At 38.5% G+C, this 72,089-nt stretch overlaps 1 protein-coding gene across 1 annotated transcript; it reads right to left on the bottom strand.

Annotated features, from left to right (window-relative positions):
* Positions 1–14,010: 14,010 nt before the first annotated feature.
* On the bottom strand, positions 14,011–71,744 carry LOC148041310 (uncharacterized). Its single transcript, XM_087682907.1, has 3 exons — positions 71,646–71,744; positions 71,331–71,573; positions 14,011–14,043 (listed from the first exon to the last, which is right to left on the bottom strand). The coding sequence occupies exons 1-3, from the start codon at positions 71,742–71,744 to the stop codon at positions 14,011–14,013; spliced, it is 375 nt and encodes a 124-aa protein (XP_087539033.1).
* Positions 71,745–72,089: the final 345 nt, after the last annotated feature.

Here is a 72,089-nt window from a genome sequence, read left to right as displayed (position 1 = left end):
TGCTTAAAATCGTTCTAGCTGGAGCCGCCGCCTTCGATGTTAAATATTTTTTCCCTAAATTTCGGATTTTTTGGCAAATTTTAGGCACATCCTAGGCTCAAAACTCCACTCTCATTGCATGACTTGTTGATCTTGGTTTATTCGCATGATTTTACCATGCTCAATGCTACCTTGATAAAGATAGGCATATTATTAAAATTGATTCCCAACATAGAAATCTTTATTAGCTCTCCTTGGCTGATGAAGTTGCAATTGCTATCATAGCTCTAGGTAACTTTGATTGTAAGATTTAGTATTATTGCTTTGCACATTCAAAATTCTCTTAGTTATTAGATGTTCAGCAATATGAATTCTTTCCACATATGAATCTTACTGCTCATCTTCACATGGGCATATGTGAGTATTTTTATCTTGGGAAACAACATTATTAACCTTTTTCTTATCTACTTCTCCTTACTCCATTGTTATACTAGATCTTGTTTGTATTGATATCCATGGACCTTTTCCTATTTCAAACTCTCAATAATGATATTTCATTACTTTTGTTGATTATTTTTCACATTACACATGTATTTTCCTACTATGGAAGCATAAGTCTAAATCCTTATCAACATTCAAGAAGTTTTTCCAAGGGATATATGTCATGACACATTTTCACTAATTGTTCCTTTTACTAGCATTTGAGTACTATCAACACAATTTGATTTATAAATACACAACATGGATGTGAAAGTGGTTTTCTTAAATAGAGAACTTAAATAATAGATTTACATGAGTAGCCAAAATTTTTGTGGTTTCTAGTGGTAAGGAACATCTTATTTGTAGACTAAGTCCTAGCTAAAATTTTCATGGTTCCTTAAATAAGGAGGTATTATTTTTAGCATTTGAAATGATGGATCTTGGTGACACACATTCTTGTCTTGATATTCAAATTCAAAAATTTCATGAGAAATGTATCCTAGTACTTTGCCAAAAGAAGTTTATTGAGGCAATTGTTGAACAATTTGGATTGGCTTTTGTAGATATTGCTAATACAATATTCTTGGTTAATTATGATGAAGTGCTTTGACAATGTAAGATAAAAATTTTCTATCTTAAAATCAACCATATCCAAATCTGTCTCCAATTCATTGGAATGAGTACATGACTTAATATTCTCTTTGCTACTAATTTTCTATGCCAATACTTGGCCTCTTCATCCATAAACACATTGGTCTGTAGGCTAAATGGGGTTTAAAAATTGGTCTATAGGCTAAAATTCAAAGTATTTAAAAATTTCCTTAACTTTTAGTTTGGTGTATTATCATCAACAACAAGGCTCATCTTCTATCAATTCACTTGATCTTCTATGTGATAGTTCATCAATGGTCATCTAATATCTTGGACAAGCAAGAAACAACAATGTGTTGTGGTCTCTACTATGATTTTAGTAACCTAAGAGCTTGTAGAGATTTATCATTCATTTGAAGACATTGGGTTTTCTCTTCCCTCTAACACTCATCTCATATGTGATGATGAAAGTGCCATTAGTCCAAAGACTCTATTCAACATAGAAAATCCAAGTATAGTACTATTCATTATGTCAAATATGGAGTGAGAAAAGGTAGAATTATGAGTTCTTACTAAAGGATGAAGAAAAAGAAGCTTTCCCATCTAACCACTCTTAGTTTTTCTTGAATGGTATACTAAACTCTTTCAACCATTGATGATGTAGCGTATAACATTGTTAGTTTTTTCATTAAAAAATATTTGGAAGTCTTAATATTTCGAATCATCCCAACAACTCACATATAAGTGAATCACCATAAGAGAGAGCTTGGTGCACAACAGATCAAGAGTGTGCAAAGGTTTTTGTTTATTTGTCTATGTATTTTGTGTGCAATAGATTCTTAATTTTTGTTCTTGGAATATGAGGGGTATCGACGACTAGAACCCCAAAAAAGAAGCACCCACTATGTTGATGAAGAGAAAAATGAAGTTAGATCTACTATCCATGCAAGATATCCAATGTGGCAAGGATTTGTCTTTATCCCTAAAGGATTTTCAAGTTTATAATAATGCCCCTGATAGATGGAATAACACCATATTAGGGATTTTGGGAATTCTCATATAGTTTGAGAATTCTTAATATAGTTAATATTTGGCCACATGATCAAATCTTGTCCACTTACTTGAAAGTGGAGTCTACCCTAATTATGTAATAGAGTAAAAATTCCTTCATACCTTAGCCAATATTTAGCCTATTAGGGTTAAGTATAAAAGGCTAAGTTGTAACTAGTTAATGATCTTTTTTGCCATTTTACAACATTTCATATTTGAGGTCTCAAACTCCCACCATCTAAGAGGGTGCATACTCCTCAAGTAAGTTACTCATGAATATATTTGTGCATCACATGGGTTGAAAATAAGGTATTTTTAAAAGTCCATTTTTATAAAATTTTTACATACAAAAGGGTGTAATATAAAGGGGTTATTTACATATTGAATAGAAAATAATTATGTTTTATTCAAGAAAAACACATAGATAAGGATATTTAGAAATAGGCATTAACGTACGTGATGTAGAGGATATACATATAGTAACTTCCCCAAGGCATACTCTTGGCCAGCATAGCTTGGGATGCATACCATGCTGCAGCCTCTCATCACTTGATTCTCAGCCATTCATGGTAATATCATTTCATACCTAGCCACCTTGGCTATGGTTTCTTGGCATTTTAGTTTATTTCTTTTTATTTTTAGTTTAATGGTTTCTTGTGGGAATTAGCTTCTTTACATTGGTATGAGAGCACATCTTTGATCCAATGGGAAGGTCATTTTCATGGCGAATCTAGTTAGAAGATTAGGCACAGAGTAACTAGAGGACAAGAAATAGTCATAGGATTTGACATAGTTAAAACTGTGACTAGTTAAGGTCTCTATAGTAATTCGTGATTAAATTTGATGGTCTTGAAGAATGTCTGAAGAAATAATAGTGGATTCATGGTTATTTTGGTGGTTCGTGGCCAATTTGGGGCCATTTTTTGGAGTAGGCTTCTCTTTCCTCTTTCCAAGCTTCTTACTGAAAGCTTCCATGGAGATATCTCCTCATATCTCCTTGCCATGGCCATATCTCTTTATTAGACCTCTAGAGAATGATCTCCTTGATGTCTCAAGCAACCTGTAGACTACCTATTTGCTCAGTCACTTGTCACCAAATTATTGACCACATGGAGCAACAAGAGGCCTAAGACAATTTGTGCCATTTTTTCCTGCTCATCTCCTCCTGAATAATCAACAATCTTCTCCACTATTGAAGCTTCTATCTCACTTGGGTCATCAATGACCGCTCCATTGACATTAATTGCATACCCTCTAATGCTTGATCTTTCACTCTCCTTCGGCACTGAAGCTTCCTTCACAACCCTAGCTATGGTTGAAAATGGACAACATGAAGATTTCAGAAATTTATTGGAGTTTTGAGTCAATCTTGGTGTCTTTTAGCTTCAAGAAGTGAAAAGCAAGCATCTACAACCGACCTTGGGCAAATATTGGAGCTTCCAAGCAAGATTGAAGCATTTTCCTCATCTCAAATTGGGGGAAAATAGGACAGCCATCAATCTTGATCAAAATTTTCTTCCTTGAGGCTTTGATTCATGGGGCTCTTGTTGTCTACAACCTCGAGAAGGTCTAATTGAAGGTGTTCTATCAAGATAGGGCTTACATTGAAGTATTTCTTCAAGATTGAAGGTGTTTTCAGCCTCTTGCAAATGTCAATGTCTGAACATTCTTGGAATCCTTGATTCTATCAAGAATTTACAATCTTCAAAGCTCAAAGGATCTTCTCCAACAAACCATTGTAGGCTTCTATCAAATCATTGGATTCTCTTGATGTAGTGGAGCAACCGTATTGATCGGGAGCTAAAAATTTCATGGGAACAATCATATTGGATAAACCTAATTGGATGGGAGCTACCATCGTAGGCTTCTTGAAGCTAGCCTTACAGTCTTCAATCTTGGTCCATGGATGGTGGTTTATGCTAAATATTAATTGGTTGGATTCATATACTACTCCTCATCAACATTAAAGAGGTAATTCTATTGCTTTCAACTGAATCTCTCTTTTCATCCAATTTTTGAACTAGTACTATTGTTGATAAATAGAGATTGAGTGTAATAGATCTTCTTGATTCCCTATTGAAGGGCATGTAGAATTTAGCCTAGGACTGATTATGATTGCTTGATGAATTCTCTTTCTTACACATTCAAATGTTGATGCTAAATTGATTGCATAAATGTTACTCACTACCTACATAACTTGGATTTTTATTGGGTGGTTGAACATTGATGCTATAGGACTAAAATAATGATGAAAATAGTAAGTGAAAATATTGTAAAAGCAATGAGTCACTGCAAAAGGGTAATGCCCTATCCATAGCCTTTTCAATTCCAATACCTACTTACATTTCATTGAAGAATTTGAAGGCTTTTTCAGTCATGCATAGTATCCTTGTTTGATTAACCATTAGAATGTACTTGCCATGTTGATTCCTACGAGGTAAAGGTGATGCCAGGTAAGTCAAGAAGACAAAAGAGAGGTGACCCTCCCTTCTTGATTATGACCATGAAGGGGTGCACAACCCGGTTGGAGGAGGAACTTTGCACACCCCTCAAGTCTTGGAGCCCATGCAATTTTCAAATTTAGGTGTAGATCCATTCCCCATTGTCAGAGTTTGGTAGCAGTAAAATAGTGACAAGTCCTATTCAGGATAACACAAGTGGTTGAAGGTTCCATTGGAATAAGATTGGAAGTGGTGCAGGGCATCTCCTAATTTCAACATACCTACAGATGGTGGTAATAGTTTTACAGGTCCTCTTATAGCACGTTGTCGTCGTGTTGGGGGTTGAAGGTCTACCACCGGGGTTTAGAGTAGAAGAGGAGTGTGGGATTCAAGGTTTGGAGAAGGAGAAAAGATTGGGGTTTGATAAGATTTGGGTTTTAGAAATGACTTAGTTGAAGAAGAAGATATCAAGCTTTTTCTTTTTATTTAGCATACATGAATGGAATGAAAGACTTTGTCTTGATCACATCAAATGCATATGGGAATAATAGGCCATTACATTAGGGATAATCTCAGATTTAATCCAAATGCAGCTCAAATGGTTTCTATTTCATGAACATGAATGGATAACAACTCCAAGATGTAAGTATTTTGATGGTAGACTCAAATACATTCAAGACATAGATCAAAAGCTTATGAAATGCATTGATAAAGCATAAATTTAACTTCAGCCCTGTTTTAAAACAGTAATTTCCAGCCCATAATCAAGATCCTAAAGTGCACATAATCCCATGAATAAGCTCCTCTAATCATTCACAAGTGAAGCCCTGATGTTAAGAGGTCAATTTCCTCTCTTACAACCACATAGATAACTTGTTTACTTATCAAAATGGACAAGAATAGTGGGCTGCCCTGTTTATGACTGGTTTTTTCAGTCCATAACAGCCCATACACCTTCAAAATCATGCCCTTTGCTTATTCCAAAGTCACTCAAGTACTTGGGTACAAGATGGACTTCATTGGACCATGAATATGGTAAAAGAAATGAGAGAAGACGTGCATAAGAGCAGGCTAAATACTTTTTCTTAGGTTTCCTCCTTTTATGGACTGTCATATCATTCATTTTCGTCATACCAAATGGACGGGTAAGAAGAGCTCCCACCTTCCTTGTTTGTATCTCCATCTTCAGCTCCAGTCTGCCTTGAGTTTGCATGCTTTGGAGCATGCACCATAGCCCACAACTCATCCTCCATCGGCTATAGGTATGCAGGCCTATTTTTTGAGCTGAAAAATGCGGGCTGCATCTTGCTCAGCTCCCACTTATCATTTTGACCATTTAGGTCACTTACAAGTCATTTTAGTCCATTATTTCAGGTCCCACATGAACCTAGTGGACTTTTGGCACTTCTCTTGATTTCCAACAAAATTTTCCTCTTGAACCAATGTGACCTAGCTGGAAACTGTCAATTACTTCCAGCTGATCAAGTTGTGGGTTCCCATAGACTTAATTTTTATCAATATACATGGTACAACTGAAAATTGTATGACAGTTACAAAAGAATTTATGAAACTAAGTGATATCTAAGTTGGTTGTTGGGTAACAATGACTGAGTTATGTATGAAAATTCCTCATATAAATCCTAATAAAGTCCTTCTGTGATCATAAGAATTCTATGATTTATATTATGAACAAAAAACTTTCTGACATTCACCCCCTCCTAACCTGCACATCCTCCGGCATGTGCCATTTCACAAAATTACAGGTTAAGGAGGGTCTTCTTTTGACATATCTTCATCTTCATCCTCTAAGTCTTCTTCATCTTGTTTGTCTTCAAGTAGATGGTTCATATCCAAGTCATCAAGCTCATAAGTAGAAGACTCTCTTCGTTTGAAGAGCTTGATATATTTACCGGCTATTGGTACCTTGACCATGGTTCCATCCATTTCAGCCAAAGTATAAGTAGCATTATTATGTATTACTTTCACCACATATGGTCCAAACCATCGCTTGGATAACTTCCTATGAGCACTATATTGATTTTCTAGGCTGCTGTCATAGACAAGTACCCAATCATTCTCTTGAATAGCTCTTGGACGGAGTCGATGATGCTTGTCAAACCTCTTCTTATTCTTTAATCTTGCTCTGCCTTTAGCCTTTCAATGGCTGTCTTGACATCTTTTTGCCTTCTTTCAAGCTGCCTTATGCACAAAATCAGCAGCTCTTCTCTATTTATGCCTTCATTCCAAGGCAAGATACTCCATGTGACAATAGACTCCTCAATAGGCATAATAGGTGGCTGCCCATATATTAGTTCAGCCGGCATATAACCTATTATTGCACTATGGGTAGTTCTATTGCTTTAAGAATTGGTTGATGACCTCTTTCACTCTTACCATTGCCTTCAGGATTGTAGGTTGATGTAAGAGATAGCTTGATTCCCAATTGAGCAAAGAAATGGCGAGCCTCATCGGCATCCAATTCTCCTCTATCAGCAGTTACTTTGGCAACACAGCCATACCTGCAAAATACTTCTTCAAGTAAAAATCTACAAACGGCTTGAGTAGACTTTGTTGTCAAGGCTTTTCCTTCCACCTGATTTGTGAGATCTTCTCTAGCAAGTACTAGATATCTCATGTTCTAGATTCTTGTAGGCATGGTTACTAAGTCAATAACCCATCTATAGTGAATGGATAAACGAAAGGTAGGTTGAAGCCCATCTCTATGTTTAACCATAGAGTACATTTGACAAACATGACAAGACTCAACAAAATGCTCAATGTCTTTATACATGTTTTGCCACCAAAATTTCTCTTTTATTTTGGCAAAAGTGCCCCATATGCCTCTATGCCCAGCCAATAGGCTTTCATGAAATTCTTGCATGACCTGTCTTTGAGTCTTCTTGTCTCCTAAGACACGAATATGTGCACTTCCTTTCTTTTTCGCATGCCTCCAAAGGTAACCATCTTTAATAAAGAAGCCATAAGCTTTTCTCTTGATTCTCTTGAACTCTTCATTAGTCCAATCTTCCTTATTTGTCAAGTGCTTAGAAATTGGCCAATTTTAAGCCAATCACTTGCATGATATTCTTCTTTAAAGTGTGAACAAACCATAACAAAACATTGAGCATGTTGTCTTTCAGCTGCTCACAGTCCTTCCATGGTCATTTCTTCTTTTTTTGCTGCTATAAATTTTGTTTCAATAGTTGTACCTGTTGTACTTGCTGTAATTAATGTTGTACGTACATTTTTGACAGCTGAAGCATCATTAAGTACATATGTACTTGCTGTTTTTAGATTTGAACTTGCAATTACAACATCATTTTTAGCAAATATAGACTCTGATTCTTCCTCATCCATCATCTCTTCTTCATCCTTATATCTGGCACGCGAAAGCATATCAGCAACTAGATTATCTCTTCCTGTAATATGTTTCAAATCAGGATTTAGGGATTTAATATAGGCTATCCATCTTAGCATAGCTATGTCAGGAGTGGAGCAGTTTGGCAATCATGCCCAAAAGTGGAAGACAATCTGTTTCAACTATTACATGTGTGCCAATGAAGTACTCTCGATCACATTTTAATGCAATTACAACTTCCCAAAGTTCTCTTTTAATTTGAGCATACCTTCTTTGACGTTCATTAAGATCCTTCGCCCCAAAGCGAATTGCATATCTGTTGCCCTCAAGGTCATCTTGATCGACTGCCCATCCTATTCCAATAGGACTTGTGTCCACTGTGAGTATGATAGGTTGTCCATTAGAGTAATTAGCCCTCTTTAAGGTGGGGGCTGAAATCAACAATTTCTTCAATTTTCGAATAGCTTGAGTATGCTTTTTTTTCCCATATAAACCTTTGGCCTTTTCTTAGTAGTTGATAAAGATTTTCAGCAACATGAGCAAAATGTGGGATCCAAATAAGATAGAAGACACATGCTCCAAGAAATATTCTCACCTCCGAAACATTTGTGCATATTTCTCGCATTTTGCTGATAGCATCAATCTTGGTTGGAGAAGGCTTTCAACCATATGGACCACAGATATGCCCTACCACAAGAACATCTTCGACTCCAAAAATAGATTTAGCTCCTGAAAGAGTAAGATGGACTTCTTCCAATTTAGACAAGATTTGAGCACAATCATTAATATGATTGGAAACAAACTTGCAACATCCAAATTCATTGAGTTCTTCATTCTTCTCATGAACTTCACATCCTTTGATCGTGTGGGAGCGTTTGCTCAACCGCCAAGACCCACGGACCGCTTATTGTTCAAGCGTTCCAAGCCGAGCACTAATGGCTACCTCTCACATAGCCGACGCGCCATCCATATCTACGGGTGTAGTGAGCTTACCTCCATGCCGATCAAGTTACCTCCTCTCCCGCGCACTCCGGTATCTCCACGATCCAAGTGCAAGCTTCAAGTAAGCTCCATCCTCAAGCTCCACGCTCCAAGCTCCATTGCCACGAGCAAGAGAAGAGAAGAGAAGAGAAGAGAATAAGAGAGGAGAAGATGGAGAGATTCTCCTCCTCGGTCCCTCACCCTCACACACTCACTCCCTCACACTCTCACACTCCCTCTCTCAAGCACAAGCTCAAGCAAGCAAGAATAAGAAGAAGAAGAAGAATATGAGAGCTACTTTTTGCCACACACAAGAATGAGCTTCTCATTCACTTTTCAACTTTATATACAAAACCCTAAATCCCTTTTTGGGCGGTCATCCCCTTTTCCCCTTTTTTACATGGCCGGTCGTAGCCTAGGCCGTAGCCTAGACCGTAGCCTAGGCCGTAGCCTAGGCCGTAGCCTAGGCCGTAGCCTAGGCCGTAGCCTAGGCCCTTTTTCCCATTGTCCTTCTATCTTCCTAGCTTCCTTTCCACCGCCCGTCTACATTTAGAAATTGCACGGGTGAGAGCCCAACGCTCCTTGAATTAAACCATGACGTGCTTACGCTCTTTTACAAAAGTTTTGACTTGCGCTTTTCCTTGTGCGCCTTTGTCTTCCGTTTCTCTTTGCCTTGGCCTTTGTCTTTGCCTTCTGTTTTAGCTTTCCGGATTTTCCACCGCCTGGCACTCTTTTACAAGATTTCAGGGTGTGCCTTTGTATTTTAAAATGCACATTTTCCCTTTTGCATTTTCCTTGGACTTTTTAAGGTTGTCCTTGCGCTTTTGGACTTTTCTCCTCTTCTTTCTTCAGTCGGGCTACCTTTTTTCCACCTTTGGCCTGCATCTTTTGTATTTCCTTTTGCTTTCTTCGTGTTGGGGTTAACATTAGCCCCCTCCTAGACGAGTGCCAGTCCCATTGCACTCACCGTCGTAGGTAGCAGGCGTTAGCATGCACCAAAGATATGGGTGGCAAGGACATCTGTGGTGGTTGCCATGGCGGAGTGTTGGTAGTGGTGGGGAGGAAGGTCGTTGGGGGCACGTTGGTGGGTTAAGTGGTAGGTGGGAGGGCAATGGGAGTTGGTGGTAGGGATGTTCTTTGGGGGGGTTGCATTGATGGAGTACAAGTGGCGGTTTGTTGGGGATTCAGTGTATGATGATTATTGGCAGGCTTACAGGGTGATAAGGATAGGAATTCAGAGTTGAGTGTTGATGAAGAGCGAACGGCACCTTCATTGGAGTCGTCAATACCTGCTATTGAAAAACCTCCTATGTGGTCTCTCCCTAAGGGTAGTGCTAGTCTTCTTTATCGTGCACAAGACATATTTTGATTAGTTTGGGAGACAGGTCGAACTCTAAGCAAGCCTGGAGTATTGTCCTACACTTGAGGACCCAAACCATGTATAGGTTATAGTGTGAATATTAAGTGAGTACACATGCATATTTAGGTATTACTTAGTTAGAAGACTATCGGCCTAGTTCCTTGTATAGCAATGGGTCAGTGAAGCAAGGGGCTAAGTTGATGGAAAATTTTGTCGATGAAGACAGGGAGTACACTTGAAGATTGCTTGAGACATCATTATGGTCTTGTCAAGGCAATGTAGCATAATTGAGCTCCTTGATGGCTTAGCTTTTTGTAGCTAGTGGCTACTTGTAGTTCTTGGAAAGTATGGTGTACTTTTCCATTGTCTTTCATGCCTTGCTTACCACTATTGATTGTAATGGCATTGAGATGGAGTGCAAAAGAATTGTGCAGGTGGTTCAAGGTGACAGGTCTAACCATAGGCGAGGCGAGCTCCCTAGGTATGTCCTGCCCTTAATGTGCCCTGAACAGCTGTGGGGGATGTACAAAGGGCTAGGGGATTAGGGACGGAGCCAGCCGACCAAGGTCACTGGACGTACCTAATTTAAGGACCCCTAGGTGTGGTGCTGTGATCGTATGCGCTTTTTTTCTTTTTCTTTTTTCTTTTCTTTTCTTTCTTGCTTTCTTTCTTTCTCTCTTTTTTTTTTGGTGGAAAAAAATGAATACAATCAATGCCATACATTGAGGTTATTAGCCTTTCATTTGGATTGAGAAATAGAGATACACTTGAGATTTTGCAAACCTCTTTGTCACATATGAGACATCGAACAATTGAGGTAGCACTTGGAGTGAGCTGTGCATGGACAAGGGCAGAACGTCTTGCGAATTGAATCCTGGATGATGAAGAGACTTTCGCCCTTGTTGCGAGCGTGACTCTTGCCTGAACATAGAGTTTGGCCAAGAAGGAGGAGACAATCGATGATTATGCTTTGGCCATGCTCAGTTGCAATATGTGCTTTCTGCAGAGGTGTCCTTGGGTTCTCATCCAGTGGCGTTTCCGTCATGGCTTTTGTTTCTTGGTATTCCCGTCACTTCCTCCATAATGGTTCTTTGTGGGGTTGGTGGTCTTGTGGTGACTTGGATATTAAACGCCTCTAGATCTTGACCTGTGTCATTCTGCATCCACTTGTCACTTCGTGATAGTATATGCTCACTTGCGTTAAGTACATCGAACCAATGCAATCATGTTAAGACATAATTTTTCAGAATGCTATGATGCCTATCCCATTACTTGTTAAGATCGTATACATTGACGGTACGTGAAGGAAGTGTGTACAAGTGGGGATCTTGCCCCTTGACTCATCAAGAACAAAAAGTTATGGCATGATGACTTGTCAAGCTACTTGTACATCATAGGGGCTTAGTTGATAGGTACTAGGTGGAGTGAGTCCGGTTGGCTAGGCGACTGTGCCGGTGCTGGTGCGGGGCTCCCGTGGGGTTGGGCAGGGAACATGTCGGCCGGGACATGAATGGTGTAGTCCTGGGCTGCCACCGTTTCCAAAATGCCTTTAAATAGTTCATTGAATTCTTCCCTGTCCCGAGCTGCCCTTTCTGTCCTTGAGCATCTGGTGCCCGAGCGTACGTTGGGGGTTTGTGCCACTGGTGTTGCCACATTGTGTGCGCCTCCTTGAGCATCCGCTCCCCTGGCCCGCGGATTCTTCGGCCTTCGTCTGGGGCGGTGTCGTGTTGCTGCGCATCCGAGTCGTATACACCTCCATTTCATTTTGTTGTGCATTTGTGTTAATTTCTACGTGTGATTCATTGTTTGTGTGATGCATTTTAATAATCCGCATCCAATGTATATATTCCCTTAATGTATGCGCCTAATCTAGACGTTCATTCTGGTGATGACTTTTGTGACTATGTTGAAGCCACTAACCAGGCTGCCCATATTTATAATCTTCTTGGAGATTTTTGTGAACATGATGAATATTTTGCTGCTTGGGGCGATGCTGATCTCATTGAGAATATTCTTCAAATTCCTGATCATGTTGCTACTTCTGCTGATGCAATTACTACCCACCCACCTCATTCTGCTGGAAACAGAGATCATAATACTCAACAGAAAGAGGTAATGTTCAGTCATGTAATTCCTGCCATCAACACTAATATTTCGAGCATGCCTCAAAAGGCTGCAGAAGCAGCCATTCCTGCAGCAATAAAAGAGGTTGGTCCTCTTACACAAGAAAGTTCAAAAGGTTTATAAAGATAGCAAAGTCACAAAGTTCTACCCCCCTTACTGGAAATTCCGTGGGCAACTGTCGCACAACTAATTTGGGCCTTTTTGGGGCTAGCCTATTCTGGGAAAAAGGGGGATATTTTTGAAAGGCTATGAATGGCGGGCTGCGCCCGGATTAGAGGAGAAGGGGGAGACTAATTCCTACGGAGGCGTCTGGCAATGGAAGAGCAGGTCGAGGTGGTGATGCAGGAAGGGTAAGGGCTCCTAATAGTATTGCACCAGTCAGACCTAATAATGTGCTGAGTTCATCATCCACAGTAATTGCTTACGAGAGAGCCTTACGAGGTACTACGAATGCGAGCGAAGCTGATCATGGGCCCACTAATTTGAGCCGCAGTAACAGGAAATCTAAAGCCACCCTCATACAGCAGCACCCTACTGTAAGTAGCTAGTGGAGAGCTAGCAGCAGGTTCAATGGAAGGAAAGACCAGTTGGCAGCCCTCCAGCAGTTCGATTCTTCTTGTGATTCGCCTACTTATAGGTTTGATCCAGCCGAAGTGGAATTTGCTGCATTGGGAACTTTAGTTCTATTTGGGTGCTGAAGGGAGCCATGCTTCAATTTTTCCTCTATTTGACGTTCTATTTGCAAAGATCTTCGTTGGGCTGATTGATGGAGCTATGACTAGATGCTGTTAGTAACACATCAGCCAGCTATTGGCAAGGGATTTGTGATTGACTGCAGATCTTTGATAGGCAGCGCAAATCGTTTCTTTGACAAACCAAGATTGATCGTGAGATGCTGCCACGACTGCTAGTAGGCCATGGTGCTCTCTCAGAAAGAATCTGACATCTAGCTAATGTTCACCGTCGATGTGCATCTTAGCTCCAAGAATTGCGACTTTCAGTTGGAGCAATACGTGTGGTAGAGGCGTGCTAATGGTATAATTATCAACAATGTCAGTAAGACTTGGGAGATAGCATGGACAGGTTTGCTCTGCTGCTGCTGTTACAGTTTTCCTGGGAGGAAACAAACCTTCAAGATCTGGGAAATCCGTGGTGACAATGCCAATAGTTTTTCATGTGATCCTGAAAGCTCCTGGAAACTGGTTGATCTCGCTCTTGATGAGGTTACTACTCTCCAGGAGGGTGGGCTTTTGAATAAAAACATTACCACGATTTTGGAACTAGAACAGAGGACGTTTGAAAATGGTTAAATAACTACTGGTTAGCCTTTACTTTTCCGGATGGTGTTATACAAGAGGAGGTGCGTAGGCATATGATTGAAGCACAATCATTTATTCAGATTACATTTCCAGTGATTCTGAAGGGACGAAATGTGATGGAAGAGGCTGGTTTTGAGGTACACAAATGAGCTCAACAACACAAATGAGCTCATCAAAGGGTCATTTGTTAGACATTCCTTTTTATGGGAAAACCATGATTCCTTTGCTGAATGTTGGGTAGACTTATGGGTTGTTTGCTCAAATGATTAGATTGAGAATTGTTCACAGGGATTGTTGTCTAGCAGAACTCTTTAAGACTCTTCAAGTCTATGTGCCAATGGCAGAACTGTCTTCAAACACCTGAATGCAAAACAGATTATGAGATACTACAGATTTTCCTGAACTTGGACTTCATGTATTTTACTTGACAAACAATATAGATTACTTTGGCATAAAAAATTTGAGTTTTTCTTGTTAGCTCTTCCCTTGCTACAACTTGAACCCCGTGTTCTGCAGCCCTTATACGAAATCTACGACATTTCTAGTGAACCCGACGTGAAAGTGCTGCGTCATCAGCAAGATGGGAGACTCGCAAGAAGAGATGACAGATGATAATGTTATGAAGAACCTATTTCAGTCATTTACCATGTATATGCAGCAGCAAGCTCATGCAAAACGAGACAGTGATGCTATGGATGCTTTGAAAGCTGTCCAACAGGAGATGAAGCAGTTTAATGGCCAGCAAGTGTCAACTTATCTGCATTTGTATGAAGAAAAGATGAAGTTTTTTGGGGTTTCTCAAGATGTTTGGAGCCGCTACTTCTTGCGGATCGTGGTGCGCGCTCTTGAAGGTCGAATTGCAGAAATTCAAGAGGCACATGCAGGTTGGACTGAATTTAAAAAGGCATTAAGAGATGAATATTTCCTGGAGGATACAGGTCTTATGAATCGCAGGAATTTTTTAGCATGGGTTTCTATGCCTAATAAGGGACTTTCTGTTACCGCTCTTCTGCGAGAGTTTGAAAGCCGTTATGATCAATTGGATGGGACTGAACAACAAGCTTTGGAGATGCAGAAAGTGGAGTTATTTTTGCAAGCTGCAGATGCTGATTTACAGGAAAAGTTGGATGATCTTTTGGAAGATCAAGCTACTGATTCAGGTTTAAAGACTGAGTGGAGACATGTCATTGATGCTGTGAATGCTCTTGTCAAGAAGCAGCGCAGGAGAGTCAGATGGCATCGAAATACAGGATCAGTTCCTGAGAAATCTTTGGAGACTTCTTCTTCTACCCCTGCTGTAACTTCTTTGCCTAAGCCTACTCCTCCTGTTGTAAATCCACCAGTTCCTGCTGCTCCAGTGCCCTTATCAGTAGATGATGTTATTAAAGGCTTGGCGGATTTGACGATTGAAGCAGTCAAAGCTGAAGTTGGTAAGTTAAAGGAGCAACTTATGTCAGTACCTGCTGTAGCACCTGCTCCAGTGACTGCTTTTCCAGCTGGTCAAAGAAAAGGGCGTCGATGTATTTGGTGTGATAGTACAGAGCACCAACATTGCAGAGATTGTGATGCTTTTCAGGAAGCATGTAAGAAGAATGTAGTGTTCTGGGGACAAGATGGGAAGATATGGCTGACAGAGACTGGCGCTCCTCTTGACACGAACTTTGGTAAGGGAGGTATGAAGAAGCTTGTTGATGATATGGCTGCGCGATTAGCTTATGTGAGTGTTAGAGGAGATGCTTCAGCTTTTGGAGTCCAGCTTGAGCAGAAATCTGATGGAGACTCTGCTTTATGGTCTTCTGCCTTGGAGATAGCGAGAAGAGGGAAAGTTCAAACTTCTACTATGACTTGTGTGGCTTCTAGCATCCGAGGAGAAACAGGATGGGATTCTCCTGTTGACAGGTATTCTATTTTTTCTTATATGGCTAAAACGCAGGGTTTAGATGCCATGGTTGAGGAAAAGAGAAGAAGAGATGAGGAGGGTCCTAGCACCTCCAAAAAGACTAGAGGGGGTGACTTTGTTTCACCACCTGTTACAGCTCCACCTATGCCAAATTCTCTAGCTCAAACAGGTTCTGATCAACCAATGGGAGACAAGCAGAAAGAAAAGAGGCAACCAAGAAAAGAGCCAGGATTCAAGCTCTTGTCAGACCTTGATATGCAAACAGATATGAGTAAGATTTTTCATGAAAGAATTTTGAATAGTGAAGTCACTTTTACTGTTGGAGAGGCTCTTGGGATTGCTAGAAGAGAAATACAGGATCAGATGCAGGATCTTTTGCGGAGGAAACGACATGCGATGGAAGGACCTGCTTTACAGGGATTGTGGCATGGAGCTCTTGGGGAAGAGCATGATGATGCAGTGATGGTTGAGAATGCTTCTGTTAATCCGCAATTGGAGAAAATAGTGCAGCCTATGCAGTATGAAGATGATGAGACCCCTATTCTCATTCCTCGCAGCCATTTTTCACGAAGTCATTGGGCTAGAGCAACCACTGAGACAGTGGTAAGGATTGGAGAGAAACAAATTCCCTTGATTGCTTTAGTTGATCATGGTTCTGAGATTAATCTTATTGCTCGAGGTGTTTATGAGAGTGGCAAGTGGCCTATGGATGCAGAGCATGGCTGGCGCATGAGAGCCGCCAACAATACTTCTGGTGATATGTATGCTGCTTGTCCGAGTATCAGAATTTCTATTGGTAATGTTGAAGAGGATTATCATTGCTTTGTTCAGGATTCATGTTCTTATCCGATTATTCTTGGACAGCCTTTCATTACAGAAGTAAGAATGGAAACAAAAGTGATGGATGACGGATCAGCTTATGCGCGGATACGCAGTAAAGATGGTATGCGAGTTGTTCAGTTTATGACTGTTGGGGTAAATCATCCGAGAAACAGGGACTCCTTCCGTGAGGCACCACTACCTGCGAAGGAGTTGGATTTTCATTAGGTACCGCTGTCTTGCGAGACGCCAGTGGTACGGAGCGGAGAAAAGAGGAGATCTCGCCTCCTGGCAGCCAGTCTTTCTCCAATAACTTTGTTGGGTTTACTTCAGATAGTTCAGTAAGTTATCAGAAAATTTCAGATTTGCCTAGAGCTGCCAGGCAGTACATTGGTCGTAAGGAGAAAGAGTTGAAGAATGCAGGTATCTTGCAAGCAGAAGAGCATGTGGATGGATTGTATGAAGGGATGTCTTATGCAGATACATTGTTTGAGATGAGAGCAATGCTGAAAACTGATGTATGCAAGGGTTCAAAGATGATACCTGTGCAAACCTTGGATATGTTTCAGGAAATTTCTAGTTTTATGCTGCAAACAGAGTTAGAGGCTGAGAAAACTCAGCAAACTGAATTTAAGGCTGATCTTGATCAACTAATAGAATTGCAGAGGGCTGAATCCATTCAGCCAACAGAGTTGAATGCAGAAAAATTTCTGCATACAGAGTTTCAGGATGCATCTATGCAGTCCATAGAGCCAAGGGCTGAATCCATTCAGCCAATAGAGTTGAATGCAGAAAAATTTCTGCATACAGAGTTTCAGACTGCACCCATGCAGTCCATAGAGCTAAAGGCTGAAATTTTTCAGCCAATAGAGTTGAAAGATGCTGAAAATTTGCAGAAATTGCAGCAAAGGAAAGAGTGCTTGAATGATGCCAAGGTTGACACAAAATATAAAACAGTTGATAAGAAGGTTAAGCCGGTTGCAGGCCCGCTTCCTTCTGATAGTGATGAACAGATTGAAAAAGCTATGAAGCAGCCTATGTTGAGGGATCCTGCAAATATTGGACATAAGTTTACAGCTGAAACTCTTGCAGAACTGAAGATTGGAAATGATGATTTTTTGCTTCCAGTGGAAAAAGAATGTTTTAGAGAGATGCTTGGACGTCATGGTAAGGCATTTGCTTTCTTTCCACATGAAATTGGCTGCATTAGTCCCGAATTGGTTGCACCTATGGTCATCTTCACTGTTCCTCATGTACCATGGAATATACGTCCTATACCTGTGCCTAAAGCACACTTGCCAAAGCTGATAGAGTTGCTGAATGAGAAGATTAAAATGGGGATTTTGGAACCCTCTTCTGCACCTTATTCTAACAGGTGGTTTACTGTACCAAAGAAGAATGGTACTTTGAGATTTATTCACGATATGCAGCCCGTGAACAAAGTGACAATCAGGAATGTGGGAACAGGTCCAGTTGTGGATGAATTTGCTGAGGCTTTTGCAGGACGAGCCATCTATTCACTAGGTGACTTGTATTCAGGTTATGATCAGTTTCAGCTTGCCTTGGAAAGCAGGGATATTACTACTATGCGAACACCTATTGGTCTTGTAAGGATGTGTACCTTGCCTCAAGGTGCTACAAACTCAGTTGCTCATATGATGAATGCTATGCATAGAGTTCTACGAGACTATATTCCGTAGTTTACCATGCCTTTTCTAGATGATGTGCCTATTAAGGGTTGTACAAAAGAAGAAAAAAATGAAAGTCTTGATTTGCGTGGATGTAGACAGTTTGTGGCTGACCACTTGATTGCTTGTGAGCAAATAATGACACGATTAGAGGAGGTAAATTTGACACTTTCAGGGTTGAAATCTGTCTTTGCTGTTAATGAAGTCATCATAGTTGGGCATATGGTTGGATATTATGGCAGAAAGCCTTCTCCTGCAAAGGTGGATGCCATAAATAGGATTGCAGAGTATTGCTCGACTACTTCAGAGGTGAGGAGATTTGTGGGAGCTTGTGTATTTTACATGATTTGGATTCCTCATTTTGCTCATATTGCAGATGTTCTCTATCAGCTGCTTCGAAAGGGGCAGAAATTTCATTGGGATGAGAAGCATTCAAAAGCCATGCGTAAGCTCAAGAAGCTGTTGCAATCAGCTCCTACTCTACGCAAGGCGGATTATCAATGTGGACGGCCGATCATGTTGACAGTTGATACTAGCCCTATCGGCATAGGTTGGGCTGTGGGACAGCATGATGCTGATGGAAATAGGTATGCAATCCGCTTTGGAGCTAAAGTTCTTAATGAGCGACAAAGGAGATATCCGCAGATTAAAAGAGAATTGTGGGGAGTAGTCACTGCACTGAAGTGTGACAAAGGATATTTTATTGGAGCTTCAGTTATTGTGGAAACAGATTGTTTGCCTTTGCTTGGCATGATTACTAGTTGCTCGACTCCAGATATAGCGATGCTTCGGTGGATTGCCTATATCAAATCATTGAATCCAGAATTTCGACACATAGCAGGGAAAGATAATCCAGTTGCTGACATGCTTTCTAGAGCGAGATATGAGGATGAGGAGTCAATGCTTGCAGAAGATGATGAGACAGAGTTTGCTGCTTCTGTCCTTATTCATGATTGTCATGTATCTACTGTTGAAGCCTTTACTGAAGAACTTTATGTTGATGAATGGCTGCAAATTGGACAATATCTAAGTTCATTGACTCGAAGAGCTGATTGGACAGATGATGAATTCAAGAAAATCAGAAGGAAGGCTTATGGGTATTTCTTGAAAGATGGTTTTCTTTGGAAGCATCCAAGAAAGAGAGGAGGCTTGCCCTTGAGAGTAGTTTGTGATGTAGCGATGCAAATACAGATTATGCGAGAGTTTCATGAGAGCTCATGGGCTGGACATAGAGGTGTGTGGGCTACCTATGAGAAAATCAAAGAAAGATACTGGTGGAAAGGGATGTATAAAGATGTTTCTCACTTTGTGGAGACTTGCAGGGACTGCCAGCTTTACTCTTTAGTGTGACATCGTGATGAGTTGCATCCGACTTATCCACTATGTATGCATTACAAGTGGGTGGTAGACTTGGTTACTTTGCCAGTGGGACTTTGGCAGATGAGATATCTTGTCTTGGCTAGGGAGGATCTTACAAACTACGTTGAAGGTAGACCGTTGCGGACGAAGACCACCACTACAGTATGTAAATTCTTGTTGGAAGAAATATTTTGCAGGTATGGATGTATAGGCAAGATTACAGCTGATCGTGGAGAGCTAGATGCTGATGAAGCTAGAGAATTCTTCTCACGGCTTGGGATTAAATTGGCTCTTACTACTGCCTATAATCCAGAGGGAAATGGCAAAAGTGAAAGAGGACATCCGCCAATAGTTAAAGCATTGGCAAAAGCTTGTAGAGGTCGGATTGGAGATTGGCCGAGATTACTACCTTTTGCATTGTGGGCTGATCGCTCTACACATAGTGTGACTACTGGATACATGCCTGCGGAGTTGATGTATGGGCAAAAACCTGTCATGCCTACTGAAATTTGTGCTCTCACTTGGAGTGTTCTTCCGTGGCATGAGAATTTATCAAGGGAAGAGCTGTTAGCCCTTCGGATTCGTCAACTAGAGAGAAGGACAGAAGATGTGCAGCTAGCAGTTGACCGTTTGAAGGCAGCCCGTCTCAGAAATAAGGACAGGTTTGATTTAAGGCATCGCTTGAGGCCTAGAGCCATAAAAGAAGGAGATTGGGTTCTAGTCTTCATAATTTTCAAATATATTTGATAGAAGTATTCTAAGATGACACCTACAAGTTTCACAATTATTGGATGAAACCATATTGCATACGATCTTGTATAAATAAGTAGTTAGACTTGAGGGCTAAGCAAAAACAACTAGATTCATGTGATTTTTAAACATATAAGTGAGATTATGTAGAAAATTTGGATTTACCTACTTGCACCAAGATCTTGAAATTATGAGTGGTAGTATCTAAGGTACCACCATCAATTCATACATGTGGCCCCAAGGTATATACCAATCCAACATTTTGAATTATTGTTATAGTTTGTGGATATGCCATTTGAGTAATGGATGATCTTCATAAAGATATAAAGCAATTAATCCCCATCATCAATATTTTCTAAAGCCATCAATCCAACAAACCAGATGTGCAAATGCGAGAGGCAAAGAAAAGAGAGTCATTATTGAAGTAGACGATGGGTGTGATTGAAGGGATAATCATCTTATTCTGAGGTACCCATCCCTACTTGACCAAGAAAAGATGACATTTAGTAGTTGCTTGGATGCCTTTCTTGAGTGCCACAATCTGACCCCCATAGGATTCATGAACTTAGCTATTCAAGTGACATTTAATTATGTCTTATAGAAGAATTTCACGACCTCAATCCACTAGGATCAACAAAAGGTACTTATGCCTTCTCTATCTCTATCAACAATTTCGCACTGAAGTAGGGTCTCTTTGTAATCAATCAGAACTAGCACTATACTTAGTTAAAAGAGAGTGAGAGCCAATGGTGGGGAGCTAAATATAAATCCCTCTGTCTTTGCATAATCTTACTTGGGTATCCCAAAATGGTGCTAGTTGGGTTCTAAGACTAGATCCTAGGTAGTCAGCATTCAATTCTTTTAATATACATATCATCAGGAAAAAACTTAGCCTATCAAGTATAACCATTGGTAGGATAAGATTAGTGTAATAACTATTCACTTACATTCCATCCATGCATCCATCACCTTAATTATGTATCATACTATGAGAACTAATAAAAACAGCTTTATTAAGTAGTTGATTAAACAAAATTCCTTATATATCATTTAGGATGAATAAAAACACATTTCAAAATCATATTTCAAAGTATCTTTAAAAGGTAAATTTTAAGTTATTATTATAGTCAATCTCAAATCAAAGAAAATTTGAGATTGATATTCCATCATCAGGTATTCCAATCCCTTATAAAATTCCTACCTGATTGATATTTCATTAAGGAACATGTCAAACTATGTCACGTTTTAGTCTCAATAATACACGAATGATATTCATGTAAAAATTACATGCCACATGATATAGAATCTACGCAAGGAATAGAGAGTAAACAATAGATAAGAGAAGAATAGAAATTTCTCTCATTCAAAACATACTAATAGAAACATGGCTCTATCCACTTGTGCACTATCATTGTGCTTAGATAGCGATCTAGACACATGATAGGTGAAGAGCTTAAGGCTAGTTAGAAGAACTCTCAAAGGGTGAGAAATAGATTATACTAGTTTTAGAGGTGTTTCCCTTTTATAACACATGAGAATGGTCAATTCAGCCTATCCAACCTACCATATTAAGAATCTTTGCTAATCCTCTTGTAATCATATGCAAATGTGCATTGAGTCGTTATGAGCTTAACTATCCCATCTAACCTAGAGGCCAAACCCACAAAAGTCACCATTTTATTATCTTCCCACATAGAACTCATCCAATCACATGGAACTCATCCCATCTTGACATAGAAATCTCAAACCAACACTCACACATGGCTTTTTGTCATAATGGGAGCCTCACAACTTTGAGCATTATGATCATTGATTGCACCTCATGAGGATGGGTCTTTGAGAATATCTAACAAATTTGAAGTGTGTTTGGGTCTTTCTCTCTTACCTTGATCTCTAGAATCATGGTCTATTCAATGTCCATACACCATGTTGATTAAGTATTTCTTCTCTCATCATAGGCAAACATGGGATTAATGTGAACACAAGCATAGTGCTCATCTAGCCCCATGCCAATAGGATAAAATCTTCCTTTAAAAGATAAATTCATTGTTCTAGATGCATATCTTCACACTTTGAATGGTAATAAATTTAACTAGTTGATAAACCCAATCCTAGCAATACTCATGGGAAGAGCACATCTGCCAATAAATTTGTTTTTTGTTTACATATTCTAAATACATGATATTTCTCTTCATTAATGAAATCCATGAATAGCTATATTGAGGCATAACCATTTCCAACAAATAATAATTCCAGTTTTAAGCAATCCATTTGCATTCTCAAACATTTCAAGTTGATAACATTGTATGATCCATATCTTTGACTAGAACATATCCATGCAAGCACAAGGTCATTATTCTCAAGTTGATATCATTGCATACTCTCTATCCTTGATAAAAATGCATCCAAGTAAGCACAAGTTGCAATTCAAGGATATATTTTTCTCTTAGACATCTTCTCATTTCAACAATTCCCTCTTGACTCAAAAAATGCATCCATGTGAGCACAAGGTTCCAATTTTCTAACAATGCCAAACACTTACTCTTTTTGCATAACTTAGCACTAGTCCTTGGCCTTTTCCCTTCATATTAGATCCTTCCCCAACTAAGAACTCTGAAGGCTTTTTCCTATAGAGGGATTTGGAAAGAAGATGAATTTCCTTTTAATATTCTTCTAAAGTATATAATTGCACCCTCTAATCTTCATACCACATTTCATCTCATTAGTAGTTATGGTTGTTGTCCCTGTCGAGGGGTTCATTATATGTAAATTCATTATATAAGGTGCATTCAAAGGCCTATTTTAAAATATATGAACTTTTCCTTAATAAAAGACACTCTTTTCTCTTTAATCTATTTATAATCCCTTTATATGGTACTCTTGTCCATAGTAAAGAAACACAAAAGATTCATGTTATGTGAATTCCTAAACACATCCTCAAAGGATGAATCCTCAAATCAAGAAGCGAGTATCCCTAAAATGAGATCAGAAATAGCCATCATTCCTTTTTAGCATTAAAAAGGTTAAGAAAAGTTGTAGCCAAGGAAAGAAGATGCTAGTTACTAGATTGTTAGAAGAGGAGGCTACTCCCTTGAAGGAGTCTACCAGAAGCAATACTTGACACATTCATTAGATAAGTGGAATGTGAAAAACAATAGACTTTTGTGGATGTAGATGGCACTGAACATCATTTGAAGGTGGATATCAATTTCTTAATGAAGAATTAGTGGTCCTTCATGATGTACAAAAGGAGAATCAAAAGTGTTAGCCTAGTCATATAAAGACCTAAAGGGGATTGATCCCACTGTGTGTCAACATCACATCAACTTGGAGCCTAATGTTAAGCCAGTACAATAACGTCAAAGGCACATAAATCCTAATTATTTAGCCCTAGTCAAGACAGAGCTGCTGAATCTCTTCAAAGCTAAGTTCATCTACCTAGTAGGCAACAACAGTGAATGGATCTCACCCATTATCGTAGTATCCAAGATGAATGGAAAGCTGCAATTTTGTGTAGAGTTCCAAAAGCTCAATCCTAAGACAAAGAAATATAATTTTCTTATCCCTTTCATAAAGTAACACTTAGACACAGTAGCAAGGTGGCCTTAGCTTTTCCCTTTTAAAATCTCATGTTTCAACTTACGGTTTGTCTGTTATAAATTTTTGAAAATTTTATGTACATCGAATGTGTTTTCATGTGAATGTATCTTTTTTGCATCAAAACTACAATTTGATCTTAGAGCCTTGATCAACCCATTAGAATGCACATTCTTCCTTCTTGTAGCCCATCATTCCAACGCACAAACTAATCGCTATTAATTTTTGATGGACCTTGGGTATTTTTCTTATGTATTTTTTATATTTTTTCATGTGAACACCCATGTTTCTTACCAAAACTATGTTCTAACATGATAGCCTATTCATTTTCTTGAATAATACATTTTTCCTTCTTCTTGCACTCCATTTTGGTAGGTGGATTTTCTATTATTAAATTTTAAGCATGTTTTTGTTCCTGATTCTTGACTTTTTTTAATATGAATGCCCCTTTATTATGCCTAGCATGTTGTTTGAGTTGTTCAGTCCATTTCTTTGTTTTCCTTGTCTCGTTTCCTTTTCTCTAGCCATCAATCCAATGTACAAATTCTTCACAAAATTTTAGTGATTTTTTGGGTATGTTAGCTCTATGTGCCCATGTGACCATTCACATTTTGTTCCATGACAAGCACTGTCATGTCTGACATTTCCCAACAACCCTGCCAATGCTTCACCATGGCATTTCACTCTTGTCTACTCCCATTAGTACAAATGTTTTTACCCCACCCCATGCACATGTACAAGATGGGGGAAACCATGTTTTCTTTTGGTTGCAAAGAAGAAAACAAAAACAAACCATCCAAATATAATTAACCAACCAAAAAAATCAACTTTAAAAAACATACATACCCTCCCTCTATAACCATCCATCCTTCTCTCTTTCACTGTCCTCTCCCTTCTTTTATTTTTTTCACTACATGACAAACCGCATTTCATTAATAAAATGAGCCCAATTGATCACCTTTTCTATGCATCTACACTCAATACATACCACTAAAATAAGATAAAATAAACTTTCCAATCACATCGCACATGCTCCATATGCTAAATACACATTTTTAATTTGTAATAAAAGGAACTAGCCATCACTCATGTACATGCAAAAAAATGCACTCCATGCACACTAATATTTAAGAATGAATTTGCATTTAGAAATCCCCAAAGTCAAGTTCAAAGTCTAAGCTACACTTAGTGCACCATAAAAACTTAATAATTTTTAACGGATCAAAGAAACCACCACTTTTTTCTAAAATTTATCACCTAATTAAAAATTCACTCATTAGTAATAATTTTCTAAAATCCATCAAAATTTAAATTTGAATCCAATCACTTCTCACTAATTCAATGAGCATGCTATGTGAAAGTGTGGGTGATGCAGTCTATTAGTCAATCGGATGTCGACAGGATGAGTTCAGTCTTGGTTCTATAGTATCCGTTTGTTGTGGTTTGTCTAGTTTTGGTATTTTGATGGTCACGATGTTGTACTTAGGGATATGATATGTATGTTTTGTTTTTTTATTTGTCAGATACGGGGTTTCAGGGTTCCTGTGTGTATGCATATCATGAAGCTTTCAGTCACATGAGTGTATAGGTTATGTCAAAATGTCTATAGGTTATGTGGTTTGTTTGGGGTGATCAATGGGCTTGCATATAAGTTGATACTTTGTCATTCTCTTATCTATTTTTGTTTTGCTATTTTGTAGGCATCTTTTCTGTCTGTGTAGTATGTGTATCTTGTTATCATCTAAATAGCACTTCAACTTGTCCAATATGTTCCCCTAGTCTGTAGAGAGTATTTCTAATTATTGGCCCTTATTAAGGCCGATGTTTCCAAATTTTTGGCTCTTCCATTAACAGTAATTCTAGATGATTCTGCTCTGTGTGATGAGTTCTTATTCTCTTATAGCATGCAACCTAGTTCTTTCCGATATACCATTGTTATGATGACACCCAAAGGCTTAGGGAAGTCTTCATCTCTTCCTTACCATGGGGACGTTTTTTCGGTAGCTTGTGAGCTCGTAGCTAATGAGGACACTTTACCTTTCTTATGTAGTTCACTACCTAGTAGAGCATCAGGCTCAATGGGTTCACTACATATATATACATATATGTACACACACACATAACATGCGCTCATGGCCTATTTATGAATATCTTTGTTTGTAACTTTTTTAAAATAAAACACAAATCTTTTTTATTCAATTTGTATGTAACCCCTTTATATGACACCCTTCTATACGTAAAAAAATGTATAAAAATGGTATTTTAAAAACCCCTTATTTTGAACTCACGTTATACATAATATATTTATGAGTGATGTCCCCAAGGCATCATGGCATTCTAGATCATCTTGCTCCTCTTTTTCACTCTTAGGAATCCACAATAGATTATTCAATTAGGACATGGCTTGGTAACCACTTCAAAGTTTTGCAAACTCTTGGAACAACAGGAGCCGTCTCATCATTCGTCCTTTGACATCTGCCTTCTTCATCAAGACAAGGCACTCAAGCTCTGTCATTATGTAGTTTCTTTCTCATTTAGTAACTTTACGGCTTGTGTAATAAATGTGCTAATCTAGCTTTGAAGTATCTTTCTAGTAGAGGATTTCTCCTAGGTCTTTGACTGATGCATCAGTGTATGGAATTCCTTCATCCAGTCAAGAGGTTGCAAGATGGGCACTTCCATTAGACACTACTTCAGAGTGTTAAAGGCTTCTTCACAATCATGGTCCAAATGAACTCTACACCTTTCCTCAAGAGCTTATGCAAGGGGGCTACCTTTATTTCAAAATGTGCTATGAACCTCCTATAGTAGCCCACGTGGCCAAGAAGTCCTCTGAGTTGTTTGAGATTGGGTTGTATTGTTAGGCCTGCAATCTTGTCAATCTTTGGTGGATCTATTGCTATCTCTTGTGCAGAAATACAAAATGGCCCAATAGAACTCCCAAAGAGACTCCAAATATTCATTTGTCTAGGTTGAGGAAGATCACATACTCCCAGCATCACTCAAAGCACTACACCTCTTGGGAGTTGTATGTGAGAGAGATTATGTATGAGATATACTCAATTTCTATGAAGAAACATTGTACTTATATGACAAATATTAAGAAGAATACTATGAGGACTATGAAATATGAATACTATGTGATGAATTTCACTTCAATTTGAGTATTATTTTTTGTTTGTTTGGTTCTTTGTTGGTTTCTATGAAGAATATAAGAATATGTTGAAGATTTGTTGTGATAAATCCATGGGAGATCTTACATATGATGTTGCTTGAAGATTTGTTGTTTCTAGTGTTCTTTCTTTTCTTGTGGTTGATTGAAATATGAAGAACATGTTTTTTTGTTACAAGATAGGTTTTCTTGTAGTAGTTTCCCTATTTTCTTGGTGTTCCTCTTGGGGCTTCTTGTTTTAACCTCAATGAAGTTATGCAAGTGGTTCTGGAATGTAGCTGTCAACACTCACTAAAAGGTAGCTAGGGCACTACTGCAGAGCCCATATGGCATCACTCTATAGGCATAGATGTCACATTCTATTGTGAAGGTTATTTTGGGCTAGTCCTCTTTGGTAATCTACACTTGATTATATCCACTAAATCCATCCAATAGAGAGTACAACTCATGTCCTACCATTTTGTCTAAGAGTTGGTCTGTGAAAGGGATAGGAAAATGATATTTCTTTGTCTTAGAATTGAGCTTTTGGAAGTCAACACAAATCCATAACTTCCCATTCTTTTTGGATACTACCAGATGGGTGACACCCATTCACTATTTGATACAAGGTGTACTCAACTTCCACGAGCTTCAACAGCTCTATCTTGACAAGGGCTAAATAGTTAGGATTCATATGACTTTGGTATTATTATATTGGCTGAGCATAAGTCTCCAAGTCGATATGATGTTGATGCATAGTGGGATCAATCCCCTTCAGGTCTTTATACAACTAAGCCAACACATCTAGATTCTCCTTCAATAGGTCATAGAGGACCACTAACTCTTCATCAAGTAGACTACTATCCACCTTTAGTTGATGTTTAGTGTCATTTGCATCTACAAAAGTCAGTTATTTTTCACCTTCCACTTCTCTAATAAATGTGTCTTGTATTGCTTCTAGATAGAGGTCAGAATCCTTCAAGGGAGTGACCTTTTTTTCTAATGAGATCCACTAGGACTAGCATCTTCTTTCATTGGTTACAACTTTTCTTAATCCTTTTTTATGCTAAAAAAAAAAGGGTTGGTTCTAATTTGATTTGAGGGATACTCACTTCTTAAGTTGAGGATTCATCCTCTAAGGATGTGTCTAGGAACATCACATAATACAAACCTTCTATGTTTCTTTGCTTTGGTGGATTTAGTTCTTGTTGATAGGGGGCAGCATCATCATCTTCTCTTGAGAAAGGCAAATTAAGGTGACAAGAACCACTCTGAAAGGAGGGATTTTTTTTACTTAATCCACTTCTTGTACATCATCTACGTGCTTTGACAGCCATTGAAAAACCCAAAAGGGACCATTGTCATGCCATCCAATAGCAGGGGCTCTTCAACTTCTGAGGTCTCTAGAACTTCATCATCATTTATATTCACTTTTGATCAAATAGACTCTTCCTCTTCACTGTCTGAATCTTGATCTTCACTTTCATCATCTTTCCCTTCTCTCTCTGTTTCTACATTTGAAGGGGCTCTGTATGAGAAGAACAAGCTCTCTATTGCATCTTCTACTTCTGGTTTTGCTTTTGCATTTTCTTGTGCTTTTTCCTTTGTCTTTGATGTGGCCATGTAGCATGGGGAGCAATACATCCATGCTTCTATCTCAATGTCTGAGGTAATTTCAAAAGTCATTCCTTGTTCAAGTAAAATGTATTGACCCATTGACAGTGCTTTACCCTTTCGGGAGATGGATAATATTACCCACTATTAGGGACTATGCTTCTTTTTTCTTTGTAAAACTTTGTTTGAGAGTATATTCTTCTATCAATGTTCCATCTATAACTTCATTGGAAGAGTCAAATGAGATCTGTATGGAGGTCCTTTCTTAGCACCATACAACTACAACACCACTTTATTTGGCTCCATACCTAGGGTCAAAGTTACTTTGAACCAATTAGTCCTTACTCTAGCTTCCAATAGCCATGGTCTTCTGAGCAATAGAGGGTAAGTTGCTCCATAAGAGTTTTGATTCACCAGTAAGTAAGTGAGCCAATAGTCTCAATTAGCCACAGTGTTGGCTTGACATATGGGAGAATACATTAGGGCTTAATTTTTCTTTGATTAGCCAATCTAATGAGCATTGTGTTGGTTGTGTATCTTTTAGGTCTAAAGCTTTCATCATCACATCAATCATTATGTTCACTGAGGAACCTCCATCAATCAATGCACTTGAATGAAATAGCCTTCTCTCTAGACACCACTCTCTTTAGTGCTAGGATCTAGGAAGGAATTGGCCACATCCACTTCTTTTACAAGATTTGGGCTTTTGTTGGTCTTGGTAGCTACTGCAAGGTTGGCAATCCATAGACCATGTCGATGTGTGAGAATACTTTTGAACCTTTTGCAACAACTAGGGGATAATATAATAAATTTATAGAATATCAAATTAGGGAAAAATATATCTAGGTCCTTTACTAAGTCATATTCCTTTATGGGATCCATAGGCTTCTCCAATCAACTGGGGTATGGGGCTATACCCACTTTTATTTTTCCTCTTTCTTCAAGTAAAGGCTGCATCAAAATTTTTTGTATCACTAGAGGTACATTTGACTCTTGTGTCTTCTAAACTATCTATGTATCCTTCTATGGCACTAGATTATTTTGCATTGTGTCATCATGCACTATACTGCTCTATGGATTTTTTGGGAGCTTGAACTTCACAATTTCTATAGTTGGAACATTCTCTTTTGGAACTATTAGTTTTCTTTTCTTAGCACATGTAACTTTAGCTACCTCCAATTCCACCAAGTTGGAGGCTAGCTCCTGAGCTTTCCACTAACTATCAGTGGAATTAGCCTTCATAGGGGCTCGACGACTGGGACAATCTTTAGAAGTATGACCTTTTCCTTTGTAACAATTTCATAAGGGCTTGTGGTCCACAAACCATCTAGGATTTGGACAATTTGGTGAGATATGACCCTTCTCTCCGCATCTATAGTATTCCACTTCTGATCTCTCACTATCTTTCTCTGGAACTTTGGGAAGAGAACCTCCTTGGGCCAAAATTGAAACCAAACTCTTTGGGATTTGGTTCAATGTCTTGGGTGTCATCTTGGATTCTAGCAATTTGAGAACCTTGCTTCCTCTTCTTCCTTCCTTTTGTCATGCATCACCTTTAGAGAGCATATGTCTTCTATATGGTTTTGTCTTATGTAGTAAGAACATAATGCTCTAGGGATAGTTGGCTTTCAAGTACATTCAATGGAGGCTAAATATCTCACATGATGGCACTTTTCACAGTAGGTATTCAATCGGAGGATGTCTCTTTCTACTCTTGTAGTGTTTGATATGCTCATGGTATTCACTTTTAATCTCCATAAGTGTTGTGTAATCACATCCATCAACTCCTTCTTGATGTTTCAACTTAATTAGATAAGTATTCCTTCAAATTTTCTCCTCTTGGAACACTTGGAGTAGGATTTTAGGGAGTCCCTGTAATCACTGCATAGACTGGTTGGGTTGATGTAGAGGGATCTCTATTTTGATTTAGATTAGAGCTTGTGTTTGGACTATTGGCCCTGCTAATTCTAACTAGTAGGGTTCCATTTTTGTTATTTATTTGCCATTGGAACAAGCATTTGAGGCCACTGCTATTGTGGTTGAGCCATCATTTGAGACACTATTTGCAGCCACTATGGATTCGGTGCATTGCACTCCAACATTGTTGGCATGTGTGGGTGGGGATAGGGAACAGTCCTTGGGACTAGATTTAGTGAATACACCATTATTTGCGTTGGAGGAGGTAGGAGTTCTCATTGTGTAGACATCCATGATAAATGCCTTTGTGAATGCCTTCATCCAAGTTATAGTTGGTTCATCTCTTTAGTATGAACTCCATTCTAGAGACATATGCTTCCTCCCGTTCTTCAGAGAATTGGACTTAAATTCATGAACTCCTCTTGCATCTACTCTTCAAAACCTTCACATCTCAACTTGGTGGACAAAAGGACACCAAAAGTTATTTTTTCTTGTCTCTCATACCATTAAAACATTGTGCCTCCAAAAGTGGTGGAAAATATTGCCAACCAATGCTTTGGGGTTCTTGCATTATTGGACACACATGCTACCATAAACTTAGCTACATGACGTTCAAGGTCTTCATTGTATTTTTCCTTAAAGATTGGCAATAGGACTACATTCGCTAGCTTATTTTATCAACATTTCCAAGATGGATCTAGCTTGGAAGGGACCTTGATTCACCATTTAGACTTCTATAAAGAGTGCAACAAGGGCATCAAAGAAGGCTTCTCTTGTTACTTAGCTGATTCTCGGCTTGATTTTTTCCTTCTCTATTCCCGTGTGCCTTTGGATTTGTTCTAGTGCTTGCCTCTTTATGGTGTCATTCATCAAGGGGTTGGCTCCACCTAGTTGGTTTGTGCTCAACAAAAGGGGATCAAATGGGCTTCAAACTCTAGAGAACTCTCTTGCCAACATTTCTTCTACTTCTTTCTTTTCAACCTCTTTAAATTTCACTTTCATGCCTCTATAAAGGGAAGATATTTAGTTCTGAAGGTATCAAAATTCATTCTTCTAAGGATCACCATAGTACCATTGTCTTGATAGTACCAACTTTGGACGGTCTCAATAGTGTGTATTATCAAAATTTATTCTTTTGAGGATCACCATAGTACCATCATCTTGATAGTACCAACTTTGGAGGTCCCAAGCATCCCACGTATCATGTTGTTGTGCATCCATGAACCAGTCCCAACTCTTTTCCTTCTTATTCTTGTGAACCTCCATTGACCATGGGTCCTAAAGCTTCTTCATAATCTCCCACTTGATGATGTCAAGAAATTCTTCAATGAAAGCCAAATCGTACATTGATACTCATTCTTTCTTTTTGCTCTTCATTTTTGTGAAAATTTGTTAGCTATACTGATTCAATTTTCTGTAGTTCAGAAGACAATGGGATCAGTTTGTCTAACAAAGAACCCACATCAAGATAGTGACATGTTTCTTCCATTGAGGAATGTACTTCTTGTAGAAAGTGGATTTGGCAATGAAGATCTCGAATTCTTCAACAATAAGCAGAAAATCTATACTCTTTCATTGCTCTTCCTACTCAATAGTGCAACTGCTTTCATTTTCTATCTCTGTTAGTGTTTATTGATGGCGGTATTTATCCACCTATGTACTAATACATGGAGCCCCAAGAGAAACACCAAGAAAATGGGAAAACTACTACAATAAAATCTATATTGTAACACCAATAAGCATGTTCTTTATATTTCAATCGACCACAAGAAGAAAAAGAACACCAAATACAACAAATCTTCATGCAACATCGTATGTAAGATCTCCTATGGATTTATCACAAAAAATCTTCAATATATTCTTCATATTATTCATATAAACTAGTAAAAAACCAAAATAACACAAAATAATGCTCAACTTTAAGTGGAAATCATCACATAGGACTGATATATCATAGTCTTTATAGTCTTCTTCTCAATCTCTCATATAGATACAGAGTTTATTCATTGAAATTGGCTATCTCCCATACACAATCTCTCTCACTTATGCTCTCTCTCAATAGTACATGATAATAACAAATAATAACTCTTAATAATCCTCTCTTAGTCATGGATACACCTCCCAAGAGGCATGCTTGATATGAAGAGGTACTAGAGCCACTACAGTGTCCTTTGAGAGCTCATTAGTATCAATGTCACTTCAATCATACTACAACTCTTCAACAACTACTTCTTCTACTTTCTCGAGCTATTTTGAGCTTGGATTCATCCCTTTCCAAGGTTTAAAAAAATCCCCAAGCTAAATAATCATCAAATAGAACACTGATACAAACAGAACTTAAGATAATATATACAAAATGTCAACTAAACACTACAAAAGGTCTACAAAAGGCATACAAATCGTATAGCTCAAACCAAAACCAACTCAATTAATCAAAAAATTATCTAATACACACTCATTCATTCTTCAAACCACTCATCTACTATCTCAACCTCAGGGAGTCTACCTATAAGAAATCATCTATATCATGTGCATTCAAAGGATATTAGAAAATACCTTTTATTTACATGCTATATGGTCCTAAAATGACCCCTTTTTACTTTACTAAACTTATGGATTTTTTAATTATACTTTAAAAATACCTTTTATAAATATAATATTGTAAATCTTACTAAATATAATATCCTTTCTTTTAAACTCACATGGTATCATATATGTTCTATAAGCTAGACCCCTCGAGATCTCAATTTCTCAAACAGAAATGAAACAAATCAAAATAGAGGCAAAAACAGACATAACAACACCAACTAGACACACCATAAATCAAGCATTATAACTCAATCAAAAACCATCATGAGCTTCTCAAACCTACTCAACCCATCCCAAAATGCTATAAAACACTTCCAAAATCATAAAAACCAATTAATTAGCCATTCAATACCAAAAAATAGCCCCAAAAACAAGTCATCTCAATCCTCAACAATTACACATCTACTAGTAAATTAGGTTAACAATGAGAAGTTGTTTGTTATGTAGCATATGATGAATGCAGTAAATGTAGATGTATCATCATCATCAGTAGTAATGCTAATGATGTATGGTATGTGGACTAACGTATCTCTAACCATATTATGTCTAATTGAGGATAGTTTAGAGAAATGAAAAATCATGGAATACATGCTTTTGTGAAATCAGGTGACAATATAGTGCATCCTATTGCTCATGGTGGGAGCATCCCATTGTCTATGCAAGATGGAAAAGTCAAGCGTTTGGTTGATGTGTTGCATATGCCTAACATCACAAAGAACTTGGCTTGTGTAGGAAAAATGATTAAGCATGGACTTCAAGTAAAGTTCAATTAGAATGGTTACTCTGTAGAAGATTTCACAAATGGATGTAAATTGGTTTGCAAAAGATAAGCATGTGAAAAGGATGTTCACTTGTAGATGTAAATATTTCTAAGTTGAAGGTTGCTATATATTGCAGAAGGTGCAAGAGTTGTGGTTTATATTGATATTTGGCATAAATATATTGGCCATGTAAATGTGCAACATTTAAAAAATATGCAATCATATACAATTGTGATGAGGTTCAAATGTATGAGGTCATACAATACTATATCAATGGCTAGATGTAAGATCATGAAGGAAAAAAGTGAGATGTTTTCTCATTTTCAATATTTTAAAAATGTGGTTGAAAAACAAACATGTGTGCAGCATAAGTGTCTAAGGTCGTATAGAGGGGGAGAGTAACTCTCCAAGAAATTCAATAGTTTTCTAAAGCAACATGGAATTTAAAGACACTTCACATGAATGTATACTCTACAATAGAATAGTGTTGTTGAAAGGAAGAATAGACACATTGCAAAAATTGGATGAGACTTGATGGTGCAAAAAATATGCCTCGTTATTATTGGTTGAAGCTATCTCTACAACTCTATATATTATGAATAGGACTTCCACTACTACAATACATGCTGTGACAGACAGAGGAGAAGTTTATTAGAAAGAAACTAGATTGTCATATGTTAAATTATTTAGATGCATTGTGTATGTACATGTTCTTGATGAGCTAAGAAGGAAGTTGGATGAGAATACTAAAAAGTGTGTATTTATTGGATATTCCCTTGACCACAAGAGTTACATATTCTATAATCTGATTACATAAAGTTACTAGTGAGCAGATATGTTGTGTTTGATGAGATGAGACATTGGTATGATGTTCAAAAGAAGATAGTTGAAGATTATATAAAAAGAAAGGTGATTGTAGAAAATATGGAGCCATAATCACAAACATTAAGTGGGCTAGAAGAGTCCTCTTCTAGTAGGTCTCTTGAGAGACCATGGGGTGCTAGGTTGCATGTGAATAGCACCCTTACAACTGTAAAGAATGTATCACACAAGGGAAAAGAAAAGGTGGTTGAGTCACTTGTTGGTGCCAAATGTTTATGCAGGCTATTCACATGTAGATGGTGAGTTCAAATGGTTTAGATTAAAGGATGGATGAGAATTTTGATATTCCATTTATTCGTACACTTGGTGTAGGAAAAACCAAGGCTAAGGCAAAGGGATCATTGACTACTCCACAAGTACACACATCAACAAGAGTAAGATATCTTGTAAACATGTTGACATACGATGGTTACATTACTTGCCATTACGCACGTATGGAAAACATTATAAAATCATTTGAGCCCACTTGATTTGAGGAAGCTATCAATCATGTGTGTTGGGAGAAAGCCATAGTTGAAGAAATGGCTATATTGGATATAAGTGAGACTTAGGATTTGGTACCACTATGTGAGGAAAAGAAAGCTATAGCATGAAAGTGGATTTACAAAGTAAAACATAATACAAATTATAGTAGTGTGAGTAGGTCTAAGGCAAGATTGATTGCCAAAGGTTATACATAGACTTGTGGGATCGATTATAAGGAGAAATTTGCTCTAATGGCAAAGATTGAAACTATAAGAGCCATCATTATTGATGCCAGGAGGCATATTCCACGGTGGATTCCGTAAGGTTTTACGGTGGATTCCATAAACTTAGATGACCGGGGCTCATACGCAAAGAGGATTCTTTGTGCGAGAAGTTGATGGGGACGCCTGTCCTTTTCGGGCGTTTCATTAATTTAGTGTGTACATGGGTGATTCCATAGCGGGTGATTCCGCAAAATGCATATTAAATTAATAAACGTTTATGAGTTTAGAGTGCGCACTCGTAATAAATTAAGGTTAGGATTTATTTCTAACCAGTTGATTTATTTATGTAGCTGAAGACTGCTAGGTATTCACTTTTGTCGGTTTAATTGTGTTATTTTACTAACGATTGTGAATGCTTCAGTTGATGTGTAGAGATAGCAGCAGTGGCAGAGGAAAGCATTGGAGTCTAGCGGGTTTCCGATCTTTGGACTATATTTTGATAGGCGCCACGCCTATATTTTGATTATGTCTATAGAGACATCGATTATTTATTATTATTTTGTATGCGCTTATGCGCCTGGATATGTTATTTTTATTTGGACATTGAGATTGGGCGTGCCAGACTCTTTGGGCACCGTCCATTAGCTTTATTTTCCTATTTTTGGTAGAAAGCAAACTCAAAAGCTAAAAGCTTGTCATATTTTTGTAATTGGGCTATTTTTGAGCAAAAAGATTGGAAATATATATTAAATACATGCTTTGTGAAGCGCTTACACAAGGCATGGGGGAGATTCAACCCAATTTGTCTCTTGTCTCATGCCGTGCTTGCTTTCACATTGGTTTTTGTGTTAAAAAGTAGAGTGCTTTGTTCTTGGGGACCTTTGGGAATTCACTACGTGAGCTACCTGCGTCCGATCTGCGCACCAGTGGTATCAGAGCGGAGCAGAGATCAAGGGCTTCCAATCGCTACCAATCTCGGGCGAAGGCGGAGCTCCAGGAACAAACGGCTTCTACAGTCAATCTCGTCGCGAACCGTCGATACAGGCAGACTTCTGGCGATCAAGAACCCCTGTTTCCACTCTCAGATCGCGAAGGACCACTCTCTGTCGGCGGAGGACCACTCCCTCAACTCCATGAACAAGTCGTGATAGAACAGTGAGAAATTTCTTATCTTCTTCATTAACAAAGCTTAGTTTTAAGCTTAAGAAGCTTAAAAGCTTCATAACCTACAAATCGTGGCAAATCGTGGCAAGAGGAGGACCCCCGAAAATTGCGCGGAATCAAAACACCCCCCCCCCCCCCACGATTCAAAAACGGCGGCCTGCTAGTCCACCAATTAAGCTCTTAAGCTTAATCACCAAGCCTAATTAAGCCAAATCATACAAATCTCTGCAAGTCACACAGATCTGACAAGTCAAAATACTCCGGGTCTCGCACTACAGAAGTCAAGTTCACCAAGTCACTTGGAATCAAGTCCTGCAAGTTCTGCAAGTCAGCTAAGTTCAGCAAGTTCACAACCCTGCAAGTCTGTTAAGTCTGCAACTCTGCAAGTCAGACTAAATCAGAACTGACTAACGCTTGAAACTCCTAGAAGACTTGTTCGTTTGCAAAAACTCAGAACTGGAAAGTTGTTCGCAGCAAGCTGTTTTACCTATCTGCAAGTTCGTTGAAGTACTTTCAGCAAACAGAGACAGAAATATTTCAGAATTTCTGAAAATTGAAGAAGAAAAATACCCAAAAATACATAGCCTTGTAACCCCAAATTTGAGCTACGCTCATCCCGCTAACTGATTTTGAGTAAGAAAGGTTTTTTGAGTTTTACAGGATGACTACCCCACATATGGATGATCCTATGGCTGAAGACGACCTACCCGAGCCTACCATGGAACAAAAGCTGGATCTTATCATGTTGCAATTGGACGAAGAGCGAAGAGCTAGGCAAGCCTTGCAAGCGCAATTGACAAAGCTACAAGGAGCGTCCACTGATAAAGAAGAACCTCAAGCTGAAGATTTGATACGCCGTACCATCGACGCCACTCTTGAAGCACAAACCATTCGCAAGGAATCCAAGATAAGTAAACGAAGTTTCAAGTTTCGCACTTTCAATGGCATAAGAGAAGGAAAGACTGTTTTATCATTCATTAGCCAGTTTGATGACTATTTCCATGAGGAAACTTATCCTGAGAAAGATAAAATCAAGTGTGTTACTAATCATCTGATAGATAGAGCATCACTTTGGTGGACTGTCGTCCGCAAGAGCATAGAATGTCCTGCTACATGGGAAGATTTCAAGAAGAAGTTTATGCAAAATTTTCTTCCACCGCAATTTCATGAGAAGGCAATCAAGCAATGGGATTTACTACAACAACGCGACCGTGAGCCTATTCCACAGTATACAGAGCGCTTTTGGAATGCACTCTTACAGCTACGCATGCTTGAAGACGTACCAGAGATGACACATAAGCGGAAGTACATGTCTGGACTTCTTGGACATTACTACGCTGAGGTGAATATGTTCAAGCCTGCTACTCTTGAAGATGCCATCTCCTTAGCTCACGACACTGAAGATAAGTTACGTGGAAGAGATCGACGACCACAGCCATTCCAAGCAAACGGTAATTATGGATCTAAACAATTCAATTCAAATTTCAGAAGGTTTAATCCAGGTCGTTTTTCATCACCATCTTTCCGCAAGAATTGGCCTAAACCACCCGCATTACCATCCACTGTCAATCCAAATCCTAAGCCTATCCAACAAGCAAATCCAAATATACCCAGACTCCCAGCCATTGCAAATAATGTGACCAAAGCCAAGCCTATCGTATGCTACAAGTGTCACCAGCCAGGCCATCTCGCAGCAAATTGTCATTCAAAGAAGCCATCAGCACATATCAACTACCTTGGAGCTATGGACGAGGACGAGCATGAGGATATGCCGGACTTCACTGAAGAAGAAGATGATCCTACTACTACTTCCGACACTTTACCAGGTATGCCTACTTTACATTCATTGTTGACTATGAAATGTATGGTGCATGGAAAAGAAAGAACTGTATTGCATGATGACGGTAGTACGCATGACTTTATTTCAGCAAAATTGGTAAAGAAATTGAAATTGCATACAGTACCTACGCACTATCGCATAAAAGCTGCATTTTTAGGCACTAGGTACAATGGCACACAAGAAGTTCAAGATTTAGAAATTCAAATTGGTCCATATATTGAAAGAAGAAATTTCTTAGTTGTCCCATTACAGTCTAGCGACATTATTCTAGGAATGCCATGGAGACACCAACATAATCCCAATATAGATTATTCCACACACACAATGAATATAAATTTTCAAGGAAAATCTATTACATTATTTGGTATGCATGCATCTCATATGTTTCCACTGCTTTCGCATACTCAAGCAAAACGTGCACTACGCAAGAATACTAAATCATATCTCATTTGGGTGAATGAATTGCACGCAAAAGAAACTCATATACACCCTAGGCATAAGGAATTTCTTGCATATTTTAAGGACTGTTTTGCAGAAGACCTACCACCAGGTTTACCTCCATCACGTCCAGAAGACCATAAGATTGACCTAATACCTGGCACACAACCACCTTGCAAAGCCCCATATAGGCACAATCAAATAGAGCAAAAAGAAATCCAGACTCAAGTAGAAGAATTACTAAATAGAGGTTTAATTCGACCTAGCAGTTCTCCATTCGGTGCACCTGTGCTCCTAGTCAAGAAAAAGAATAATACTTATCGGATGTGTATTGACTACCGAGCATTAAACAAGATCACTGTAAAGAATAGGTATCCTATACCTAGAGTTGATGACCTTATGGACAAACTGCAAGGATCTTCTATATTTAGTAAAATTGACCTTAAATCTGGATATCATCAGGTGAGGTTAGATAGATACGACATATTTAAGACTGCATTCAGGACACAGTTTGGCCATTACGAATTCTTAGTTATGCCATTCGGATTAACTAATGCACCTGCCACTTTTAGTAGAATGATGAATCGTATTTTTCTAAAATATCAATATTGTGTGATTGTTTTCTTTGATGATATTTTAGTGTTCAGTCAAAGTGAAAAAGAGCATTACGAGCATTTATCATTAGTTTTTCAATTACTGAAAGAAAATCAATTGTTTGCAAATCCTGACAAGAGTGAATTCTTTAAGACAGAAATAGAATATCTAGGTCATATTGTATCAGAAGAAGGAATAAAAGTTGATCCTAAGAAAATTGACGCAATATTGCATTGGCCTATTCCTAAAAATGTACATGACTTACGCTCATTCCTTGGTCTTGCTAGTTTCTATAGGAAGTTTGTACGTAATTTCTCATTACTTGCTTTACCATTGACCAAACTTCTTAAGAAAGGCATTGTTTATCAATGGACTGAAAACCAGCAGAAATCCTTTGATTTACTTAAACGTGCATTGACCAATGCCCCTGTCCTACAATTACCTGACTTTAATAGACCATTCTTTTTAGTTGTGACTGATGCTAGCGGATCAGGAATAGGAGCCGTGTTAATGCAAGACAACCATCCAATAGCATATTCTAGTTCTAAGTTGAAACCCTCTGAGCTCAAATATTCCACTTATGACAAGGAACTCTTAGCAGTTGTACAAGCATTGAAACAATGGAAGCATTATTTAATGGGTTCAGAATTCATGATAAAGACCGACCAGCAAAGCATTAGACATCTACTTAGCCAACCCCAAATTTCTGACCGTCATATCAAATGGGCTTCATTCATTCAAAGTTTCCATCCTATCATTCAATACCAACCTGGAAAAGAAAATGTAGTTGCCGATGCATTAAGTAGAAGACCTGCAATTTATAACATTTCTATCATATCTTTTGATTCTTTGATTGCTATGAAAGACACATATCACCAGGATATTACTTTTCATTCTGATTGGCAAAAATTAGTTCAAAATAATTTCATTCCTGTTGATTCATTATCATATAATGATGGATTCATGTTCTTTGAAAAGAGACTGTGTGTTACTATTCCATTCCGATCTTTTGTTTTAAATGAAATTCATTGTCCCCCATATCAAGGTCATAGAGGTATCATTTCTACATTACGCATGTTAACTGAAGATTTTTATTGGCCGCATATGGATGCAGATGTGTCTAATTTTGTTTCTGAATGTTTGATTTGTCAAAGAATAAAAAGACATCATGGTAAACAGTATGGGTTATTAATGCCTTTATCTATTCCATCTAAACCTTGGGAACATATATCTATGGATTTCATTACTGGCTTACCAAATACTAAATCTAACCATGACATGATTTGGACAATTGTAGATAGATTTAGTAAGCAAGCATATTTCATTGCATGTAAGAAAACTTTAACAGCATCACAAGCAGCACAGTTATTTTTGAAAACTGTTTTTACTAACCATGGATTGCCGAAAGTGATTATTTCAGATAGAGATTCTAGATTTTGTAATAATTTCTGGATTACACTGTTTGCAAATCTAGGCACAAAGATTGATTTCTCATCTGCATTTCATCCAGAAACAAATGGACAAACAGAAGCCACAAATAGCACTATTTTAGATCTTTTACGTGCATACACTATCTCTAAACCTCAAACATGGGATACTCATTTGCATTTATTACAGTTTGCTTACAATAATACACCTCACACATCTACAAAGAAAGCACCTTTTGAAATTATTTATGGACATAGATTATCTACACCTGTTGCATCTTTGTCTAATAGAATACAAAGTGCCGATGATATTGCTGTTATGCATAATACTATTTTTGATGAGGTCAAGGATATGATTGCTAAAGCCCAACAATCATATACCAAACAAGCCAACAAGAAAAGACAAGCCATGAATTTCAAAGTTGATGATTATGTTTGGCTTAGAATAGAAAAGCGTAGACTGCAAAGTGTAGATAGACATCCAGTTGTCAAATTAGCCCCTAGATTCTACGGACCATTTAGAATCATTCATAAGATTAATGACAATGCATTCAAGTTAGAACTGCCATCACATTGGAAAATTCATAATACCTTTCATATTAGTTTATTGAGACCATTTAGAGGACAATTACCTATCCACCCTGTCTATGAAAACCCACCTTTACTAGAAGAAGAGACTGAAATCCTTGAACCAGAAGCCATTATAGACACTGATTACATGACCACTAGAACTGGCCGAAGGTACTCTAGATATCTTGTGAAATTTAAGAACCATCCTGTAGAAGAAGCACAATGGATGCACGCTAGAGACTTAAATGCTTTCCCCACTCTGTTAGCTCCACATTGAGCTAATAGCAATTGAGGTCAATTGCTATCCCACCCCGGGGGTATGATGCCAGGAGGCATATTCCACGGTGGATTCCGTGAGGTTTTACGGTGGATTCCGTAAACTTAGATGACCGGGGCTCATACGCAAAGAGGATTCTTTGTGCGAGAAGTTGATGGGGACGCCTGTCCTTTTCGGGCGTTTCATTAATTTAGTGTGTACATGGGTGATTCCATAGCGGGTGATTCCGCAAAATGCATATTAAATTAATAAACGTTTATGAGTTTAGAGTGCGCACTCGTAATAAATTAAGGTTAGGATTTATTTCTAACCAGTTGATTTATTTATGTAGCTGAAGACTGCTAGGTATTCACTTTTGTCGGTTTAATTGTGTTATTTTACTAACGATTGTGAATGCTTCAGTTGATGTGTAGAGATAGCAGCAGTGGCAGAGGAAAGCATTGGAGTCTAGCGGGTTTCCGATCTTTGGACTATATTTTGATAGGCGCCACGCCTATATTTTGATTATGTCTATAGAGACATCGATTATTTATTATTATTTTGTATGCGCTTATGCGCCTGGATATGTTATTTTTATTTGGACATTGAGATTGGGCGTGCCAGACTCTTTGGGCACCGTCCATTAGCTTTATTTTCCTATTTTTGGTAGAAAGCAAACTCAAAAGCTAAAAGCTTGTCATATTTTTGTAATTGGGCTATTTTTGAGCAAAAAGATTGGAAATATATATTAAATACATGCTTTGTGAAGCGCTCACACAAGGCATGGGGGAGATTCAACCCAATTTGTCTCTTGTCTCATGTCGTGCTTGCTTTCACATTGGTTTTTGTGTTAAAAAGTAGAGTGCTTTGTTCTTGGGGACCTTTGGGAATTCACTACGTGAGCTACCTGCGTCCGATCTGCGCACCAATTATAGTGGTTGCAACAAAAGGTTATCAAATGGATGTAAAAAATACATTCTTGTATGGTGAGTTGCAAGAATTATACATGGAGTAGCCATGGCATTTTGAGAGCATGGTTCACCTTGATTGTGTGTATCAACTACACAAAGCCTTAGATGCGATGAAACAAGTACCAAGAGCATGGCATGACAAGATAGCACAATATCTTGTCTCTATTAGTTTTCATATTGAAAATTCATATCACTCACTTTATGGTAGCCATCACAGTGATAAGGGCATTATTGTGATTACCTTCTATGTGGATGATTTGATTGTTAGGGGTGATAATATGTAAGAGGTGGAGCATGTGAAGATTCTTCTAAAGTAGAAATTTGAAATGAAAGATTTGGAAGAGCTAAAGTAGTTTCTTTGGCTTGAGGTTATAAGAACATCAAAGGGGATATGGCTCTCACAAAGGCAGTACATCTTGGATATGTTGATGAAATATGGTATGGCTGATTGTAGACCAATATCAATACCATTTATTCAAAATGTGAAGCTAAGTGTTGATGTGGATGAGATGTTGGGTGATCCCATGATGTATAGGAAGATGGTGGGAAGTTTGATCTTCAATACTATTACAAGGTCAAATTGTAACTACACTTTAGTGTAGAGAGTTAGCTTATGCAAATTCCTTGTAAGCCTCATATGGAGAGTGTGAGATGTACATTGTATATACTTAATGGTTGCTACTAGTTGATACTTAATCATCATCCTAGAATTACTTCTGCCATCCTCCTTTGACTAAAGTAGATCTAGGCCTATTTGGTAATAGAATGACATCAATCTTCAGGCTTGAATGGGTGTCCTCTTCCTTAGTTAAGGATGATGAGGACACCTTGACAACTCATACATTTGGTGCCTTAAACATTCAAAAGGCTTGCCCATGTGCCCCATGTGGAAGTACAAACACATGTATAGATTATACTTCCCCCATTTCTTCCCACTTATGCCTTTTAATCCATATTGGTAGCTCTCCTTTCACTGTGGATTCTCTTCTAAATCTACTTCTCTATAGTCCCCCTTTTTCCCCATCTATGTTTTGTTTAACCCAGTGTTGCATCCATTCCCTATAGCTTCTTCTATAATACTCGATGAAGTCAATTTGGCCTCAACACTTAGAGGTTGTCATACTGCTATTAAGAGGTGACCACAATAACCTTTTAAGATCCATCCAAGTCTCCAAAATTCAACATACCTGCTCAAAACCGAGGCTATCTTCTTTGCTTTTTGGTGTCCCCCTTCAAAACCTTTGTGTGGGTTGCTTTCCACGTGAACACCCCCCCCCCCCCCCCCCATGTTTAGAGATTTATAGTTGTTGCCAAACTTGCAAGCTTCATTTAGTAAAGCATGTGTCTTATCGCTCTAGAATTATGGTGGATGGTAGCCAAACATATTTTCTTCACCCTGCTCTCCTCAATCATTATTCACTATCTTTCACCAAGAATAGCACATTCCCTAGGATGCCAGTTCATTAAAGCATTGGAAACTTTTCACCTATCATGTATGGAAAGGATTTTTGCAACCCTTGGGTGGGATTCAAATGATGGAATGCTATCACAATCCTATATTCTCTCTATAACCACTTCTATGCAAGTTGTGTTCCTCTAAAATACATATGATTAGCCAATTTAGGTTGTGTCTACTCACTCTCATGACACTCTAAAGGTGCAATAATTCTCTAATACTCATTAAAGTGATGACTACACTCATGTAACATGCAATTATATATATTAATAAAATAAAAGCCTTTATGCCAACCTCAATGATGATTGTTAGAATGTTAATTCAAATACTTTAGACATTAATGTTTATAATAATACACACACAATCTGTGTGTGTGTGTGTGTGTGTGTGTGTGTGTGTGTCCCACTCTCTCTTTGTCTCAATGCTATTACTCCAACTTTCTCTCCTCTTCATGTTGCCATGTGAAGTGGCCAAAAACCTCATGTTAATATATAGTATAGATGTACACATATGTAACCTTGCACATCCATAATTTTGAGTCTTTAGGGTTAAATATTAGGTTGTGCTATGATTAGTATAGAAAGAGCAAGAAATTTACAATATAATGATGGTTTGAGTTTGTTACCATAAGAAAATTCTTATGTAATGTGCATTCAAGCCACTCTAAATGGATCACATATGTACAATTGGTAGGTAATTTGTAGTCTTTGTAATGTGAAACTTTATATTTTTATCGCAATGTCCCTATACGTACATTTTCTTCTCTTAGAATTTAACCAGCCCTTTAGAGCTCTAGTATATGTCGACCCTTACAAATCACATATTTTCAAAACCTAATTTAAAGAATCCTTCTCTATCAATTTGTCACATGAATGGGACATACTCTTTTTCTATTTAGGTTGTGAGTATTCCTATAAAATGATACCCTTTTGTGCATTGAAATTGTCTAAAACAAGGATTTTAAATTTACTTTCTATTGAATCCATTGATACACTTACATATTTGTGAGTTACTGCATTTTGAGTTAGCCTACCAAGCACCAAACCTTCAATAGAAAAAAAAAAATCATATAAAGGCATCTACCATGTATGTGTAGATCATTATAGTTTAAAATATTGATTTTTACTTACATGACATGATATGTTTTTCAAGAATTGCATGGTGGGGGACTTGCTTGAGCTACTATGCCAAACATATGCCATACACACAAGAGGAGGCTCACTCAAGAACATAAGAAGAGAGATGGATGCCAAACATTTTCTTGCTGGTTTCTTCTTCTTGTTACTCTCACAATACAATGTACACAAAGTAAGATAAGATACAACATAAAGAAAAGCGGCATATTGAGTCAAAGAGTGCATAATTGACTATACTAATCCACTCGCACTATAACTATGTCAACTATAGATAGAGGCAATAGACTAAATATAATAAGTGAATAAGCTAGTGGCCATGTGAGGCTCATAATGACCACTAGCGTGCTAAGTATAGATGTGCAACGCATCTAACTAGATATTCCATCATCAATGTATGTACGTTGTCAAAGGGGTTTTAATCGAAAGGTCGTATCCACAGGGATAAAAAATAGAAGGAAGTAGAGAGAATAGGAGATAGAAGAGAAGAAAAAAAATAGACAAGAGGTACACAAGATCAAGACAAAGCTCAATGAATCAAAGCACTATGTATTGATAGAACCTGAAATTCCTTGTCTGGCACTACTCAGAAGAAATCTCCAAGCATTAGATCTCCTGGAGCTCCCTTGTAGACCAAAAACATGCATCAAACAGTAGCTTCTTCTTTGTTGCTCAAACCACAAATTTGATCATCCCGTTGGCTCCGAAAGGGGGGCAAAACTCTAGGACACCTCATCAAGATTTTTCCAAATCACTCCTTCCAATTTGGAGTGTTATTTGTTGCCTGTCAACTGCGATCGCGATGTGCAAAAATTTGCAAATCCTTCCTTTTTGCATGAAATCTCCCAAACTAGCTGAAAAAACCACTTGCTTTTTGCATATCACCCTATTCTAGAAGTTTCTATATATTTTTAAGATATTTACAAGAAATCATATCCAAAAAATCAATAATAAACTAAACTTGTAACCATCCATACTATGGACACTAGCACTAATGACTATGATAACATTGAATCTCTAGATCAATAAGAAAGTCAGATGATTATGCACTCTAGAATTTTTCACCCTGTGTGTGCATAGGAGCATGACAACATGTTGAGCTTTCCATCTCAACACTCCTTCTCAAGCTCAACTCTACAACTCCAAGTAAGTTTCAAAATTTTCGAAGCTTCTCTATATCCAATGCCTTTGTGAAAATATCAGCCATCCAATCTCACTATAGTCATCTTAGCCATTAGAATAAATGGCTCTTCATAATCAAAACCATGTATTTGAGCATAACCTTTTACAACTAACCTTGCCTTATATCTCTCAAATGAACCATCATATTTTCACTTGACTTTTTATACCTACTTGCAACCAATTGCCTTCTTGCGATAAGGCAACTCAACTAAGTCTCATGTTTTATTCTTTGTTAATGCATCCATCTCTTCATCCAAAGCATCCTTCCAATCCTTGTTTCCAAGTGCATATTTAAAGCAAGTTGACTCAATGTGCTAAAAATACGATATCATGTATGAATAATGCATCTTCATGAAGCTATTATAAGTTAATCTATCCACTAGATGTCTCACTCTATCTAATCTCCTGAATTGTGGTGCACTATATGGTGTCTCAATCATTCTTGCATGTGGTGAAATATACTTTCTTGCACTCTTTATCCCTAGATTTGTTACATGTGTGTGCCAAACCTGTCATCCACAGACTCATCCTTAGAGCTTTCACCCATAAGCTTCTTCCCTTATGCAATCTCTACTCTCTTTTGTGCACTCCTCGCCTTGTCACTCCATGGAATATAACTACTAGTGCTTTCTTTATGGTCTTTAGGTCCAAACATATCTTCAACATACTGATTTCTTTGACCATTATTTGCTACAATTTGCTTTACATACCCATCATCATCACTGCTCTCATAGACATTCATATCAATTGCAACTTTTGGTGGATACCAAGACTTATATTCATTGAATCTCACATCCCTACTTCTGGAACCTCTTTTGTGATAGAATCATAACATTTTTAACTCTTCTTCTTATTTGGATACCCAATAAAAATTCATTTAACAGCATTTGATTCCATCTTCTTCCTCAAATCATCAAGGATATGTACATAACATACACAATCAAATACCCTAAGGTATGCAATTGTAGGTCTCTTACTACGCATATTCTCATATGGAGATATATGATGCGTCAAATATGTAGGTATTGTGTTCATGATATGGATTACAATATGTACCATCTTAGCCCAATAGGTCAAGGGTATGTGCATCTAATTTATAATTTCCCTTTCTACTTCTGGAATTATCATGTTCTTCCTTTTTGCCATACCATTTTCTCATGGTGTATACTTGTAAGTAACCTATCTTTTGATCCCATGGTCTCTCAAATAGTAAGAGAACTCATTTGACATATATTCCCCACCATTATCCGATCTCAGACATTTAATGTACCCTCCAAATTGCTTTTCTACCATAACCTTAAAGTCCAAAAACTTTTCAAATGCTTCACTTTTATGTTGCAAAAAATGCACTCATGTCATCCTACTAAAGTCATCAATGAAAGTGATATAGAACTTGCATTTTTCACTCAAAGAGACATTCTAACATGGACTCCAAAGAATAGCTACTCACTCTCCTCCTCTTTGTAAATGGGAGTCTAGACTACTTGCAAAACTAATAAGCCTCACATACATGATCATATTTTACAACTCTCCACAATCATTCTCTATAGCATAAAATTTAGCAAGGAAAGGTCTCCTTCTATATGGACCACACATATGTCCAACTATGAGTACTTCACTCACACCAAACACTAACTTTTTCCCTGATAGTGTCAGGTTCACGTGCTCCAATCTAAATGTACTTTTCTTACAATCTATTATATGCTCTACAACAAAAAACCTACAACATTGGCTATTCAATGTCTCATTCTCCTCTTCCTCTACAAAACCTTTGATTGGCACATCATCTAGAAATGGCATTTTCAATTGAGGGCTATAAGCTCTATAAGGACCTTGTTCATTGAATTCATCATGTGAGCCATGAACCACATATTCAAGAATTTGGGAATTTTCATAAAGTTTGGGAATAATGTGATTAATATTTGGACACATGGTCAAATCTTATCCCCTTATTTGAAGGTAAAATTTTTCTTAGATACTATATAAGTAATCCTCCCAAGTCCCACTCTCAAATATGGGGTTAATATTTATCCACTTGGTCAAATATTTACTCCTTATTTAAAGTGAAACTTAGAATATTCCCAAATTCTCTAAAATGGTATTCATGGAATTCGTAGCTCCTAGTTGTAGAGTACACATCATGACCAAGCGCAAAGGAATCTTCATAGTAGTCAAATCTGTGATTTTTGTAAAGCCAATTAAAGCTATCCCAAATAAAGATCACCTAGAGAGTTAATAGATCAACATACAAAGGCCTCATTAAATCCATCTGCCTAGTGGCCTTACTTCAATATTCCTAAGGATAGTTACTTTATTTACTAGTTGCATGTCTTTGGATAAACTTGAGCTTTATTAGTGGGAAACATAAACCATCGGTTTGAATAAGGTGTAGATGAAGGTCCAAGAATCCTCATTTTGATATTCTCATTCAACAAGTAAATAAGCTTCTGTAGATGGGCTCTAGGGAATTGGGATGGGTTGTAGATTCTAAGGAATATGAGGTATTGTGAAAATAACTATAAGTGCCACAATCCTTGGATTTATACATTTAATCTCATTTGTATAGAAAGAAAATGCCCTACAATGCATCACAATCATCTCCTCAAAACATTGTGTCTCTATAAGAAGAAGAAATTTCCCATTCCCAATTTCAACTCTTTTAATAACTCTATAGAAAACTTGTATCCAATGTTCTCTAGGTTCCTCAAGTTTGGTTGCCTTGCAGGCCTCTTCATCTTCTCATCATTTTCGGAAGGGATAGGACTTGAAATAGGCTTTGCCTTCTTATCCATTGTTTTATACTTTGTTTCAACTCTATCTTTAGTCCTCTCCTCAAACCACAACTCTTTTTGTTGCATGAAATTAGTAATAACATGATTCTAGAGGTAGATCCAAAAATTGATCTTGACAACAAGGATGAAGCACAAAATGAGTGCTCTAAGTTTCATCTACTCAAAGAATAGTGCAAGCTTGGAGTGAGCTCACTTGTTGACACAACTAGGAAAATAAGCATGCTTAGAAGAAGATCACAATATGGACGCATTTCAAGAAGGTCATAAAGGTCACAATCTTCCCAACCATGGCCATTTTTTAATTGGTGGGTGAAGAAGAGGAAGTAGAAAATGAAAAGAAGAAAAATAGCAGATAAGATAAGCTATCGCCCCATAAAGATGTTGATTGTATATATTTAAAAATGCACATTTGTATAAGCATTATACACATACAACAATCAAGTGTTGTGTATTATAAATGTTTGGAGCAAAAAAATATGCATGCACATGGCAGTGGATAATTGTACCCAAGCTAAGTGCTCAAAATGAAAAATTTATTTCACCCATGGTACAAAGGTACTCTACTATAACGTGTCTCCTTGTCCACTTGTAGGACACGTCTTAGCAGCCCATCGGAAAGAGAGTCTAGAAAGCGCCACCCGGCACTCCCAAGGAATGTCACAGGGTTTGCGATCTAGGTCTTCCCGAGTCTGCCATGAAGCGAAAGCATTCCGGCCGTTCCCACTTAGGACCGACTTGAATCAGGGTTTTTCCTAATGGCCAAGTTCCTAGAAGGTACTAGCGTTGAGGCCTAGACGAATTATTTTACGTAGAATCATTAGGGTCGAAGCGGATTCATACTGCACTTGGTTCAAGGAGAATGGGAAACGAGAGGGATGCGGAGCTCGACCTCTCTGCCCAGATGAATTACTTTACGCAGAATCATCAGGGTCGAAGCGGATTCATACTACACTTGGTTCAAAGAGAATGGGAAACGAGAGGGATGCGAAGCTCGATCTCTCTGCTCGTAAGGCATAGTCCCATTCCGTTCCCCTAAAACAGCACAAATTAGGACTTTAGCTCTATAGATTCTAGGTCATTGTTACCTTGTTGTCAATTCCTTTGAGAAAAGTTATCGGCCAACCGGGACCTTTCGTAGGACAGACCCAGGGTCACATCCACGCACTTTCCTTAGGTTTCTTTAGTTATCTAATTACCTACCACATTTAGCTTGACAAGTAAAAACAGCTTCCTTAATTAACCAATTAATCACTGGTTCCTTCACGTAACTTAAGCATTGACACTGAAAAACAATGTCAAGCAAGTTCCTTTTCAACATTTGATCTTTATTTATCAGTCTTTGGAATACATCATATAATCCGCCCGAAGGCTATTCCAGCAATCCTCAGGGATCGCTATTCCAAGTTCCACCCGTAGACTAGTATATGGGCCTCGAGATCCCATCTCGAGTCAAGTCGGCCTCTTGTGCAGAATCCGGAGGTAAGGGATTTATGGTCAGAGCCTCCCTTGGCACCCAAGTGTCCTCATGCTCCAAGTAGCACCCACGAAGAGACCTCTCGCGGCGGGTTTGGTCCACGTATCCGGTGTGGCTAACAACCCCCTTGGATAGGGTCAGGCAGACAGTCGGAGGTAACTGATGCTGCCTCTCCCTCCAGGCTTTCAACTTGAAGCATTAATTATTTTTCTAGCATTAGTTTCTTGAGCAAAGAAGTACAAACAGTGCTCCTAAGTGTATAATCACGAACATTCCAGTGGTCGTTGTACGGCCAACTGCTAAGGTGTGAATCCTTCTCTCCGAATACATCCAGCATTCGATCCAGGATCAATCGCGACTTGGCAAGATCCCAAGGGTTTCGTAAGCTGAGTTGCTTGTTTACCCTTTTTCCTTGGGTTAGTTGACCCAAATTGTCACTACCTTAGGTTTCCTTATATTATGGTCAATAAATCCTGGACAACCCCGTTGTGCTCACTTAATTGGTCAATTGCTTACTAGGTAATTCATAACTCCCCTAGCTTGGCAAATCAGCCCCACTGAAGGGTGATGTAGCAGGATGACTACTCATCCTCTCGAAAATTAGACTTGTACTTAGAACTTGCCAAACTTGTTCTAAGGAGTGGCAATACTATTTTGTGATTTAGACACAAAACCATGCGACGTTGCAACTTGTTACATGAGATAGGTGTCAGCACCTAACTTGTGGGATTATTTTTCTCATCACATGGTATTCCTTGGTTAAGAATACCTTTGGTCAAGATGTAGGGTTTGGGAGTCCTATTGACCCAATCCAAAACCTTGACTCTACTAGGCTGATAGTCGTTTTGGCCCTAGGGTTCCTTAATTCCTTGCAAAGGTCTAGTATTTGGTCAACTAATCTTGAGGGTAGGATCCCTAGATCATTCTTGCATGGCGATTAGATAATCCTATCATTTCGTAAATATGGGTAGGACCCTTAAGATCAGAAGTATTAAGTCGGCAACCCAAGTGCGATACTAGGTAGAATTTTATCGTAGCTTAGCCCTACCTAGCACATTGAGGTGATCGTCATATGCTAACTAATCATAACTTTATGATTCTCATGTCAGCTATTCAATTATACGCGAATTACTTAGTTGATCTAACCAACCCACGATTAAAGATGACCTTTCTTTTAAAGATGCAAATACTTTCTTCTAAATTTGCAAGTACTTTCCCCTAAAATATGTCAGTAATTGCAAGATAGATAAATGCATCATTCCATGCAATTTTGAGACCATAGACCTTTTTGCCTTTATGCAACTTAAAGGATTAGAGATCTTTCTTTTCCTTGCCCTTTGCTACAATGATTGACATTCAGAGCTAACTCTAAAAAAAAACCCTAACGTTAATGCAACAAATTCAAAGCTTTAGCATTTTAATGAAGATGCATCTTTTCCCAAATTCATACTTCGATAAAGGAACTCCATGCATGAGCGAATGCCATGAGCCCCTCATTGATTTAATCCGTCCTTTATCACTTAACCCAACCTAGAATGTAACTATCATTGCATGCAATTTGCAAGGTTCATAAATCCTTTCCATGCATTGCAACTACTCGGACATCATTTAAATGCGTGTCTACGATTATCCTATACACGGGTCACAACTATGCATTATGTGTTATTTATCCTATCCTTTGCACGATGCAACAAAGATGCCTTTGCGAAATTCCGTCTTTTTACTTATGCATCATACGTTCAGAATTTCAACTACCCCTAACCACGGAAGTGCAAGCAATTGCAAATACTTGACATGTAACTAAATTTTGTAAATTGGGTGAGCAAATAAATTTCCCAATGTATTTAAACTTGCCTATGAGAATTAAACATGCTTAGTGCATCCTTTTCATGCGGGAATATTATCGGAACCTGGGCATTAAGAATCGGGGCGTTGTCCACTCGCGTACTCAGGGTGGAAGCTCCCGCATGTGCTCCTCTCGCCTTTTTCTTAGGAGCCATTGATGTAGTAGATTTCAACGTAGCGAATCTTCCTTGGCTCCCTTACCCACTTCGAGGGTACTACGGTCTGAGATTCTCCTTTTCCGCGCAGGAATTTGGGCCTTGCAGACACGGTTTTTAAAAATCGAGGGCACACGGGTGAACCTGGCTTAGAAGCTCCAATAGAAGCTTCCAAGCTTCTGAAAACAGGGATGACTTGGAGAGAGAGTGATGATTGGGAAGATGACGACGATGCTGATGGAGAAGATAATGATGATGATGATGGCGATGAAGATGATGGGCACAACAGCCTAGCAGTAGCACAGCAGTCCTGGCGGCATGGCAACATGGCGGACAGCACGATCCACAAGGCGATGGCAGCAGCTCCACGATCCCCCTCTCTCCCCTCAAGCTTGGGGAGGGGGGGTTCATATATAGTGTGAAGGGGGGGGGGGGGGGGGGGTAGCCACATAAGTGGCAGGCAGCATGTTCCCCTCCCCATGCTCCTCCCTACTCCACACATACTCCCTCTCCTCACCATGCAACGGGTGAAGGAGAGGGAGTTAATAAAAAAAATTTGCACAAATTCATTATCTTTTTGTCCCATGAAGGGGTGTTCCCACAGAGGCCTACGGTGGCTTGCGGTTTTCAAGCCACGGCTTCCTACACATGATGTGGGGCTGGTGTTTGTTGATGCACGTGGAGGGAGCACTTAGCCCAGTGTATCTTTATTGTGGGAGATTACTTTGGGTTGCTTTTGCGCGGGGTCTAGGATCGTTAATATTTCATTGTGAAAATATTACATGTGCCTGAGCCCACCTAGGGGTTCATGTTGAGAAATAGATCATAGAATAAGTCATATCCTATGTATGCATAAAGAAAGTAGAGAGTGCTGCATAAATAAGTCATGTTGAAAGCTTGCTGTCCGCTATTAAATTAGGTACTAATCTTCCACTAATCCACGAAATAGGTACATCAGATTGTAGAGCTGTTGGAGCTTAGATTTCATGTAGTAGTGGTGCTTGCTTTTGAATGTATTTATAAGACAAAGGAGATTGGAAATGATGTATGACAACAAGATTTTGTTGGTCTTCAAGCTCAAATTGGCCTATGAATCCATTCCTAGAAGCAAAGAGGTTGCTTAAGATCATGCCTACCTTAATTAGGGAGCTTTCTTATGGAAGAGAAGCTTAGGGCCTACTTACAAAAGAACCACATGGCTTGCTTATGGACGAAGCAGGGGGTTTGACTCAAAGATAGTGAAGAAAGAGAGGAGTTTGGTTGCTTATCATGTAGTGGATTTAAAAGAGCTTTATGCTCTAGATTCCATCATCTCATACCAGAACATGTACTTATAGTGATTGGTGGCATCGAGAACAACATGAAGGCTTGGCATGTTTGATGGTGGCTATAGATGACACAAGCTAGCCACGATTAATCACTAATAAAGTATCAAGCCTTTAGTTACTAAGGCTAAGATAGTCCCCCAAAGAAACCCCTTTTCACTCCTCATGTTGAACTGGTTTCCCACTTAGAGTGTTCACATTGGAAGGAGACCATGAATTGGTTATCTAACATCTTTTCTTTCACATTGGAGAAGCTTGTTTGGTTATTTTGCAAACTAGTTCATTATTCTGTGTTCACATCACAATCTCATGGAACTAGTTATTTGGCAAGTTGCTTTCTCATTGAAGGCTTATGGAACCAATGATTTGGCAAGTTGCTTTCACATTAAAGATTCTTAAACTAGTTATTCTTCGAACTAGTTCAAAAGCTATGTGTTCACATTGGAGAGGTTGGAACTAGTTGTTTTGTGGTTAAAAGACTAGTTTTTGTGCCATTTTTGGATGCCAATTTGGAGGCGAAAAATGTCAAAAAATTCTAGAAAAACTAATGTGGGTTGAGCTTGTCTAGAACTTCATTTTTGGCATGAAAAATTGTAGAAAAATAGCAAGAAAATTGGTCAATTTTAGACCCATGTTTTATGCTTTTTGAATCACATACGAGCCATGTTTTCACTAGTTCTTGCTAGACAATCAATGTTTGGCTTATGAGCATGATGTATGGATACTTGTGATAATAGTTGGACATATGTGCAACACTTATTGAAGTGAAACTCAATTTATATGCATTTACTTGGGAATTTTCAATGCTTTACGGTCTCGATTTTGATAGTTGATGCTTGGTTTTGTTCACATGCTTGGATACTTGTTTGTCACATTATACATAGCTGGTCTTACTAAATTTGTAACCATCATAACGCAAAAACCTACATAGATGATGCAAATTTGGGTGACAAATTGACTAAGGACAACAACAGTGTATTGTCCTGCCTTATGAAGAATTTCTTGATGGGAAAAGGTCTTTGGGACATTATTATAGGTGAAGATATATGTCCAACATTATCTGATGAGCCCAATAAAGATCATAAAAAGGTGTATAAGGATTAAATGGGAAAAAATAGGAAAGTCTTGCATTGGACATCTATATGTATATTAGAGACACCGATTCCCCACATTAAAAAGGAAGATGCTTGGAAAATCATTTAAAATATGTATGGAGCATGCACGAATTCCATGTAAATACAACTAAATCAGGGGATACATGGTGCATGGAGAGGAAATAGAAGCATAAATTATTGTGGCAGAAATAAAACAAGTTGTAGAAGAACTTGCTTCAATAAATGCACTTGTTTCATGATGATAATTTGGTATATGTCACTCTAAATAGACTTGGACTACCATATAAGTCTCTTGATACCTCTATTTCTATGAGGGGAGGATCTATTCCTAATTTTGAAGAGTTGATTGTTTTGCTTCTTACGGAAGAGATTAAGTTGGGTCTCAATGCATCTAGCAATGGAAATAATGCAAATCAAGATATTATGTTTTATCATCAATGAGGCCGTGGTAGCTCATCTAGAGCTAGAGGATCATCTTATGGTCATGGAGACACCTTTGTATGAGGATATAGTACCTTTGCATGTGGTGATTTTATGCCTTGAAGTAGAGGGAGATCCTACTCTACAGGCACAAGATGCTCTATTCCACAAATAGATCATGCTTGCCATTATGATGGGAAATTTGGCCACTTTGAGAGAGAAAGCTTTTACAAGAAAAATTCATTGGTTAGGGTTCGAGAAAGGATCCACTTTGGATGCTATGCAGGTGGATACAGAAGTGGTGGCTATTTCTCTATGCTGCTTAGATCACCAATCCGATCCTTCCAATGGCTTCGAAAGGGGGTTAAATACCAAGACACCTGGCTAGAATCGTGCCAGATCACTCCTTCTTCATCTCCCACTTTCGGAGTACTAATCACTACTTGAAAACAACAATTGCACGTCGCGCGATTTTGTTAATCTCTCTTTTTACATAAAATTCTCTCAAATTAGCTAAAAGCTACATGCTTTCTTTTACATGTCATCCTAATCTAGAAGTTGTCTATAGTTTTGTAGATTTTTTTACAAGAGATAATATCTAGAATATTAAAATTGACTAAAATCTAATATTTTTGAACCATGGACACTAACACTAATGTCTAAAATGGCATTGGCTCTCTAAATCTAAAAGGAAGCCACACTCTAGATTTTTTTACATGATGTGCGCGTAGCGGCATGACATCCACCCCCTCCTAACCTGCACATCCTTTGGCATGTGCCAAAGTCTTACAAATTTGTAGTGTCAGAAGAAGTATCTTCTGCCATGTCAATGTCTTCATCTTCTGCCTCTTCTTCTTCCTCTATGTCTTCATGCTCTTGAATTATATTCAAGTCTTCTAGCTCATATATTGAACTTTCTCTTCGTTTGAAAAGCTTGATTCTTTTTCCAGCTATGGGTATCTTCATGCTTGTTCCATCCAATTCAGCCAATGAATATGTGGCATTGTCATGAATGACCTTTACCACGTATGGGTCAAACCAACACTTCACCATCTTCCTAGAAGCACTGTATTGATTGTCTAAGCTATTGTCATAGACAAGCACCCAGTCATTTTCTTGAATTGCTCTTGGCCGAAGTCGATGTTGCTTATCAAATCTTCTTTTGTTCTTTAGTCTTGTTGTCTTTAGCTTCTCAATAGCTGCTTAAACATCTTTTCAAGCCTTCTTTCTAACTGCCATATGCGCAAAGTCAGTAACTCTTCTCTAATAATGCCTTCCTCCCAAGGTAGAAGACTCCATGTGAGAATAGATTTTTCAATTGGCATAATTGGTTGTTGTCCATACATAAGTTCAACTCGCATATAGCCAGTCACTGAACTGTGAGTAGTTCGGTCAGCCCATAATGCAAAAGGTAGCATTTTAGGCCATTCTTTGATCTTTCCTCTACAAGACTTTGCTAGAGCTTTGAGAATAGGTTGATGATCTCTCTCACTCTTTCCATTGCCTTCAGGGTTGTAGGCTGATGTTAAAGCTAACTTAATACCCAATTGAGCAAAGAAGTTGTGTGCCTCATCAACATCCAACTCTCCTCTATCTGCAGTTACTTTACCCACACAACCATATCTACAAAACACTTCTTCAAGCAAAAGATGACAAACAGCTTGAGTGGATTTGGTTGTTAAGGCTTTGCCTTCATCTTGATTGGTTAGATCCTCTCTTGCAAGCACTAAATACCGCATATTCCATATTCCTATAGGCATGGTTACAAGATCAATAACCCATCTATAATGTATAGACAAGGGATAAGTTGGTTGTAACCCATCTCGATGCTTAATCATAGAATACATTTGACACACATAATAGGTTTCAACAAAATGTGCTATGTCCCGATACATGTTTTGCCACCAATATTTTTCTTTGACTTTACTAAAGGTTCCCCATATGCCTCTATGGCCAGCCCACAGGCTTTCATGAAATTCCTTCATTACCTGTTGTTGCAATCTTTTGTTACCTAAAACTCGAACATGCACTCCTTTCTTCTTTTTTGCGTGCTTCCATAGATGTCATTCTTTACAAAAAAAGCTATTAGCTTTCCTCTTAATATGCTTGAACTCCTCATCAATCTAAGTCTCCTTCTTCTTCATTGTGCTCAAATATTGGCCGATGTTCAGCCAATCTTCTTAGTAATCTTCTTCAAGGAAATGAACTAGAACTTGAGCAATGCAATGAGCATGTTGGCTTCTAGTTGATCATCCTGTTGTTTTCAGCTTTGGACCAGCATATGCGATAACTGAAAAGGTATTTTCAGCAGTCATGGAATGAAATTCAGCAAGTATAGATTCTTCAGCTTCATCTTCTTCCATCGGCTCTTCTTCATTGTCATCTCTTGCACGTGATAGCATGTCAGCAAATTGGATTCACCTTTCCTACAGTATGCTTTAATTCGGGGTTGAGAGATTTAATATATGCAATCCATCTTAGCATAGCAATGTCAGGTGTAGAACAGTTGGCAATCATGCCCAAGAGTGGAAGACAATCTGTTTCTACCACCATGGAAGCACTTATAAAGTATTCACGATCACACTTTAATGTTGTTACAACTCCTCACAATTTCATTTTTACTTGTGCATACCTTCTTTCACATTCATTGAGAACTTTTAACACAATATTAGTGAGTTTGGGAATCTCCCAATTCCCATTTTTTGAATACTAAAAAGGTGACACCCGGATAACATGGCCATAAGTTTCTCAAAACCATATGATGTGACCTATCATTAGAAAGCACTTGAAAAATAGAATCTATTGAGCTATAGAGCACTTGATTTGGAATCATAGTGTTCAAGTTATGACAAATCCAAAGATTTGACCACCTATCCCAAACTTATGGGAAATTCCCATATTCCCCAATATGGTATTTTTTGCTCCAAAATGAATTGCACACCTCTTACCTTCAAGATCCTCTTGGCCAACAGCCATCCTATCACAATGGGACTTGTATCCATAGTAAGGATGATGGGTTGACCATTTGAATAATTAGCCCTTTTGAGAGTGGGGGCTGAAATTAACAGCTTCTTTAATTTACACATAGTGAGAGTATGCTCATTACCCCAAGAAAATATTTGGTCTTTTCTTGATAATTGATAAATATTTTCGGTTACATGAGAAAAATGTGGTATTCATATGAGATAGAATACACATGCGCCAAGATATCTTCTCACCTCTGAAAGATTTGTGCATTTTTCTTGCATTCTGATAATAGCATCTATCTTGATTGGAGAAGGTTTGCGTCCATAGGGGCCACATAGATGACCGACCACTAGGACTTCTTCTACTCCAAAAATCGACTTAGCTCCAGAAAGGATAAGATGTACCTCTTCTAGCCTTGTCAAAATCCTGTTACAATCATGAATATTGTTAACTACAAATGTTCTGCAGCCATCTTCGTCAAGCTTCTCATTCTTTTCATTGACTTCACGTCCCTTGATAGGTACATCATCAAGAAATGGAAGAGTAAGTTGTGGAATAAAGTCCCTTAAGACTTTGTGCATGGCATTCATCATATGGGCTACAGAATTTGTTGCACCTTGTGGTAGACTGCACATGCAGACCAATCCAAGAGGTGTCTTCATTGTGGTAATGTCTCATCTTTCTAATGAAAGCTAAATTTGGTCATATCCTGAATATAGGTCGCCCATAGAATAAATTGCTCTACCTACAAAAGCTTTAGCAAACTCATCAATAATTGGACCCAAACCAACATTTCGGATTGTGACACGATTAACAGGCTGTAGATCTTGAATGAATCGTAAAGATCCATTTTTCTTGGGCACAGTAAACCATTGGTTTGAGTAGGGTGCTGAAGAAGGTTCTAAATTTTTCATTCTGATCTTTTCATTTAGAAGTTCCAGTAATTTGGGCAAATGCGCCCTTGGAACAGGAAAAGGCTTGAGGTTCCAAGGCACATGTGGGACCGTAAAAATGACCATAGAAGCCACAATATTTGGATCCACACAGCCTATTTCACTTAGTTGAAATGCAAAAGCTTTTCCATGTTTCATTAGCATTTACATAAAAGAGTGTTTTTCAGTCGGCGAAAGGAAAGAATTTTCACCTATTTTGAGCTCTTTTATACTTTTAGATGTGAACTTGTGACCAATGTTGGAAGGTTCACGAAGACTTGGTTGATTTGCTGCCCTATCAACCAACCCTTCACTTTCAAGAGGTAGTGGGACTGCCACAGGTTTGACTTTCTTATCCACCATCTTATATTTTGTCTCCACTTGCGCTTCAACACTGTTGAGTAAACCAATGTCTTCTTGCTCAAATTCTTGAATTGTTTGATAAAAATCCAATGTACATACTTCTATGGACTAATTTTCTACCTGAGTTTCTACATGAGCAGCTGCATATATTTCAGCCAATGTGTCAATAGTAATCAGTCCAAAACAAATGCCCGAAATATCTTCATTTTCAACCATCATGTCATAAGTTTTTAGCTCCCTTTTTCCATGACATAAATATTTTCTTTCAGTCTTAGTCATGGCCGGAAGAGACTTATAACAGCCCATACTATTGGCTGTACATACATACAAAGCTGCTAGAGACACAGTTTCTATAGCATAAGGAGGTTCAGTCTTTTTACATGGCACACTACCATAGCCTCCTTTTACAGTAGTGTGGCTCGAAAACTCCTGAATTCTCGGGCATTAGGAGGCACAGGATAATCACGCAGTTGATCTCTGTTTCGATGATGGTTAATACACACAGTAAGAAATTGGACAGCTCGTTCATTATCCTTGCTTCGGATTCAAGCATAGGAAGAACCATCATCAAGAGCTTTTGTTTCCAAGCAGGCTTCAAAAATGTAAGTTGCCCAAGAATTATAGGGTAACTACAAGATTCTTAAACAAAAAAGTGAAAATTATCTTTTATGTCTCCAATAGTTACTTGCACATTAGGACGTGCAGCATATAACTCTCCAAAAGAGTTGTTTGCAGCTCTCATTTTCCATCCTAGATCAACATCTATGGGCCATCCGCCACTTTCATACAGACTCCTTGCCATGACGTTTATCTCCGGGCCATGGTCTAAGAGTGCAATACATGGTGTTTCTTTTTCTCCAATTTTGACGACTATCTCTGTTGTTGCTCTTGCCCAATGCATACGAGAGTAGTGACTGCTTGGAATGAACCAAGCCTCTTCCTCCTCATGCATGTGTTGTAGATGGCCTTCTTTTTGAGAGGTGGGCTGTCCAACTGGTTTGGACCAGTGGACCATTACATTTTCAGCTTTCACTTCTTTAATTTTTACATTCATATTTTCTTTATCTTCAACTTCAATTGCTGCAATTAATTCTTTAACTGCTTCAAGATGAATTCCTTGTGAAGTAAGCTTATCTTCATCCTGCACAAAAACTCGAAGAACTTGCAAAAAAGCATGCATTGTTTCTTCAACTTCATCACCAACATATTGTATTTTCCTTTTGATTACATTAATAATTACATCATGGAATTCACGTTTGGCAATTCCAAGAATTTTTCCTAAGGTGATTTCAATTTTTCTTCCTAGAATTCGTTCTTCTAGGACTCGTTTGAGATCGGTTGCAGATTCTATGTCAGATTACAATTTATAGCCTGGCTGCTTACCTTTCTTCTTTCCTTCGGTCTTCTTTGTTTGTGCCACATCTTCCATCTCTTGATCTAGGGCTATATTTTCAACAAGCTTTGGTTATTCAGGCGTTCTTCTAGTTACCCATTTTGGAGGGCCAGAAGAGGAAGGCCCGGTTCATCTTCTCTTCTTCTCTTTTCTTCAATCAAGACTTCTTTATGATTGACGTCAGCCAAATGTGTAAAGGTGGAAAAAGAATCTATCGGTTCTTTCCACAACCAGTTATTCCTCGAATGCACTGACTGGCATTAGCCAAATCTTCTTTGGTTGCTTTACCACGTTCCATTTGATCTAGTGCATGCATCCATACTTTAGATTGCACATTAGCTTTACATGCTTTCAAACTTGATGTAGTTGGCTCAATTTGCAGCCCATAGATAGCTAAATAAATTGCTGCATAGGCATTCTTTACAGCTAAATCTTCTAATCTTTTCTTCACTCCACCATTGCTAAAATTTGGCTCTAGTGGAAGACCAGTTTCAGCTGCATGGATTTTTCCGTCTTTCCAAAACACGAGCTTATGTGCTTCAGCCTCATGGAAGGCAAAACACTCCCTCTTGTCATGTTGTTGGTTGTCGTACCAAATACAGCGCCTCTTAAAGCCTTCTCTCATGGGTCTTTGAGTTCATGATTGTCCTCGTTCTTCAACTTTGACATCCAGCTTTTCTACTTTGGAACTAATTTCTATAAGATTCAAATGAAGGTCACACATGTTTTTAATAAGTTCATCCATGACATCGTTTTTAGAAGGAACAAAAGAAGAAAGAGTTGGTTGATTAGTCAAAGGAATAGGGATTTTGAAGGTGGAACAAGCTCATGGAGTTGTTGAAGTTGAAGTAGAGCCCAATCTTAGTCGCATCCGCTCTCTTCGAGAAATCATATTAATTGCATCAGTAATATCTGTCCACGCAGTCTTGACTCCTAATTAAGAGGTAGCATCTTCTAGGCGATGAGCAAGCTTTTCTTGCAGAATGGGATTTGCAGCCTTAAGGAATAATTCAATCTTCGGACCTTCCATACTTTGTTGGTCTTCAGCATCAAGTTGTCCAAATTTACTTTCAAATTCATGGTATAGAGCTATTGTAGCTAAACCTTTGTTAGGTTTTTCAACCCATTCAGTGAAACTTTTCTTCGTCATAAGGCGAGAGTCTTCTAAGAAGAATTCTTCGCATAGGGTTTTTTTGAATGCAGTCCAATCCGCATCTTGTTGGAAAAGACCATGGATTCTTTCTTGAAGACCATGCTTGGCTAGTCTAGCAAAATAATGGCTCCATGCATGTTGCACTACACCAAAGAAGAGCATTTTCTCAACATTTAAATGAATGGAAACAGAGACATTTTGACCATTAAATTGTTTTAATTCACGCCCAACTTCTTCTAGGGCCTTGATAGCTGTGGAATCAATCTTCTCTTCTTCTTGCCTTTGTTGTTGTTGTTGTACCATTTGGATTTGTTATTGTTGAGTTTGCTGCAGTATGCGCACCAATTGTTGTAGAGTATCTCCTGAAGAATCCCCCATCTTGGAGTTCTCTTACACCGACCTTCACGTCGGGTTCACCAATGTCGCAGCGCGTAGGTTTGAGGTCACCATAGGGGTTTGGCAAGAGAAGAATGTATGGGGATTCAAGAGCTCAGACTCCAAAGATGGTAGAGATAAGAGAAGGGTTGAAGGTTTCAAGCCAAGTTCTTGAAGATAAGTGGCAGCAGGGTGAAGATAGATTCAAGGAGAGGAGTAGACGGAAGAGAAGGGGTTCAAAGAGATTGAAGATGTAGAAGAACACTTCAAAAAAGAATTAGAAAATATAGAAGAATACTAACAAAGATGAAGCCTGTCAGTTTCTTTCAGCATTATGAGAAAATATAACTCTAATAGACAAAAACGTGTACAAAATAATACCTTTCTCTATGATGCTCAGATCACTAATCTAATCATTCTAATGGCTCCAAAAGGGGGGTTAAATACCAAGATGCCTAGCTAGAATTCTGCCAGATCACTCCTTCATCTCCCACTTTCGGAGTACTGTTCACTGCCTGAAAACAGCAATCGCGCGTCGCACGATTTTGCTAATCTCTCTTTTTACATAAAATCCTCTCAAATTAGCTGAAAGCTACATGCTTTCTTTTACATGTCATCCTAATCTAGAATTTGTCTATAGTTTTGGAGTTTTTTTTATAAGAGATAATATCTAGAATATTAAAATTGATTAAAAACTCATATTTTTGAACCATGGACACTAACACTAATGTCTAAAATGGCATTGGCTCTCTAAATCTAAAAGGAAGCCACACTCTAGATTTCTTTTACACGGTGTGCGCATAGCGGCACGACAACGTGAAGATGTGGGGCTACTCCTTAGTCTCCCAAATAACTGTAGATGTAGTATTAGATAATGTTTCTAGTCCACTAAGGCTATGTGATTGTTGTTGTTTTTTATGCAGATAACTAACATGATCATCATCATCATCCAATGCATTACCTTTAGATGCATACCAACTGCTCATCTCATCAAAAATAACATCCTTGCCCACTCTAAACTCACCTATGCCGACAGGGTTATAACAATGATACTCAAATACATTACTCTAAATACACTATTAGTGAATTTGGAAATTTGAACTCAAATACATTTTAAAAAACATCCCTGCTCACTCTGAACTCACTGGTGATAAGGTTTTGAAGTGCTCAAATACATCACCTACAAGGTTTTAAAGTACTCAAATACATCACTCTTTTCCTTCATGAAATATACCCACAACTTCCTTGAACAATCATCAATGAATGTAACAAAATATTTTATGCCATCAAGAGATATATTCTATATAGGGCCCCAAGCACCTGTATGTATAACATCAATTATGTTTCTACTTACATCTTTGTCATGCAAAAAAATGTTATCTTGCCTGCTTACTAAATTGACATCCTTCACACACTTTATGAAATTCTACAACTCTAAAAGTAGGCAACCTTATAACCAATCCTTTGGAACTACATCAATTGTAGCCTTTACATGTTTGCATATCCAATATGTTTATGCCATATTTCAATGTCTGCAACCACTCCTTTTTCTTTAGCATACATAGTAGTATTCATTGCAGGAGTTCCAACATCTAAAGTGAACATGGGACCAACTCTACTTCCTTTTGCGACCAACCTGCGCTTATCATTAAAGTCTTCTACAAAAAACCCTTTTGCATTAAATCGAACGTACAATCCTTCCTCTGCCATTTGGCCAATATATACTAAATTCTTTATGATTGATGGCACATGTAATACATCGGACAAATTCTTTGTCTAGCTATCATACAAGGACAAGGGAATCTTTTCAATGTGTGAGATTGGGTGGCATGAACCATCACCCATTTACATATAACTTGGTTTTTGTAAGTCTTGCATCTCTCCAAACCATTTAACATGACTGGTCATATGATTAGATGCACATGAATCGATATCATACATCATCATGTGTCCCCTTTCCTATTATAGCATTCATTATGTGCTGCATAACAAACAAATACTCATTTTTGTCATCATTCTATCATGAAGACAATGCATAATTTCCTTGTTACAATTTACCATTGTGGATATCATCCTTCTTAGTATAATAACACGATGTAATATGACATGTTTTGCCACAATAGTGATAAACAACACCAAAATTTACAAAACCTCTATTCTGTCATCTACCTCTTCCTCTAGGGATCCCCCTACCTCTAAAGCTTCCATGGCCTTCTAAAACCTACATTTTGGTGAATTACTAATTTAACGTTGTCGTGATGTTATGAGGACACTGTGTAAAAAAGTATGAAATGCATCATCATCCGATTTCTTTATTGATCTAGAGAGTCAATATAATCTGAGCCATTAGTACTAGTGTGAGTTGCATGGATTATCCAAAAATACTAGATTTTTGGATAATTTTAGCCTATTTTTTATATTATTTATTGTAAAAAACTGAAAAAGTTAGAAAAAGCTTCTAGATTAGGATGGCATGCAAAAAGCTAGTTGCTTTTTCAGCCAATTATGGGATTTTCACAAGAGGGACAGATTGACGAAATCGCGCGCGTCGCGATCACTCTAAACAGACTGAAAACTGTAAATTGAATGGAAAGAAAAAGAAGGAGTAATCTGGGAGATCCGTGACCAAGCGTCCTGAGGTTTTACCCCCTTTTCGGAGCCAAGGGAGCCATCAGATTTGGGTTCTGAGCAGCAGAGAAGAAGCTGTAATTTTGATGCATGTTTTGTTCTACGAAGAAGCTCTAGGAGATTTAATGCCTGGAGATTGCTTCTGATGAGTAGTGTGAAGATTCCAGGTTCTTTCAATACATATTGATTCAATTCATTGTGCTTTGTCTTTGTAATATTTACCACTTGTGTATTCTCTATTTTCTCTTCCATCTCCTATCTCTACTTCCTTCTACTTTTGATCCCCGGTGGACCTTTCGACAAAAACCCCTCCGACAACGTGTTTTGTTGGTTATCATTAGCACGTCTCATACAATGATCTCTCTCGAAGAGGACATGCACCTCACATTCCTGAACTTGAGTAAAATTCTTGGACCTATTCACTATTTCTTTCAAATGTATTATCCTACATATTAATCTCTTCAGTAATCATGAGAGAGACCAACGTATCAAAATTTGAAAATGGTTTCCATACATATCCAAGTATGACTAATGATTTCCAAGCATTCTCATTATTAAGGCCACCCAAAGTAGATGAAAGCAAATCATCATCACATCAAGCATTACATCAATTGCTACCAAAGCATTTGCAATGCTCCTCACCTTTAAAACATACTCATTGACAGATATTTTCCCTTTCTTAAAAGTATTCAACTCTTGCTTGAGTTGAATCTTCCGTGCCTTTGTATTTACTAAAAACATTCTTAAATTTTATCCAAGCTTCATGTGAAGTTTCTGCATTCCTGATATACCTCAGCATAGTACTATCAATGAATGCAAATAGCCAATACATCACATTTTGGTCCTTCTCATTCCATTCTTTCCATGCCTTTAATTCATCCGTAGTCACAAGGTTACTCAGTGCTCTGGCTTTTTCTTCACCTAAAATAAACTCATAAAGACCCTTTTCAATAAGAAAGTTCATCACATGGAACTTTCATGATGGGTAGTTATTCTTATCTAGCTTCTCAATGATGGGATTTTCACTGTTCTCTACCATTCTCACAAAAATGATACAAAAAGCAAGCAAGTCTTCTACAACCTTTCACAACAAGTACACAATAATACACCAAGTAACTTTTTTCACTAACTACTTAATAGTACTTGTAATTTGTAACATGTTTGTATATAAAAATTATGATTGCTTCATGGCAAATACCTTAAAAATTACATATTTGAAATCTGTAACTTATGCACCCACTTTCGGTGGACACAAATAAAATTACAATATACTCTGAAACTGTTGTCCACAACCTTGCATGTCTAAAATGGGGTCCAAAATAACCTCAGATGGCCAAAAAATCAAATTTTAGACACCAAATTTCATAGCAATCTGAGATTTTTACTTTCCCCTGCTTCAAATGCCTCCATAGGCACTATCCAAGGGAAAGAATAGAAGAATGGGAGAGCTTCTTACTCATTGCTTGCTTGCTTGAATTCTTGCTTCTTCTTCTTCATTTTAGCCTTCAAAACTAGCCTCTCTCAACTGCACCACATTGATATCATGTCAAGAATCATGTGATGGGGGAACTTGCTTGGTGAGACATTGCGCCAAATACACACCATGCATACAAAAGAAAGCTCACTCAAGAACACAATAAGAGATATGAAAGCCAAAACATTTTCATGCTGATTTTTTTCTTCTTCCTCCACACACAATACAATGTATACAAATTAAAGATAAGATACAACATAAGAAAAAGTAACCTACTAAGTCAAATAGTGCATAACTAACTATACTAATCAATCGGCACTATAACTATGCTAATTGTAGGTAGGTGTAACAAACTAAATATAATAAGTGATAATTTAGTGGCCATGTGAAGATCATAATAACCACTTACATGCTACAAGTAGATGTGTAGACCCATCTAGCCATGTGGTCCATCATCAATGTCTACATGTGTTGTGCTTGCCATCGCAATAGCACTTGAGTACATGGACTAGAAGGGTTGAGAATTAGACAAAAGGTTTATGGATTCTTTATGAGGGATGGACTATTATGGAAACACCCAAGGAAGGGAGGTGGGTTGATATTATGAGAATAGTCCGTGATAGATATATTCAATTGATAACAAACATTTATGAAAGCTTATGGGTAGGTCATAGAGAAAGCCAAGTAACATTTACCTTTGACCAAATTTATTAGACTGACTATTTGCCTTCAGAATACCTTTTTTTCTTTCTTTTCACTCCCTAAAAGAAAAAAAGGAAAAAATGATTTGTCACATGTTAGCAACCTTTAAGAATATAAAAGAATACTACTTGTGGAAGGGAATATATAGATATATTTCTTAGTTTATTGGAATATCTAAATATTGTCAAATGTATCCTTTTGTTAGGCGCGCAGAGATGAGTTGTATCCTACCTATCCACTATAAATGCATTGCAAGGCAAGTGATGTAGAATAAGGAAAGATTTGATAGCAAACATAGATTAGGCTTATTTGAAGAGGAGATTTGGTTTTAGTATATGACAATAGCCTTGAGAACTAGCATAGCACCATCAAACATGTATCAAAGAGGTGGTTTGGACCATACATAGTAAAGGATGCCTATGAAAATGCAACATATACTTTGATAGACTTGGAGAGGACAGACTTGAGAATACCCATAGTAGGTAAGAGCATCAAATTATTCAAGAGCATGGAAGTAAAAGAATATGCAGTGCAAGAGTTGATGGATGGTACACCACATGGTGACATTGCTCAAGAGGAAGAAAAAGAGTTTGTAGAAGATGAAGAGCTTGAAGCAAAAGAGGACATTGAGCTAGTTGTTGAGCTTGGAGATGAGGATGAGTAATGGTGGCACATTTTGGAGGATGTTCAAGTTTAGAGGGAGTAGATGTCAAAACACTCTGTGTCCATGGATTGAAAACTTGTGAGTTTTAGTTAAATATTGGGATTCCATCTATGAGTCATGAGATATGCTTGGCAAAGTTGCTTGAAGTTTGTGTTTGGTAGGTAAAATAGAGTTTATATGTCCAACCAAGAATGCAAGGATACACAAGGTATTATGAGATCAAAATGGCAAGGATTCAATGTTACAAGCAAAGAAAAAAACTTGAGCAATCCTTATATGCCTCGATAACGTAGTGTTTGTGACCCGAGAGTATAGCTATAGTTATACAAAGTCATTCAAAAGAGATTCACTATCTTTTGGAATCTTGCTCTCTTCCATCTATCTTGATTCTTTCTTTGAACCCTTGTTGTTGTGGCTCGACATATACCCCTCTCCCCCCGACATTGTTTACCTTTACTTTGTCTCCTATTGGAACTAATGAATATTTCTTATGCAACATTACACCTTGTTAGCTATAGTATCTAAACAACATATGAGATTGAACATAACTATAAGCACTACAAGATATAGACCTTATAGCGACGTTTAAAGCGACGAAAATACAAACAACAAAATTTGCCCCCGTCGTCGCAAAAAGCGTCGTTATTAACGACGCCATAGAATCGTCGCTATGGCCGTCGCTATGCATATAGCGACGCATATAGCGACAGTTACAGTAAATTTGTGACGCTGATAGCGACGGCAATAGTGACGCGTGCAGTAAATTTGCGACGCAAATAGCGACGGTAACAGAGAAAAAAAAAATTTGTGGCAGGGCAGCAAGCTGCCCTGCCACATATAGCACTGTGTGCTGTATGAGAGCCATACAAAATAGTTTCTGCACTGCTTCATACAAAGCGTTTGCAAACAAAAAGAATGTATACTGAAATCATAAAACTGATGGATGAAATAAATACATGATATCGCATAAAATGCAATTGGTACAATCATAAAACAATATCACTAATACATAGAAAATGTCTACATAGATCGGGCGACTAAAAACTAAAGGTATGTGAGCTCTAAGGATCCAAGGGCGACCTACAAATCGTCGTCCCCCGAAAGCTCTTCCCGCTGTAAAGGAGCATCAAACGGATTTTGTAGAAAAAGAAACAACATATCAATCCACCATACAATAATGCATTCAAATATCTCATGGTAACTATGGACAAGAAAGATGAGTGACTTACTGGGCCGCCGCGTCTATACAATCGGTCGATCAATGATGTGAGACCGTGCCTCTACGCATATCGAGTCTCAAGGCCTTGCGGATAGCGATTTGTAATGGAGTGCTGCAAAGAAAACAAAATGCTAACTGTTAGAAACATGATTGTCAGTACAAAGAATATCTCAAAAAAATAAATAAGCAAAACAAAAGAGAATCTTACAAAGTCCTCCAAATATGTCATGTGGCCGCCACTCCCAAGATGATGTACCGATCCGGCCTCGATTCGTGCCCTCGCCGCCTCCCGCTGCTGACTCCAACGTCCTAGCGAATTTGTAGCCTCCTCCCTCAGTCGGTGCCAGTCGTCTGCATCTAACCACTCGGGCTTTGGAGCCCCACTCTTGACTGCCTTGCGTGCGTCGGATCGTCTATGTGACATGTATGCACGCATGCAATCCATCATCCAGCCCGTAGAGAATCTATCCACTGCGGCTGGCACCGGGAACTCCTCGTGCAAGGATGCTACTATGTACTCCTTGCTCCCCTCCGGTATGTTCCTCCAATGATCCAGGACGTTGTGCCGAAAAACTTGTTGGCACAACTCCCTCATGCGAGCCATCACCCTCCTCCCCTCATCATTCATGATAATGGCTCCTGACCTGCCATCCACTAGGTATCCATAATCCCTAGGAGTGTGCCGTGTATGGGCCCTCTCCCATCTCCGTCCACGCTCCTGGGCATATCCAGGAGATCCCTGAACATCCGGTGTACCGACGGGGGTACCCTCTCCCGGAGTGCCACACAAAGGGGTGCCGCCAGAGGGGGTGCCACCAAAAGGAGTGCCACCAAAAGGCGTGACATCTGCCGACTGCTGCGCAAAAGCCGGAGTAACTGGAGTGGACGTCCCCACAGGTGTGACAAATCCTGGCGGTGACCGAGCTCCAGCTGAACGATGAGATGGAGACACCGCGTCCGTGTCTCCACAGCAGCACCCCCCTGATCCTCCTGCAGTCGCAGTCCCTCCCTCTGGCCCAAGTCGCGAGCGTCGAGATCGTCTACTCGAAGCTGAAGCATCTGATCGTGCCGAAGCTGATCTAGCAGAGCGTCCTGACGAAGAACGAGACAGCTCCTGATCTGCTATCTCTCTGAATCTCGCGAGCTGATCTGGAGACATACGTGCCATCATCTCCTGAAACTCCTCATCGCTCATCCCTCGACTCATCCTGAAAATGTTGATACCTGCACAGATAAAAAATAATGTTAGAATAATCAATTTAAACTATACAAAGCACATTAATAAAATCATTTTTGAAAAATCCCTCTTAAAATGCATATCTTATCTACCTTTATGGAAGATCTAAACAACGAATTGAGTAATACAATTCTCCAAGAATGAAGTATTCTATGGTCCCATGTTAATCTCCTGACACAACTCTGCATACACTGGAAGGTCGATAGACATGTCACCACAAAACAATGAGTCTGTCTCGTTCTCAAAAAATTCTACGACTTCTGTATTTCCATCATTGTTAGCCGATACAGGCTCCAAGCTTGCGGTGGCCTCCACCCCTTGTAATTTCGATCCCTCTATTTGCATATTTTCTTCATCTATGCCTGGAACATCGCTTTGATCGTATACTCTCGCACCTCGAGGAGTTGAAGGTATAACATACCACCATCGAGGTTGTCGGGGATTTGGATAGAAGATTACCTGTTCACAAACACTTACAAACCGTCTTCAAACCATTGTGACATAAACCATGTCGTATTACAATTAGCAAGCAAATGCCTAGTTGCACCTGTTCACAATGGGCCGGCAACACAAAGGTGTCGCGCAAATCCATCCATTTTTTTTCGGAATCTATTTCGAGAAATCCAGATGGACCTCGTCGAACTGTTGCGCCAGCTCCTCCAAGTACCACTTTGAACCACTGCACGTCGAATATTATCATGGAGAAGCTATAGTAATCCACCGTAATAATACTTTGCAAATTCCCAAAATACTCCATCTCATCCACAACCGTGTTCGGATCCGTTGCTCGTCGCCAGCTCTCTTGCTCAAACCTTGCCATGACACCACAGTCCATTGTGGAGCGCATTTTGTCAATACGCTCCACCCGAAAATGCCGTCCGCGCGACCACGCTGCACTATATATTTTGTACTGCACATTGAAACACTCAAATTAGATGTAGCAAGTAAATTTAGATACGACACATTCTAAACCCCTCATTACCTTTGGACTACATCCCCTCGAGAACTCCCACTCCTCCATTGAGACCTCTGTCCCTTCGCTGGATGCTCGTTGTCGCACAAAGCCTTTCAGGGTTTTCATGAAGCGCTCCAGGAAGAACATCCATCGCGTATGGACAGGTCCAGCAATCTCCACTTCATCCACAAGATGCACAAGAAGGTGAACTTGTATCGTGAGCATGCTAGTGGGCAGGTATTTCTCAAAGAGACAGACCGTCTCAACTGCTCCCCGCCTTGCGGATTCAATAGAGGACGTCTTAATCTCTTTCTGTGAGATCCATTGCACCAAAGTCGACAGCTTGTAAATGGCCCCGCGAATTTCTGGAGTTAGGCATCCCGCGATTGCGATCGGTAGGACAAACTGCCAAAAATGAGAAAGCATTAAGAATAATGGTCACTTTTCAAATTTCAAAATGTCCACGCTAAT

The sequence above is a fragment of the Lygodium microphyllum genome, chromosome 1, assembly GCF_053477565.2.
Source record: "Lygodium microphyllum isolate KBCC chromosome 1, Lygodium_microphyllum_v1.1.10, whole genome shotgun sequence".
Lineage (NCBI taxonomy): Eukaryota > Viridiplantae > Streptophyta > Polypodiopsida > Schizaeales > Lygodiaceae > Lygodium > Lygodium microphyllum.
This window is presented reverse-complemented; position numbering and strand designations above follow the sequence as displayed.

Coding starts and splice junctions, on each gene's coding strand:
- LOC148041310 (XM_087682907.1), bottom strand. CDS start 71,744: ATGAAAACCCTGAAAGGCTTTGTGCGACAACGAGCATCCAGCGAAGGG. Junction 71,574..71,645: donor CGAGGGGATGTAGTCCAAAG/GTAATGAGGGGT, acceptor TTCAATGTGCAG/TACAAAATATATAGTGCAGC. Junction 14,044..71,330: donor ACGTGCAGTGGTTCAAAGTG/GTACTTGGAGGA, acceptor TTTTGCATTCAG/GTGTTTGAAGACAGTTCTGC.